Consider the following 72,089-nt stretch of genomic DNA (forward strand, 5'->3'; position numbering starts at 1 on the left):
CATAGATGCCTGAGATGAATGTCTATCCAGTGCTCGGCTGGGACCCTTCCTCAGAGATGTAGAACTTAGAATCTCTGTTGAATAAATCAATCCCCTGATTCCCTAAGCTTACTCTTCAATAAATCACTGCCATTTTCATCATCTCCAAGCTCAGGATCAGCTCAATAATGTTTTTATGCTCTTCCAATTGGGATTTTAGCTTGGAGTGCTACTGTGATTTTTTTTTTAAATGGCACCGCCTCTGGGTTGAGGATTACTAGAATCCTCTCCAGTTCTCTTCTGAGGACTGTCACTTCCCAGGCAGGATGAGGGAGAAATATATCCTCCCATGTTCATCAAGAGTTCATGGTTCAATAATTCACTTACTGAAGGACTTCATATTAATTTATGATGACTACCCTATAACATTCTCCAGATTTCTCTTAGATTTTATGCAAATAAATAAATGACTGAGAAAAAAGGAATTGTCTGCTTAGGTTTTTTTCCCATTAAAAAACAGAGACTGAGAGGATTTGGGAAGATGGAGTAGGTTGGTCAATTTCAAACTCTTCCAATTTCCCCACAAATAGCACCTATTTGCTCCTCAGGGTGAACTTAGACATGAAAAATCAAGAAAACTTGGGGCAGAACAGGGGTCCTCCTAATATAATCCTAGAAGATCTGAATACACTCTGGGAATTAACCTCTCTAAAGTGCAAACACTTCCAGGCTAGCTCCTACACATCAAGTGGAGAGCCCTCAGGCTAGTTAGGTGTGTAGCTTCAGCAAGAGCCACAGGGACTTTCACCTTCCAGACTATTTGATGAGTAGGGTCTGAGTGTGGGAGGACTGAATGAACCTAGGCTAATTGGGAAGGCAGGCCCAGCTGTGCTGCAGAGCCTAACCCTGGGTGAGAAGGAACTAGCATTGTATGAATGCAGAAGCAGTGGAGAAGGCAGGCTGCTGGCTGTGGGCATTTACAGGAGAGTGGAGCTCTTAGGTAGGGGTTCCTTGTCAGAGGGGAGAGATAAAAGAAACTGGAGGCACCCCCCCATCCCATACATTAATACTAAGAAAGACAAACCGGCAAAGAAGAAAGACCCCCACTTTTGAAAAATATAATAGGAACAGGGAAAACCAGGATTCATCTTCAGAGGATGGCAATTTAATTAAAAAATAAAATAAAATAAAGCTTCTACCCCAAAGAGTAATGTGAAATGGCTCCCTCAGCATCAGCTCATGTAAATCTTTCTGGGCCTTTCTATAATCAGCTTGTTCATCATTTTTATAGAACAATAATATTCCATTACCTTCATATATGAACAGCTTGTTCAGCCATTCCCCAATAGATGGGCATCTACTCCTTTTCCATTTTTTTTTTTTGCTACCACAAAAAAGAGCTGCTACAAACATTTGTGCACATGTGGGTCCTTTTCCTTTTTTTTCATGATTTCCTTGAGATACAGACCCAGTAATAGCACTATGCCCTTTGGGTATAGTTCCAGATTGCTCTCCAGAATGGTTGGATCATTTACAACTCCACTCACAATGCATCAGCATACCAATTTTCCCACATTTATCATTATTTTGTCCTGTCATTTTAGCCAATCTGAAAGGTGTGAGATGGTACTTCAGAGCTGTATCAATTTGCATTTCTCTAATCAATAGTGATTTAGAGCATTTTTTCATATAACTATAAATGACTTTAATTTCATCATCCGAAAAGTGTCTATTCATATCTTTTGACTATCAATTGGGGAATAACTTGTATTCTTCTAAATTTGACACAGTTGTTTATATATTTTAGAAATGAGACCTTTATCAGAAATATTGGCTGTAAAGTTTTTCCCCATCTTTGTTCTTCCCTTTTAATCTTGTTTCTATTGATTTTGTTCATGCACAATCTTTTTAAATTAATGTAAAGTTGTCCATTTTGCCTTTCATAATATGCTCCAGTTCTTCTTTAGTCATAAATTCTTCTCTTCTCCAAAGATCTGATAGGTAAATTATTCATTGTTCTCCTAATTTGTTTATGGTTTCATCCTTTATGCCCAAATTATGTATCCATTTTGACCTTATTTTGGCATGGAGTGTGAGATGTGGATCTATGTTGAATTTCTGATATATTATTTTCCAGTTTTCCCAGAATTTTTGTCAAATAGTAATTTCTTACTCCAGAAGCTGGAGTTTGGGAATTTATCAAATACTAAATTACTATGAGCCTTGATTACTATGTCATGTGTATCTAATCTATTCCACTGATCCACCATTTTATTTCTTAGCCAATACCATATGGTTTTGATGACTGCTGTTTTATAATATAGTTTTAGATTTGTTATTGCTAAGCTACTATCATTTGTATTTTTTCATTAATTTTCTTGACCTTTTATTCTTTCAAATTGATTTTGTTATTATTTTTTTCTAGTTCTATAAAAGAATGTTTTGGCAGGTTGATTGGTATGACATTGAACAAGTAGACTAATTTAGGCAGAATTGTCATTTTTATTATATTAGTTTGGCCTAGTCATGAACAATTGATATTTTTCTAATTGTTTATATCTGATTTTATTTATGTGAGAAGTGTTTTAAAATTGTGTTCAAATAGTTCTTGGATTTGTATTGGCAGTTAGATCCCCTAACTATTTTATTTTGCTACAGTAATTTTAAATGGAATTTCTCTTTTCTATCTCTTGCTGATGGGCTTTGTCAGTAATATATAGAACTGCTTGAATATTTGTGTGGGTTTATTTTATATCTTGAAACTTTGCTAAAGCTGGGAATTGTTTCAAGTAACTTTTTGGATGATTTTCTAGGATTCTTTAAGTGTATTATCATATCATCCTCTGAAAAAAGTGATAGTTTTGTCATAGCCTATTTTAATTTATTTTTCTTTTCTTACTGCTAAAGCCAACATTTCAAGTACAATGTTAAATAATAGTGGTAATAAGAGGCCAGAGAGAATTTATAGAAGAACTCAAAAAAGAATTTAAAAATTAAATGGGCAATATTGAGGAAAAACTAAAAAATAAATAAAAAATAAAAACCATGCAAGGAAAGCAAGATTATGGTTGGGGAGGGGAAGCTAACCAACTAGAAATGGAGATACAGAGTGAAATGAAAATAACTCTTTGAAAATTAGATTTGGACAAGGGGAAACCAGTGAAGCTATGAGAGACCAAAAAAGAGCAAATTATAAAGAATGAGAAAATAGGATAGAATATGAAACATCATATAAGAAAAACAACAGATTTGAAGAACAGATCAAGAGGAGAAAACATAAGAATAGTTGAATTGGCAGAAAGTTGTGACCAAAAATAGAATCTTGACACAATAATACAGGAAATAATGCAAGAAAATTGAACAGGAGGGAGAAGTAGAAATAGAAAAATCAACCAATCACCACTTCAAAGAGAGCCATTGTGGAAAACACACAGGAATATTATTACCAAATTTTGAAAACCCCAGATCAAAGAAAAAGTTTTGTAAGAAAGAAGAAAAATAATTAAAATACACTGGAGTTATAATTAGAATTGTACAAGACTTAGCCACAGCTATAATAAAAGACCCTAGGTCTTGGAATCATATATACTGATAATCAAAAGAACTAGGCTTGAGGCCAAAAATCTCATATCCAGAAAATGGAATGGGATCAATAGGGAACACTATATGATGAAGGGTATAGTACCCTCCAAAATCTATAAAGAAAGAAGGGAGGAGGGATGAGTAGATGGGGAAGCAAAGGATGAGAGATTCTTGAGTCGGGAGAGGTTAAGTAATTGCAAAGCAAATTATGAAGCAAAATTTAATTAAAGAGTCAGCAGGGAGAGGAAAGTATGTATGGGATATGTATGTGTGTATGTATGTATGTATATATCAACATATGTATAATTAAATGATATCTTTTCTTAACTGTAGCTTGCTTGGAGATGGGGAGAATCAAAAGAAGGGAGGAAGAAAAAGTAAATAAGATGTGCAGTGGAGAACCAAAGAACAATTTACAAGGAAGTAAAGAAAAAAGGGACATTATTGAATATAATTTCTTCCATATATATATATATATATATATATATATATATATATATATATATATATATATACTACCTTGATCTGGTAATTTGTTGTTATACATTTTGAATCCTCCATAATGTTCATCTAGGCACATGAAAATATTCTCTTTTGTTTTGCTTTATTTTGTTTCAAATTCTTTTTCTGTTTTTTTTTCCTTACTCTGTTTTTTTTTTTTTTTCTAATAAAATAAATTTTAAGAAAACTAAAAAAAAAAAAAAAAAATAGGGACTAACCTAAACAAGGCACACTATTATAACAGGGACTAATGTCAGGTCATCCCACTAATGAGAATCACCTCCAATATATCTTCCATTGCCTCCTAGCAAGCACAAGTCCATTATTCTCACTTGACTGCCAACTGTTTCAAATAACTTAAGTCAGGTACATGACACACCCAAAATAATTTCCAGATTTTGAGAGACTGAATCAATTAAGATAATAATAACAATAACAATAATAATTTTACTAAATACAAAGAACAAATAAAGATACGTAAACAAATATTCAGCAAGGATTTACGGCTATAACTCTTCAGGTCTCAGCCCAGAGGGGATAAATAGTTGATCAAATCCAAAAACTTTTCCTTCTTGATACTCATTCATATAAAATTGTCAAAGTGGTCTTAATTCTGTTCTACATCTCCATAACTAAGGTTTATGTATTTTCCTGGAATCACTAATGCCATGAAATCTAACCAGCCACTGAGGTCCAAAATCTATAGAAAATAAACAAATCATAAAAAGTAGCAATCAGATATATTTGTGAACCCTTCCCTTTGGCAACTTAAGAGCAAAAAACAGGAAACAAAAAGTGTATTGTTGTCTATGAAAGAGAAAATGGGGTACTTAATTAACAGTCTTTTCTTATCCCATTACTAAAAAAATTGATTACTCCCTGGATTTTTATTTTATTGAATTGCACTTCCTACATATTTTAATAGAGAAAGCTTTAAGAAGGAAGACAGGTACTTTCTGGTTAAAAACATTTTTAAAGTCAATGGAATACACATCACATTGTTTGCCTTCTCAATGGATGGGAGGATAATAGAAGGGAAAGATTTGGAATAAAAAATTTTAAAAAGAAAAATGTTTTAAAATGTTACATTAAATTAGAAAATATTTAGTGAAATAAAATATATTTAAAATAAAATTATAAATTATAAACAAACAGAATAAATGAGAAAATTAAGAATTGGCATAAGTAAGCATATTTTCTTTATTTTTCTTTATTTTTTCATTTTTCCAAATTATCCCCTCCCTCCCTCTACTCCCTCCCCCCGATGACAGGTAATCCCATACATTTTACATGCGTTACAGTATAACCTAGATACAATATATGTGTGTAAATACCATTTTCTTGTTGCACATTAATTATTAGCTTCGAAAGGTATAAGTAACCTGGGTAGATAGACAGTAGTGCTAACAATTTACATTCACTTCCCAGTGTTCCTTCTCTGGGTGTAGTTATTTCTGTCCATCATTTTCCTTATGTTGAAGATTTCCACTTCCATCAGAATACATCCTCATACAGTATTGTTGTTGAAGTGTATAGTGATCTTCTGGTTCTGCTCATTTCACTCAGCAACAGTTGATGTAAGTCTCTCCAAGCCTCTCTGTATTCCTCCTGCTGGTCATTTCTTACAGAGCAATAATATTCCATAACCTTCATATACCATAATTTACCCAACCATTCTCCAATTGATGGACATCCATTCAACGTCCAGTTTCTAGCTACAACAAAAAGAGCTGCCACAAACATTTTGGCACATACAGGTGCCTTTCCCTTCTTTAGTATTTCTTTGGGATATAATCCTAATAACAGCAATGCTGGGTCAAAGGGTATGCAGAGTTTGATAACTTTTTGGGCATAGTTCCAAACTGCTCTCCAGAATGGAAGGATTCTTTCACAACTCCACCAACAATGTATCAGTGTCCCAGTTTTCCCACATCCCCTCCAACATTCATCATTATTTGTTCCTGTCATCTTAGCCAATCTGACAGGTGTATAGTGGTATCTCAGAGTTGTCTTAATTTGCATTTCTTTGATCAGTAGTGATTTGGAACACTCTTTCATATGAGTGGAAATAGTTTCAATTTCATCATCTGAGAATTGTCTGTTCATATCCTTTGACCATTTATCAATTGGAGAATGGTTTGGTTTCCTATAAATTAGGGTCAGTTCTCTATATATTTTGGAAATGAGACCTTTATCAGAACCTTTAACTTTAAAAATATTTTCCCAATTTGTTACTTCCCTTCTAATCTTGTTTGCATTAGTATTGTTTGTACAGAAACTTTTTAGTTTGATGTAATCAAAATATTCTATTTTGTGATCAATAATGATCTCTAGTTCTCCTCTGGTCATAAATTCCTTCCTCCTCCACAGGTCTGAGAGGTAGACTATTCTCTGTTCCTCTAATCTATTTATTATCTCATTCTTTATGCCTAAATCATGGACTCATTTTGATCTTATCTTGGTATATGGTGTTAAGTGTAGATCCATATCTAATTTCTGCCATACTAATTTCCAGTTTTCCCAACAGTTTTTTCCGAATAATGAATTTTTGTCCCTAATGTTGGTATCTTTGGGTTTGTCAAAGACTAGATTGCTATAGATGTACGCTTTTTTGTCCTTTGTATCTAATCTGTTCCACTAATCTACCGGTCTATTTCTTAGCCAGTAACAAATGGTTTTGGTGACTGCTGCTATATAATATAGCTTTAGGTCAGGTACACTTAGACCACCTTCCTCTGACTTTTTTTTTCATTAGTTCTCTTGCAATTCTCGACCTTTTATTCTTCCATATGAATTTTGTTATTTTTTCTAGGTCATTAAAATAGTTTCTTGGGAGTCTGATTGGTATAGCACTAAATAAATAGATTAGTTTAGGGAGTATTGTCATCTTTGTTATATTCGCTCGGCCTATCCAAGAGCACTGAATGTCTTTCCAATTATTTAAATCTGACTTTATTTTTGTGGCAAGTGTTTCATAATTTTTCTCATATAATTCCTGACTATTCTTTGGTAGATGGATTCCCAAATACTTTATACTCTCAACGTTTGTTTGGAATGGAATTTCTCTTTGTATCTCTTGCTGTTGCGTTTTGTTGGTGATATATAAGAATGCTGAGGATTTATGTGGATTTATTTTGTATCCTGCCACTTTGCTAAAATTCTGAATTATTTCTAATAGCTTTTTAGCAGAGTCTTTGGGGTTCTCTAAGTATACCATCATGTCATCTGCAAAGAGTGATAGTTTGATTTCTTCATTTCCTACTCTAATTCCTTGAATCTCTTTCTCGGCTCTTATTGCCGAGGCTAGCGTTTCTAGTACTATATTGAATAGTAATGGTGATAGTGGGCAACCTTGTTTCACTCCTGATCTTACTGGGAAAGGTTGCAGTTTATTTCTATTGCATATTATGCTTACTGATGGTCTTAAATATATGCTCCTGATTATTCTAAGGAATAATCCATTTATTCCTATACTCTCAAGAGTTTTTAGTAGGAATGGATGTTGGATTTTGTCAAATGCTTTTTCTGCATCTATTGAGATGATCATATGGTTTTTATTAATTTGATTATTAATATGGTCAATTATACTAATAGTTCTCCTAATATTAAACCAGCCCTGCATTCCTGGTACGAATACTACTTGATCATAGTGTATTATCCTGGGGATGATTTTCTGAAGTCTTTTTGCTAATATCTTATTTAAGATTTTAGCATCAATATTCATTAAGGAAATTGGTCTATAATTTTCTTTCTCAGTTTTCGATCGACCTGGTTTAGGTATCAGTACCATGTCTGTGTCATAAAAGGAGTTTGGTAGGACTCCTTCATCCCCTATTTTTTCAAATAGTTTATATAGCATTGGGGCTAATTGTTCTTTAAATGTTTGGTAGAATTCACATGTAAATCCATCTGGTCCTGGGGATTTTTTCCTGGGGAGTTGATTAATAGCTTGTTCTATTTCTTTTTCTGAAATGGGACTATTTAAGCAATTTATTTCCTCCTCTGTTAATCTAGGAAGCCTATATTTTTGGAGGAAGTCATCCATTTCACTTAAGTTATCAAATTTATTGGCATAAAGTTGGGCAAAGTAACTCCTTATTATTTCTCTAATTTCCTCTTCATTGGTGGAAAGATCCCCCTTTTCATTTGTAAGACTAACAATTTGATTTTCCTCTTTCTTTTTTCTAATCAGATTTACCAAAGGTTTATCTATTTTATTGGCTTTTTCATAAAACCTACTCTTGGTTTTATTTATTAATTCAATAGTTTTTTTTTTAATTTCAATATTATTGATTTCTCCTTTTAATTTTTGTATTTCAAGTTTAATTTTTGGTTGGGGGTTTTTAATTTGGTCTTTTTCTAGCCTTTTAAGTTGCAAGCCCAATTCATTAATCTTCTCTTTCTCTATTTTCTTCAAATAAGCCTCTAAAGATATAAAATTTCCCCTTATTACTGCTTTAGCTGCATCCCACAGATTTTGGTATGATTTCTCATCATTGTCATTATCTTGGGTGAAATTATTAATTGTTTCTATAATTTGCTGTTTCACCCAGTCATTCTTTAAGATGAGATTATTCAGTTTCCAATTACTTTTTGGTCTATTTATCCCTAACTTTTTACTGAATGTAGCTTTTATTGCATTGTGGTCTGAGAAGAAGGCATTTATTATTTCTGCCTTCCTACATTTAATTTTGAGATCATTATGTCCTAATATATGGTCAATTTTTGTATAGGATCCATGAACTGCTGAGAAGAAAGTATATTCCTTTCTATTGCCATTCAGTTTTCTCCAAAGGTCTATCATACCTAGTTTTTCTAATGTTCTATTTACTTTTTAAAATGTCTTTCTTATTTGTTTTGTGGTTTGATTTGTCTAAATCTGAAAGTGCAAGGTTGAGATCTCCCACCATTATAGTTTTACTGTCTATTTCTTCTTGCAATTCTCTTAACTTTTCCTTTAGAAAGTTAGATGCTATACCACTTGGTGCATATATGTTTAGTATCGATATGGCTTCATTATTTATGCTACCTTTCAGCAGGATATAGTTTCCTTCCTTATCTCTTTTAACTAGATCAACTTCTGCTTTTGCTTGATCTGAGATAAGGATAGCTACCCCTGCTTTTTTGGCTTTACCTGAAGCATAATAGATTCTGCTCCAACCTTTTACCTTTACTCTGTATGTATCTCCCTGCTTTAAGTGTGTTTCCTGTAAACAACATATTGTAGGGTTCTGATTTTTGATCCAGTCTTCTATCCGTCTCCATTTGATGGGAGCGTTCATCCCATTCACATTTACAGTTAAAATTACTAATTCTGTATTTCCTGCCATCATATTATCCCCAGATTATGCTTTTTCCCTTGACCTCCCTGAACCCCTTCCCCGATATTTAATTTATAGACCCCACTTGTGACGTGCAGCCCTCCCTTTTTTTTAGTATCCCTCCCCCCTCCCTCCAAGTCCCTTCCCTTATTCTCCTTTTCCTTTTCCCTTTTCCTCTCCCCCCTTTTAATGATGTGAGAGAGAATTCTCTGAAAAACAAATATGACAACTATTTACTCTTTGAGCCTCTTCTGATGAGAGTAAGATTTACACAATGATTCTCCCCCTCTCTAAATTCCCTCAGATATGGTGTATTTTCTATGCCTCTTCCTGGGATGTAGTTTCCCTCTTTTTATCACTCCCTCCCCTTTTTCTGATACTACCCCCTTCCCTTTACTACACCCCCTCCTTTTTTTTCTTTTATATCAGTAAAATCAAATTATCCATGCATACTTTCTATATACCCACAACAGAGATATAGTTCTCAAGGGTTCTGTGTACCTTTTTCTGTTTCTCTTCAGTCTTGTGGATGTAGATCAAATTTTTTGTTTAAGTCTGGTTTTTTTCTTAGAAACATATGGAATTCCTCTATTTCATTGAATGACCATCTTCTTCCATGGAAAAAGATGCTAAACTTAGCTGGGTAGTTTATTCTTGGTTGCAATCCTTGATCTTTTGCCTTACGGAATATCAGGTTCCAGTCCCTTCTATCTTTTAATGTGGAGGCAGCCAGATCTTGTGTGACCCTTATTGTGGCACCTTGGTATTTAATTTTTTTTTTCTAGCTGCTTGCAGGATTTTCTCCTTTGTGTGTTAATTCTGCAGCTTAGCCACAATATTCCGTGGTGTTCTTTTTTTAGGGTCTATTTCAGAAAGAGTTTGATGAATTCTTTCAACATCTCCTTTCCCCTCTGTTTCTATTATCTCTGGACAGTTCTCTTTGATAATTTCCTGTAAAATAGAATCTAGGCTCTTTTTTTGGTCATAGTTTTTGGGAAGTCCAATGATCCGCAGATTATCTCTCCTAGATCTATTTTCCAGGTCTATAGATTTTCCCAGTAAGTATTTGACGTTATTCTCCAGCTTTTCATTTTTTTTTTTTGTTTGACTGATTCTTGGGTTCTCAATGAATCATTCATTTCTATTTGTTCCATCCTGAATTTTAAGGAGTTATTTTCTTCATTCACAGTTTTTAGTTCTTTTTGTAAATGCCCAATTTCATTTTTAAATGAGTTATTTTGCTCTATTGAATTTTTTTCCATTTCCCTAATTTTTTTTTGAGAATTATTTTCTTTTTCCAATTCAGAAATCCTATTTTCTTGAGACTTTTTTATCTTCTCCAATTCAGAAATCCTACTTTCCTGTGATTTTTTACCTTTTCTAATTCACCAATTTTGTTTCCCTGCATCTCCTGTGAATTCTTTATTTTTTCCAACTCCAGTTTCAGAACGTTGTTATTCTCTATCATAGCTTCTCTTTCCTTTCCCCATTTTTCTTCAAACTCTCTTAACTTTTTAATAGTCTCTTCAAGGAGAGAGTTATGTGATGGGGGGCAGGAATCGTTCCCCTTTAGGTTGTTATCTGCTGACTCTCTGCTGTTAACTTCCTTGGGGTTGGATACCCGCTCTTTCTCTGTGTAGAAGGAATCTATAGTTTTTCTTGGCTTTTTACTCATACTTAAAAAATCTTTTGGGGTCTGTCCCTGGGGTAGGAAATTATTTATTTATTTCTTTACCAGCTTCCTCCCAGACCGGATGGATGCAGCGGCCCCTGTGCCTGAGCTAAGAGAGAGCTCTGGGAGAGAGTTCCCCACCCCCTCCCTGGAAGTGCCTCACAGGTGATCAGCACTGCTGTGCTTTGAGGGTGCTGTGTTCTAGTGGCTTCCCTGAGGTTTGAGACTGAACAGTAAAGGTGACTCAAAGCCTAGCCTATGCATCTCGGTGGGGCATGGATGTCAGCAGCAGGTGATGTGAAAAACCCCTTCGCTCAAACTGGAAGTGTCTGCCAGAAACCATAGTCCCTAGTTCAAAGGTTCCGCTTCTCTGGGACTTCCCGGGGCTGAGTTCCACAGCCTCCACCCGAGCCAGGCACTATGAGTTACCGCCCTGCCCACTTTTCAATCTCTTAACTACCCACAGGTGAAAGCCTGGATTGTCTATGTCGGCCACACCCACAGTGCCGAGATCTGCTGAGTCACCCTCCGGGATCCGGGAAGATCCAATCTGGTTTTAAATTTTAAAGTGGCTTAGATTTCTCTTCTGAACTGCTGTATTATAAGCAGAGAAGAGCTAACAGGCTGTGCCAGATTCCTCTATCTCAGTGGCTTCTCTGATCGCAGAGCCCTCCCCAGTGCAATCGGCACAGTGTGCCACTACCCCACTGTCTGTGCTGGCCTTTCTTTTTCCTCCCCTGGAAGCTGACCTTTCCTGTTGAAACTCCAGATTCTCTTCAGCTGGTAAGTCGTGCTTCCAGTCCTTGTGGATTCTATCAGTCCAGAGCTATTTCTGAGGCTGATTTTATCTAGTTGGTTGTGAGGGAAGAAAGGAGCTTACACAGTCGCGTGTATCTTCTCCACCATCTTCAAGTAAGCATATTTTCCTAAGATCATAAATTCTGATCTGAAAAAGGATCTTGAAGACCATCTAGTTCAATCTCTCAGACAGATGATAAAACTATCATACAGTTAGTAAGCATCAGAGGCAAGTTTCTACAAGGTTCCTCCTTCTCTCTAACTTTCTTTGAGCACACTCCCAGCTAGACATCATCATAGTGACCAGAATACTGAGCCTGAAGTCAAGAAGACTTAGTTCAGATTTACTAGCAAGTTATCTAACCTCTTGTGGGCATAATAACCATACCTACCTCATATGATTTCAAGAATCAAATACAATGAAAAATCAGTGCTTTACAACCCTAAAGTGCTAAGGAAATATTCATTTTCATAATCATCATCATCATTATCATTATATTGTTTTTTATTAATACCTTCCCTCATTTCTTTTCCATAGGAGGGCAGTGAGTTCTACAAAATTGATATAGCATTATTTAGGAAGTAACTCACCAAATAATTTATGTAAAGAACTAAAAATCAATTTTCAAAATCTTCCCTAAAACAAGCAAATTCTAAGTACTTGTTGAGTCCTAGAAGCAGTGCTTTGGAATAAACTGCCCCTCCACACCCTGCCCCAGAAAAGATGACTTTTATTGTTGCTTCTTAAAAAATAGACAAGAAAACACTAGGAAAGTTTTCATTTTTTCTTTTAATGAAGCAAGAAACTACCTCCTGTACAATCTCTAGAACTTCCTTTTGCATTGTGCTAAACCTAGAGTAAAAAAAATGGTCCCCTAGTACTTTAAGCCAAATAGAGAAGTAAATGATTTTGAAACATTGAAACAAGGACCAAAACAAATACATTGCAGCAATAGTTTGTATGAATCTGTTTCTAAAATGGATAAAGTTTAATGAAGTATTGTAGAGTAGGGCAGTAATGTCAAACTCAAATAGAAATTAATCCCGGAAGCTTGCATTGATTTAGGAAGCCACAAATTAACATCTATGTTGAATTATATTTTTATTTATTTTGTTAAACATTTCTTAGCGACATTCTTATTTGGTTGAGACTCAGGACTTCTGGTTGAAGCTAGGTTAGTTTTTAAAGACCTTACCAAAGGGTAAGACTGACTGTAAAATTTTCCCCCAATTTATTACTTCCCTTCTAATCTTGTCTGCATTGGTTTTGTTTGTACAAAAAGTTTTAACTTAATATAATCAAAATTATCCATTTTGCATTCCATAATGTACTCTAGTTTTTTCTTTGGCCACAAATTCCTTCCTTCTCCACACATCTGAGAAGTAGACTATTTTTTGTTCTTCCAAGTTGCTTATAGTATCACTCTTTATGTCTAAATCATGAACCCATTTCCATCCTAATTTGGTATAGGGTGTTAGGTATAGGTCAATGCCTAGTTTCTAGGCATACTAATTTCCAATTATCCCAGAAATTTTGTTGAATAGTAAGTTCTTATCCCAGAAGCTGGGGGTCTTTGGGTTTATTAAATACTAGATTACTATAGTCATTGATTATTGTGTCTTGTGAACCTAACCTATTCCACTGATCTACTATGCTTTTTCGTAGGTAGTACCAAAAGATTTTGACCACTTGCTTTATAATATAGTTTTAGGTCTGATACAGCTAGGTCACCTTTATTTGCATTTTTTCATTAATTTCCTTAAAGTTCTTGACTTTTTTGGTTTTCCGGGTAAACTTTGTTATTATTTTTCCTAGCTCTGTAAAATAATATCTTTTCCAATTGATTACATCTGACTTTATTTGTTTGGAAAGAGTTTTATAATTGTGTTCATGACTTCAGGCAATTATTTCTTAAAGAATGATATGCTCACATAATTTTGGTATTGAAAAAGAGTTCAGAGGTGACCGAGTTCTTGCTATAACTTTCACTTCCCCTAAGTGATTAAATATCATTTGTAGTTTGGCAAAGAGAAAGAGAACAAGAATCTAGGCTTCCATCAAAATCTATTAATGAAAGCATAGAGAAGGAAATGATAGTATTGTGCAAGGGCATTAAGAACACTAGCCAAATGAAGATGGACATTTGGGTTGGGTAGCAAAGGTAGGGAAAGTAAGAGAAAGAAGGATGGGACCTCTGAATGATAAAATAAGCAGTTTGTATTGGATAAGGCAATAATGACTGTAGATGTTAAAATGAAAGAATGACAAAATCATTGAATTTTAGAGGTAGGCATGAGCTTGAACTTTTCAGTTAGACTTAATTATCATTAGAGAAAGCTATTTCATGTAGTAGTATAGTTAGTACAATATAACACATTATTCTGAAATATCTAAGACACACTCTCCTACTAGTACAAAGGAAAATGGACAAATAACAACTCTGAAGTCCTTGTACTGGAGTGGCTTTCCTGAGAGGCTCAGGAATATAGTGTAAAACACTATCATTCAGCTTCTGATGGAGTCACTATCATTAGTTATTATCTTAGTGATATAGCTGGGTAATGATGAAAAAAATCTAAATCCTCCCAAATTCATGAGGTCCTCCTCTAGTTTCAATGATCTCCTGGTAAAAGTTTCCATGAAAAAGAATATCTGAATGAAACAGAATATTACTGCATTGAAAGAAATTTTGAATCAGCCAACTGACAAGTATTTGTCATCTTGGTAATGTGCCAAACATTGTGATAAAGATACAAAAATAACAAATAAAAAAGCCACATTCTCTCAAAGTTCATATACTATTTTAGGTACATATATACACAATTTAAATATGTATTTTAAAAGCATAGAAGACATGGGAATGAAAAGGTATTTAGGCATTTATTATATTGTAAGCACTATACTATGTGCTAGGTATACAAATACAAAAGTAAGAGTCTCTACCTTCAAAGAGTTTACTGAGGAGAAAATACATTGGGGATTGGGGGGAGAGGAGAATGTAGCAGAAAAAAAAGTATTTTATTCAAGAAAGTCATAGAGATGGTAAGTTGAGTAACTTAAATGGCAATTGAGTAACATGCCTTTTACAGAGGCAAGGTAGCGTTGATTTGATTATAGTTGTAAAATTAAGAAGTGGATTGCTGTAGAGTAAAAATTAAAGTGGTTGGGGCGGGGTACATACATATGGTCATAGAGCAAAAAAATGCCTGAGATCAATCAGCTTGGTCCTTCAAAATTTGAAGCTTAGAAGATAAGTTCATCTCAGATATAGCCCCTAAAAAAACAGCTTGAAGGATGGCACAATAATAGTTCCTTCTGCTAGAACATCTCATAGATCTTAATTTTATTTCTATATCTCATGTATGGAGAGGGTTCTTTTGTTTATGAATAGATTTGAATACAAGTCATTTCTATTTCCTGCGATTTATAAATAAAACTATTATGTGAATACCAAATACTGGTGTTCCCAGGTGACAGCTGGATGAAGGCAATAAACTAGAGCCATAGGAAATTAATGAAATCTACATAGGTCCTAACACAAAGTTATACTCCTCTTTCCTTCAACCTCTTCCATTATATAATGCCAATGTAACTTAGTTCTACTCCTCCTCAGTCAGTCCCTTCCCCTTTCACTGTGCTCTCAGGACCTTCTCTTCTATAAAATCTCCTTTGTTCTAATTTTTTTTTCATCTCACACTCATTTTCTCGTGTTCATAGAAACACTTTTTTTCCCTAAATAATACTTCATTACTGGTTACTATATTTATTGTGTTTTGTTCTCATGTTTCCCATCTAACCAGCCAGCTGAAACAGAAATCAACACATTCCTTTCTTTCTCCTTATTGCCCTTTCCAAATCCCCCTTTCCAACTCCTGCTCTGTAGTCCCACCTCTTTCGAGGGTTTTTTCTTCTCCTCTGTCCAGATCCTAATCTATTTATGTTAACTACTGATGCTAAAATAAGAAATAGATAAAGGAAAAGATATAAATATAGACTACTGCTATTTTTTTTTTTTACAAATGTTTAGCTAATTTAAAGAGGAATTCCTTATACTTAATGAGGTCTTCACATGCTCAATTTGCAGATGATATTGTGTTGATTAGCACAAACAAATGGAGGACCTACTCAGGGAAACCCAAGATTACTCAAAAGAGATAGACCTAACAATCAACAGAGGGGAAAAATGGATAAAGAATATCCATTGCAGTACATGGAGTTAACCAATCTGTGCATATATCTTGGATGAGCATAGCAAATATACAAAGAACTGGGCCTAGAATTGAAAGAAAGGAAGGGAATAAAATTAAATGCATTTGAAAAATTACACAGCACTTGTAACAAATCTTTAGCTATTCCAAAATCAAATATATATAATGTGTATATACATACATATGTATATTCTAAAACACCAGTATTCTCCCTTTAATATTTTGTGGTTATGAATCACAGAATACTATAATACCTGAAGCACCAAAACTGATGATGTCCCAAAAGATAATAAAGAGATGTATGGTAGCCCAAATTATTATTTCCATTATAATAATGGAATAATATAATATAATAATTATAATTCCATTCCATATTATTATTTCTATTAATGACTGAAGAACAAGAAATGGCATAAAAGCAATATCCAGAAAATGCATTATTAGAAGATATATCCAAATAATGGGATAACAAAAAAGCAGTATGGCATAATAATAATAATAATAATAATAATAATAATAAAAGATGGGATTTGAAACTCCTTTGAGCTAATATATAGTTTTAAATATTATAAATGCCCATTAACTACAAAGGTTATATGAAGGAAGACACTGTATAAAGTTAAAGTATATATAGCACATATGCATACATAGACATAAATATATATACATATATATATTTATTTATGCATATACACATATATGTACATAAATAGACATACATAGAGATAAGGATAGAGATGGAGAGAGAGAGAGAGAGAGAGAGAGAGAGAGAGTAGCCATCTCTAGGGCAGGGGTGGGGAAAAGGAAGAAAAAAATTCACATGATAATTCTCTTATACAATTAGAAAGAATAGGAAATTGTATATAGTTTGCAATTTCACGTGCAATAATATTTTTATTATACTATATTATGGAAATATTTGTTTTATTTCATAAATTTAAAAATCTAATAATGGAAATTTTTAAAAAGAAAAAAGAAATTGGGGGAATGGGTTCAAATTCTAGCTGTCACTCTTACTGAGATCCGGGAAAATCATTTAATTTTCCTTATCCTAGTTTCCTTATGGGACAAAATAGGGATAGTCTTTATATTATCTGTCTCACTGAGGTGCTATGATAAAAACTCCTTAAGAAACCTGAAAGTATGGTACACATATGAGATAAAATTCCAATTCCTTCAGATGCTTATTCTTTCTCTTTTCTAACATTTCTTTGTATTTACTTATTTATGCATATGTTGCATATTCCCATTAGAATACAAGTTCTTTGGAGCATGGATTTGTATTTGAATATGCACCCATAATATATTGCCTTGAACATATTTCTTACTTAATAATATGTTGGCTAAATTGAATTGAAACAAATAGCCTGAGTATTACAATAGTTTTCTTGACATGTTAATAAACCTAGAAAATGGCCTCCCTTTATGAGGATTTATCAAAAGACAAATGTGTGTGTGGGTCTTCTATTTTGTTACTGTTCAGTCATCCAGGTATGTCTGATTTTTATGTGACACAATATACAAGAGCATACCAAGCCTTTCTTCCTTCACTATCTCTCAAAGTCCATCCAAGTCCATTCATTGTTTCCATGACACTAACTACCCATTTCATTCTCTGATGTTTCTTTTCCTTTTGCCTTCAATCTTTCCCAACATCAGAATCTTTTTTCAAGAAGTCTCATCTTCTCACAATGTGACCAAAGTATTTAAGATTTAATTTAAGTATTTGACCTTCCAGTGAATAATCTGAATTAATTTGAATTAATTTCTTTTAAGTTTTGCCTGATTTGATATCTTTCTGTCCAAGGAACTCTGAAAAAGTCTTTTTCAGCATCACAATTTGAAAGTAGATTCTATAGCACTTGGTTTTCCTTGTAGTCCAATTCTTACAGCCATACAATGTTACTAGAAAATCTTTGTCAGCAGTCAGTCTCTGGTTTTTAATATGATGTCCAGATTTGCTATAGCTTTCCTTCCAAGGAGCAAGAATCTTTTGATTTCATGGCTACAGTAGCTATCTGCAGTGATCTTTAAGTCTAAGAATATAAAAGCTAATACTGCTTTCATTTCTTCCTTCCTATATTTGCCAGGAATATAGTGTACAGACTAATACATAGTATGTCAATATGTACATACATATATATATTTATATGTACATATTGACATACTATGCAAATATCTATGCATATATATGTGTGTATATGGTGTATGTCTACATGTATATGTGTATGGATATATAATATATACATGTATACATATATATGGTATGTGTATATATGTATATACTTACATCATTATGTCAAGGTCAAGATATATTGGGTTCAATTATGGCTGATCAAATCAATATGAATATTTGGATGTCTCTAAATTTGTGCATCTCATATTTTTTGAGATATACATGTGTATGCATATATACACATATATTCATAAATATACTTATACAAAGTGAGAAGGTATAGAAAGATTGTTATTTGTAATTCTAGAGAGAATAACCACATTGATGACAGTACATTGATGATTAGGTGCAAAGTTCTATACTTGGATTTTTAAAAATCAGTTTTATAAGTAAGAGATAGGAAAATATGAAGATAAATTTTTTTCTGAAAAAACATCTGTGTGTTCTCTTGGATTTATGTAAATTCAATTCAAGTAACTGGTGCAACAAAACAACGGTTTAAAAAAGGCTAGTGCAATCTTAAATTTCATTGAATACTATTGTGGTTAATGGGGAGGTTCTATTTTGACCTAATCAGATCACACCTAAAATGCTATGTTCAATTATGGATGACACATTTTTAGGAAGGATGCTACCAACATGAGGAATGTCCAGAGGAAGAAGATCAGAATGCTGAGGTCTTTGAACAATGATATACAATAACAGCTAATATGACGCATTTATCTTTACATTTATCTCATTCAGTCCTCAATAAATATCAATGAGTGATAAGTAGCTTATGATTTTTTTCTCTCAATTTTAGAAAAATTATAAATAAGGATAAGAGAAATATAAGTAACTTTTCCAGGGTCACACAATTAGTAAGATTCAAATTACACATCTCTCCTGATTCTAAATCTAGCACTCTTCCTACTATATTGTGTCATCGATGAAAAAAATTGATTAAAAGAACTGAGGACATTTAGCATGGGAGGGAAAGATTTAATGGGATAAAACAGCTTATAGTTAGTTAGTCAGCCACTTTTTAAGATTAAGGTATAGAGAATGTGTTTACCTGCTTTGAGGGAGTTTCCTTATAAGGGAGCCCCTAAAACAATGAGTCACATGTATAATTGTGTGGAAATTATAGGAAAACCAAATGTAAGATGTTTCCTAACAACCATAGTTTTCCCAGAGTGGAATGAGTTACTTTAAGAGGTAGCAGATCCCAATACCTACAATTCTTCAAGCTAAAACTGAATAAATATTTGCAATAGATGTGATAATGAAGATTACTGAACCACTACAAGTTTGACTAGAGGATCCTCATGGTCTCTTCCAATTATAAGATATTTCAATTTGTGATGGGAATTTCTTTGGTTACAGTTTGGATATAATATGTGAAAAGGATTGGGGTTTAGGGTGAAAAAAGAAACATATTAAGGGAAAATAGCTATTAGATTCTTTTAAATAGAAAATCAAGTGATATGTTTCAGTAATAAGCTGGTGGTCATGAAAATTGAAGGGAAGGAGCCCAAAAATATTTTGAGGGAACATTTGGACAGAGATTATATATAGAGAATACAAAAGGAAACATCATCTTTGACCTTGAAATTTCTAGCTTAATAGACTAGAAAATTTCTGAAAAGAAATGAGAAAATTGGTTAAGAAAGCCAGTATATTGCATCTTTTGGATGCCAACTACAATTTTCTTAAAATAGTCAAGAATTCGTATTCATAATATTCATATTTTCATTACATATTATTTTATGTTCATTAATATATTTAATTTACATTAATTAATATTTTATTATTTCATATTATTTATTCAGGGATTTGTATTACCATACCATAATTTATGGTATTACCCTTCTGTTGTTGCTATTGTTTAATCATTCAGTTGTGTATGACTTTTTCATGATCCCATGTATAATATGGCAGTATTGTCCATGGAATTTTCTTGACAAAGATAACTGGAGTGGTTTGCTATTTCCTTCTCCTATGGATTAAGGCAAACAGAGATCATGTGACTTTCCCAGAGTCAGACAGCTAGTGAGTATCTGAGGCTAGATTTGAACTTTAGGACGAGCTCTTTTTATCCATTGAGTACTCACCTGCCACCTAACTAAGAATTACCAGTCTTACCTATCTTTATTTACCTTTCCCCAAGTCTACAAATAAGAAGTAGACTATTGATGATTAACTCTGAAGTACACTCTTTTATAAAAGTTGTTTGGTTACTATTTCCTTGTTGAAACATTCTCATGCTTTAAAACATATTTAGTTACATTGATAATTTTGCAGCTAAACCACTATCCCCATAAATTCAGAACTCACCACACACTCTTCTTCCTCTCCACTGCTGATACAGTCACACTTATAAGTCTCAAACCACATAAGTGGAAAACAAGCTTCAGAAGTGATAATTAAGCACTGAAGTGAACTTAACACTTTCTAAAAAGGAAATTCATCACTACCGGGTTTTGGTTTTTTGTTTTGTTTTGTTTTGTTTTCAGACTCTAGATTCTGACCTAATTTACCGTTTCTAATTCCACTGTGTTAAAATGGCAATTCTTTCTAGTCTTTATCATTCCTAAAATCTCTTTTCCTTTTCTTAGAAAGAATAAGAATATAAGCCAATTCATGAAATTAAACATTATGAAACCATTAAGTAGCTGACATTATAATATGTTAAGAGATAAGGGAGTAGCTTACTTTCAAATGGAGGTTCAATTTTCAGCAAAATGGGTGCAAGTTTGTGATGAACATGGAAAAGAATACTTTATTAGCTATATGAGGTCACTTTTTTTTCTCATTTCTAAAATGGAAATTACATTTTTCTGCTTATCACCACAGGGTTGATATGAAGATATTTTGCAAATCTTAAGGCATTGATTGATAAGTGAATTATTATACTTCATATCAGCTGGAGTATATCATCAGTATAGATGACTATAGATAAAATAAACATATTAACTGCACATAATTGAAATGGGGTATTCAAATATGTGGCTAGCTAAAAGCAGGGAGATTGTGATCTTTTACCTTCCTAAAGATTTCAGTTATAAAAGGTGAAGGAAATTGTAAAAGAAAATGTCTTATTTCTGATTAAAAAAAATAAGGAACTCAAAGTGAAAAAGAAATTACCTAAGTAAACAGTAGTTTTATCATCTTATATTATGATATAGAAGAGAAGTGATATATAAAATAGACTTTAAAATTTCAGTAAAAGGTAGGACCTCTTAGTCTAAGATCCTAAAAACAAAAGTTGACTGGGGCAGGGAGAAGGCAGGAGAAAAAGAGTTTAAAAGCTTGTAAGAATTAAATTCATTTGATAAAGTCAAAATTTATTCCAGTGAGGAAAAAAAAGAACCATCCAAAATAACAACAAAATTAGATGTTTAAAGGACATATACATCAGTTGGAATAAAGGATAGATAATTGAAGATTACTTACGTTTTTTAATTTTTTTAAGTTTAAAAAGTGTTTTTCTCACAACTGTGAGATAGAACATATATTATTTTATTTTCCCATTTTACAAATGAGGAAATTCTCCAGATTCAAATAAAAAATCCTTAAAGTACAGTGATCTTTTGATGACATCATGCTTCTACTACTTCATTTTAAAAGAATAAGGTCAAGAAGTTTAACATCTCTTAAGAGCTGGAAATTTTAATAATGAAAAACATAAAGCTAACAAGATGAAATTTAGTAGAGATAAATGCTCATAATTTAAAAAGAAAATATGTATTTCTGCTCATCTGGGGCGGAGAGGAAGAGGACAGCTTTATTTAGAACTGTAGATACAAAAATATGAGGATTACATTCTGTGATTGTCACAAGAAATTCCTTGTAGAAATAAAATAAGCAAAAAGTTGTGCTGAGAGGCAGTTGCCTAAGTCTTGAACTCTTTCATGTAAACCCAGAGTGTAAGAATCTGGAACATAGGTTGTTTTTGAAAGCTTGTCATGAAAAATCAGATTAGATTTGTTTTGATTAATTCTATGGAGTAGAATCAGGAGCAAACAGCAGATGTGACAAGATAGTCAGTAAATTTCAGCTCAATATAAGAACATATTTCTTAACAAATACATTTTTACCAAAAATGGAATGAATTGTCTCATAAAGCATGCATTCCTGAATCATTGGAGGCATTTTAAGCAAGGAAGAGATGAGTACTTCTCAGGATAGTAATGACAAGAACCATAATTTAAAACTTATAACCTGGATCTCCTTACAGTATTAAGATTTTGATCCTATTCAAAAGGAACAAGATACAGCAATACAATGATACAAGACAATTTTGAGGAACTTACTACAAAAAATGCTACCTTCATAGAAAGAATTAATGGAGTCTGAATGCAAATCAAAATATCCTTTAAAAAAAACTTTACTTTTTTTGCTATTTTGTTTTGTATTTTTAAATTGTTTTATTTTCTGACATGTCTAATATCTAAATATGTCTTGTATGACTGTACATCTATAACATATCAAAGTGCTTGCCTTCTCAATGAGGAGGTATAAAAATGAGGAGGAAAATAATTTGAAATTCAAAATTTTTTAAAAATGAATATTAAAAATTGTTTTTACATGTAATTGAAAAAATATATCAAAAGGGAGCTCATTATTTCTTATAGAACAATATTGTATCATAGAAATCATACACCATGAATTTATAATCATTTCCCATAATCAATGTTGGACTTAGAAGTCAGAAAAGGCTTGGGTCAAAGTTCACCGCTAACACTGTGGGGAAATTCATTCCACCTCAGTTTCCTGATCCTTAAAAAAAGAGCACTGAATTAAATTGCCTCTATACCTGCTGAAAGAGGCAGCTAAGTAATTCAATGCATAGAGCACTGGCCATGTAATCAAGAAGACAAGTTCAAAACTGATCTCAGATATTTACTAGCTGTATGACCTAACCAAGTCACTTAATGTCTGTTTATCTTAATCTACTAGGAAATGGAAAGGACAAACCACTAAAGTATCTTTAATAATAAAACCCTACGCACAGTATTGGAATGCTATGGTCCATGGAGTCTCAAAGAGTCTGACACTACAGAATGATTGAATAACAACAAGGTACTTTCATGCTCCAAATACAGGGTTTTAAAAATTATTTTTATTTATTTTGTTAAATATTTCCCAATTACATGTAACAATATTTTAACAGTCATTTTTCAAAATTCTGAGTTCCAATTTCTTTACCTCCCTCCTGATTTTTTCTTCTCCTTGGAAAAGCAAGCAATTTGATTTTGATTATATATGTTAACAGATCAGGTGAAACGTATTTCTATGTTAACCAAGCTTCTAAAGAAAATACAAAGTAAAATAAAAATAAAGTAACAAGAAGTATACTTTAATATGCATACAAAGTTTATCAATTCTCTCAGAAGGTGGAGAACATTTTTTCATCATGGATCCTTTGGAAATGTCTTAGATCATTGTCCTGATCAGAGTGGCTAAGTCTTTCACAGTTGATCATTCTTACAATATTGCTATTACTGTATACAATGTTCTCCTGATTCCACTTAATTTACTTTGTATAAATTCATATAAACCTTCCCATACTTTTGTGAAACCATCCTGCTCATTATTTCTTACAGCACAATTGTGTTTCATAGAAATCATATACTACAAATTTATAGTCATACCCATTGATGATACCCACTTAGATTTGTAATTCTTTGCCATTACAAAGAGAGCTGCTAAAATAATTTTTGTACATTCTTTCCCCTTTCTTTGACCTCTTTTGAGATATATAGTAGTGCATTGCTGAATCAAAGGGTATTCACAGTTTTGCAGCCTTCTAGATGTAATTACAGATTGTTTTCCAGAATGATTGGACTATGTTGCGTGCTCTCCTGGCAGTTACAATTACTAGTCTGTCCTAGACCCACCAGAGTACCTTTGACCACTGTCCTTTGCAGTGTGAGCTCTACCCGGCTTCTAAGGTCTCTGGCCACAATCTCTTGAATCTATAGCTTAGTAACCGGTAGCGCACTCAAGAACAACCACATGTAATCTTAAAAGCCTTTATTATACCTACTCACATAATGCCCTAACTGATGCCCTGACTTGTTGGTTCCCTGGTGAACACCTGGTCAGAAGACCCATGTGTTCACTACCAAAACCCTTACCTCTTTTGGCTACCCATCTCGGCTTGGCCACCCAGGCTAGGGAGCCAGGGTGAAGAACGCCAGGTTAAAGAGGGCGGTTGCTGCCTGCAGTGGGCTTACATAGGGCCTGTGAGGTCACACACACAGCCAATCAGCGAGAGAGTCACCCATTACGAAGCTATCTCAATATGGCCAGGATCCCGCCCAAGGGCAGTCCTAATATCCACAGAAATTACTTCTGGGCCTCAATCTCCCGATGCACTGTGTCCGCCCATTTAAAGGGCCCTTACAGGACTAGTTCATATCTCCACCAACAGTGTATTAATGTGCAAATTTTTTCACATTAACTCCAGTATTTGCCATTTCTTGTAATATTTACTGTATAATGGACTGAGAAAAGTGCATTTCATGTTTCTTTTTTCTTTTTTTATATTTGGTTATGAGATTTTTTTTGCCCTAATACATGGTATCATTTTATGAAGGTATCATGTATAGCTGAGAAAAAAAAGTTATCTTCCTTTCTATTCCCATCCAGTTTTCTCCAGAAGTATATCATATCTAATTGTTCTAAGAATCTATTCATCTCCTTGACTTCTTTCTTATTTGTTCTATCATTAGATTTATCTAGTATGGATAGGGGAAAGTTGAGGTCTACCACTAATAGTTTTTCTAATTACTTCATTTAACTACTTGATGTATATTATGTTTAGCTTTGAAATTAGTTGTCTGACTCTGAGATACAACTACACACCTATCAGATTGGCCACTGTCTTTAGATAATCGCCAAGTGATGTGGAGAGACCCAGAAAGTGGTGAATGGAAGGGACCAGATAGGTTAACTGCTTGGGGGAGAGGGTTTGCTTGTATCTCTACAGATGGAGAAGGAATCAGATGGGTGCCAACGAGCCGTATTCGCCTTGTCCATCAGAGAGAGACAGAGCAGACCCTTGAAACGAAGGAGAAGGCCCAAGAAACATCGGGTGGTTCCGTTGCTGACTGTGCCCACCACTGAAAGAACCTGGCAGTTATGGCGTTTGACCCATGGACATCAAAAACTGTTGGACTTGAAAATCCTCAGAAATCATTGGATTCTCTGAGACATCATAAGACTATTGTAGGACTTGAAAGTCTCAGGAATCATTGGATTCTCTGAGACATCATAAGACTATTGTAGGACTGAAATCCTCAGGAATCATTGGATTCTCTGAGACATCATAAGACTATTGTAGGACTGAAAGTCCTCAGGAATCATTGGATTCTCTGAGGCATCATAAGACTATTGTAGGACTGAAAGTCCTCAGGAATCATTGGATTCTCTGAGGCATCATAAGACTATTGTAGGACTTGAAAGTCTCAGGAATCATTGGATTCTCTGAGACATCATAAGACTATTGTAGGACTGAAAGTCCTCGGGAATCATTGGATTCTCTGAGGCATCATAAGACTATTGTAGGACTTGAAAGTCTCAGGAATCATTGGATTCTCTGAGACATCATAAGACTATTGTAGGACTGAAAGTCCTCAGGAATCATTGGATTCTCTGAGACATCATAAGACTATTGTAGGACTGAAAGTCCTCAGGAATCATTGGATTCTCTGAGGCATCATAAGACTGTTGTAGGACTGAAAGTCCTCGGGAATCATTGGATTCTCTGAGGCATCATAAGACTGTTGTAGGACTGAAAGTCCTCAGGAATCATTGGATTCTCTGAGGCATCATAAGACTGTTGCTGGACTTCAAAATCTTGTGGGGATCATTGGATTCCCTAACATATAAAAAGACTGATGTGGGATTTCAAAAACTTGTGGGGATCATTGGATTCCCTAACAATGAAGCAATGGACAATAGATTGGTTTTGGACTATTTCTTGGTTGCTGAAGAAGGGGTATGTGTGTCTGGTGTCTACATACCCTCCTTCTAGGACTTCTGGAAATCTCTTACAATACCATGTTGATTTATATTGTTTGTTATATCACTATTTGCATGTACAATTCCTGTTTGTTACACCACATCGAGTCTGCACTGATTGTGGGGAGAGTCACCACTAATAGCCTCTGCGTTATTGCTATGTGCTTGTGTAATAACTCCCATGCTGATGGGTTTGTGCATACTTGTCTCTAATAAGGCCCTTCAATCCAGAAACCCGCTAGCAAATCCCCACTTCTCTTTGGTGCTTCTCATCTCCCTTCCTGAGATGTCAGGGAGGGCGTGATTATCTCCTTTTTAGTGCTTTCATCTCCCCTCCTGAGAAGTCAGGGGGGGCGTGATCACCTCCTTTTTGGGGTTCTCATCTCCCTGAAAGGTCAGGGATGGCGTGACCTCCTGTGGTCTAAAACAAAAGAAAGCGGGAGATGTAAAGGGCTAGAACTGAGCAATGCACTTGGATGATGAAGCACGTGAGACTAATTGCCAATTGGACGGTTCCCTATTAACTTGTTTAAGGTTGACCCTCCCCAGCTGTTCTGTGCTGACTTGATTGGTGAGACAAAGAGAGGGAAGTGACTTGTGTGGGAGGAGCAAGAGAAACTTGGGTGGTGGAACTCACGCTCACTTGCAATCGTGACCTGGCGTTGGAGGCGACGGTAAAGATCTAGAATAAAGACGTTTAGTGATCCTGACTCTTGCTGATTTCTGGAAAGATAGAGTTCCAGCACTTCTCTATGTCATAGATTTCTCCTTCTGACCTCTTATGTTGTCTTGGGCTAGAAGAATGCCTCACTTTTAACAGTTTGCTGACTGTCGTTTCAGAATTCTATTTGAGACATAATTTTAAAATTGTTTGAAGGCAAATGTTGGCAGAAGTTAGCTGAATATTTTTCTACTCAGTCATCTTGATACTACCTCTTTCTATGCTTTAGTTTCCTCATCTGTAAAATGGAAACAATATCTATAATTATCTCAAAAGGCTATTGTAAGGCTCAAGTGTATGTAAAAACCATTGAAAACCTTAAAGTGCTATATAATTGTCAATTATCAAATATTTTATAGCTCTGTGATTATAAGAAAACATATAGGTTGCAGATTCCAAGTAAAAGAAGGGAATACCCCTTCACCATGTGTCACAGGCTTCTATCTAAGCATCAATCCCCATTGGCTTTGCCACTCTCCCACCAGATTTTGGAGTTCTTCAGAGAAGCATCATAGAATCTAAATAAGTATCCAGCTCCAGCATTTCTTTAACTCTCACAAGACTCTGTGAAAGAAACTGAAGTGAACAGTAGTCAGGAGCAAAAAAAAAAATAGGCCAGAGAGGCTAGAAAAACAAGACATTGCTAGAGCAGTCATACAAACAACACATTTTTCCATGGTTCACAGAGTATTCCTCAGGTCTATGTATGGAAGGGATCTATTTCATGACATGAGAAAATATGCAAAACTTCAAAAGAGAGATCTAAACAGATCCACTGAAGGGAATCCCATGATCTTGATATCTGGTAAAAAAAGCTAAAATGCCAATAGAGATACACAGGGAAAGTAAGGATATCAGAAAGGGTGCAAGACAATGTCAGGAAAAACTGTGGGAAATGTAGACTTTGGGCTTTTTTGCATCTTGTAATCTCAGGAAAGATAAGCAAAAACCAGGGGTGCCTTGACCAGGAGCTTTCAAGATAGGAAGGAATTGTCTTTTGCCTCTTTTTGTATCTCCAGAGCTTAGCACCATGCCTGATACATAGGAGGCATATAATTTGTGATGACTATTAACCTATTATAAATGCTTCTCAGCCTTTAATATGCTATATAAAAATGCTAGGTATTATTATTAACCTGTGTAGATTGCTTTGTAAGTCTTAAATTCTATAGAAGTGCTATTAATTTTATCATATGTAAATTACTTTTCAAACTTTATAAGACTATATAAATACCAGCTAATACTGTTTATAACAGCATTTGCCATAGGGCAGGCCTTTAATAGAGGTTTACGATTCTCATATGTATCAATCACTTTGCAAACTTTAACACATATGAATGCTATTATGTAAACCTCTTTGCAAACCTCATAGAACCAGCTAGATATTATTATCCTACCTAGATCACTTGGCAAACCTTAAAGCTTAAATGCTAGCTTTATTATTCCATGTAGATAGTTTTATAAAGTTTAAAACCTACTTAAATACTATTATCATATGTTATTTCTTTTTAAAGAGGATCAACTACTTCTGGAGGGTAAGGTTTTGACTTGTTACCTAGGTTTTGAGGCCTGTGGGTTAGTTTCAACCTGGTTTAGCATATCTGCAGAGATGGTTTTACCTTGATATGGCCAGGGTGCTATTCCTAAAAGAATACCCCATACAAGCCCATACAATAAGAATAGCTAGGATTTATGTAATACTTGAAACTAATGAACGTGGTTTTCAGGACAAGCCACAAATCACACAATGAGTTAGGTAATTAACTACCCCAAACCTATGAAGACTTTTCTTGCTGGAATGGACAGATAAGAATAATTTGTTCCAAAGCCCTTACAGCTGAGGCAGGTGCTGCAGAGCACTTAAAGGTTGGTCAGATATTGAAGATATCAAGGTCATCCACTTCAACCACAGCCATGAACAGTCCTCCATCAGGGGTTCTCAAACTGCGGCCCGCTGGCCAGATGCTGCCCGCTGAGGACATTTATGCAGCTGCCGGGTTATGGCAAATGGGCTAGGGGCGGAGACAAAGTGCGAGTTTTTGTTTTTACTATAGTCTGCCCTCCAACAGTCTGAGGGACAGTGAACTGGCCCCCTATTTTAAAACTTTGAAGACCACTGATCCTAGACTGAGCCACTGAATTTTAGTGACCAAGAAGAGAGAGTTAGTTGGATTGATAACTCTGTGCAACTCTGCCTCCCTTAAATCCTCTTCATGGGCAAGTCAGCCCTCATCATACCACTGGTCCTCTTGAAAAAACAAAGGAGTAAAAATTGTTCTTATCCTTTGTAGATAACTTTACAAATCTTCATGGAGTACATGTATGTATATACACATGCATATCTGTGTATATATTATGTAAATCATTTGCAAATCTTAGAGGGATAAATGTATGTGTTCATGTTTATACATATATATGTATATATACCTAGATATATATGCATACAAACATATGTATATATGTATTATGTCAATCACTTTGCAAACCTTAAAGGGACAAATGTAGGTGTGCATGTGTATATAAGTATAGTATTTATGTGTATATATTCACATTGTGTATATTGCATTATTTTTATGTTTATCATTTTGCAAATCTTAAAGAGATAAACCTAGGCATTGTGTACACATATATGTGTGTATTATTCTTATGTCAATCATTGCAAACCTTAAAGGAGTTTGTATGTGTATATATGCATATAATTATAAATAAGTATGTATAATGTATATATACATATACATATATATATATAAATATATAAATAAGTATGTATATATACCTAGATATATATGCATACAAACATATGTATACATGTATTATGTCAATCACTTTGCAAACCTTAAAGGGACAAATGTAGGTGTGCATGTGTATATAAGTATAGTATTTATGTGTATATATTCACATTGTGTATATTGCATTATTTTTATGTTTATCATTTTGCAAATCTTAAAGAGATAAACCTAGGCATTGTGTACACATATATGTGTGTATTATTCTTATGTCAATCATTGCAAACCTTAAAGAAGTTTGTATGTGTATATATGCATATAATTATAAATAAGTATATATCTGTGTGTGTGTCTACAATATGGCAATGATTGTGTCAATCACTGCAAACCTTAAAGGGATAAATGGATGCATTTTTGTATGTAGGCACACGTGTATGTGTATATATGTATATGTCTATTATGTAGATCACCCCAAACCTTAAAGGGATGTATGTAGGTATGCTTGTTTACATGTACAGATAGCTAAACATGTATGTGTGAGCATTATACATGTATACATATATGTGTGCATTATTCTTTTATTGATTATTTTGCAAACCTGATAAAGCCTATAGATGCAAACCTACAAAGAATACGTGCATGTAGCTCGGACGAGTCGGCATTTTCCGCCTCCCGGATCAGACGAGCGCCTCTCGGCTCGCGGTTAATCAGCATTGTAGGAGACGAGGGTGAGGGAGGATGCTTGTCCTCGAGAGCACGGGAGTTCTGGGACAAGCGTCGTGCCTGGGGCGTCTGTCCAGGAATCTGCTTATTCCGGACGGCAGAAAATCCAGAAACGCGCCTCATTTCCAGAGGTTTCCGTGGGATCCGACTTCTCACCAGAAAGCGGGCTAAGGCGAGAAGGGAGGAAGGAGCGGAAGGGGGTGGGGCCACGCGAAGACCAAGGTCTTTCTCACGTGGTTAACCGCTGAGGGCGGAGGACCCAGTTCGGAGGCAGACTGGCGCAGTCAGAATCAGAGCCGCGCCTGCGGCTGCCACGCCCTCCGGAGAAACAGACCTTTCACCCGTCTCCCGGAGCGAGGCTAGAGAAGTCTGAGTGGATCGCTCGCTGTGTACTTCGCCCACCCCACCCCCCGCCTACTCGGGAACGCCAATCCGCAAGCGGCCGGAAGTGACGCGTGCGAAGCTTCGCGGGCTGGGGTTGGTGGTTTGGGCCGTGTGCTTCTGTCGGGGAAACCCATTCTTGCAGCTGCCGTGGTTAGCGCCCTGGTCTGATGTCCTGTGAGACTGGAGCACTCACCATCTGAGATTACGGCGGGGCTCCGCAGGAAGGCAGAAAGGGAATGAGGCCCGGGCTCTCCCGGGCCTCTGGGGTGGTCCCCAGCCTCCTCCTCTTTGTCTTTCTGTGCGGGAGCTGCGCGGAGACCCCCACCCGGGATTCCGCAGCGTCTTTAGGTAGGGGTCCCCAGCGTGTCCGTTGGGTGTGGTCCAGAGGGGCGGGGTGATGTAGGGAAAGCGGGGGACCGGGAAACCTCCTCTTGTCCAGTCCCCACTCTACCTTTGGCTTTTAGATACCTTTTTCGGAGGCTGGAATTTTCTAGCCCTTTGGCCTCGAGCCATTTCCTCTATCTTTGTATATTGCGTTTCCATCTAGGAAAAAAATTAGAGGCGGAACGGGAGGGGGGAAGGGCAGAAAAGGAGGTGGGCCCCGAGTGCCCCCTTCCTGATGGAGCGAGCTAAAATGGAGCTCCCCACTCCTTTGAGGAAGTCATTTTCTCCCAGAATTAGGGAATCCCCCCTTTTTTGTTTATCGTGCCACCCTATGCCCTGCCCCCAACGAAAATTTAAAAAAAAAAAAAAAAAAAAAAGATTTGTCCTTTATCCGTGGGGGGCGAGATGAAAGTTGTCCTCCGTTATTAACTTGGGAACGAAGGTTCTCTGTACAAGCTGCACTGTTACTTTTAAAGTGGAAGAAGTTTCTTCGGTCTGCCCAGAAATGGACTAGAGGAAGCTACGACTGGTTTTGCTTGTCAGCAAGTTATTGCACTTAGTTGTGATGGACTGAAGGTGTGGAGGGATGTTGTCGGTGCACTTGACCTTTCTTAGAAACATGTGTTTGTATGTGTGTGTAGGTGTGCATTAGAATCTTTGGGAACTTTTTTTTTTTCTTTTTAACTTTTTGGATGGTTTACAGTAAACTGGAAGATTTGAGGAGTGGCAAAAAGTTTTCCGAAGTATAAGTTTACAGTTTTCCAAAGCCATGGATCCTGACTTGTTTTTTAATTGCAGCGTTTTTAAAGCTTACTGGTATTTTCTGGGAGAGTAGATGACTTTTTTAGATAGACTTTTTTTAGATAGACTTTTTACCCTCAGCAAATTGAGGTTAAATGACCTGCTGACAGTCACACAACTAGTGAATGTTAAATGTCTGAGGCTGGATTTGAACTCAGGTCCTCACTAACTTCAAGGCCGGTCTCTAGCCACTCTTACGTATAAAATCCACCTCAGATAGACTTCTTACCTTTTTTTTTTTTTTTTTTTTTTTTTTTTTTTTTTTTTTTGCTGAGGCAGTTGGTGTTAAGTGACTTGCCCAGTGTTAAGTGTCTGAGGCTGGATTTGAACTCTGGTCCTCCTGACCTCAGGTCTGGTGCTCTCTCCACTGCGCCACCTAGCTGCCCCACAGATAGACTTCTTAATAAATTCTCTACAGTCTTGATTACAAGGAGTTAGGAAGGGAACTGACTCCTTAAAACATCATCCTCCTCTGACAGGTTAGAAGTTTTTCTCTTGTCTTAACCTTTTTCTGTGCTGTGATTTCCATCATCAGAATTGGGTTTCCCAAACCTGAGATATAGATATTACAACTTAAGTTGGTATAATAATTTTTTTTAATGATTCGCTTACCATTAAAGTTAAAAGTCTTCAAATGGGGAAAAAGCTAGTAGGAAATGCTGGAGTTTTAAGTAAAAAGTGCTGAGCCAAGAATTTTTGTGATTCTTCTTGATGTGTTTGGATGCTTATAGATGGACTTTGGTTGAATTGTTCTCTCATTCAAACAAGGCGTAGGAAAATGGAAAAAAGCGTTGAGGAATATCTAGCTGGTAGGGAACTTTATAATCCTATGTGTGAAGAGGGGGGAATGTGTGGCAAGTACAAAGAATATTGAACTTGAACTCAGAGCACTCAAGTACAAATTCTGCCCCTGTCAATTACTACATGTGAGACTTTATTCAAGCCATTTATTTACTTTGTCTGAACTCCTGTTTCATCAGTAAAATAAGGGGACTGGATTAGATCATGGAAATGATCATTTCCATCTGGAAATCTGTGACCTGGACAGTCTGGAGAGGAAGGAAACTTCCTGTTTGAAAACTTGTTGAACTGTAGGTAGAGATGGACTATTGGATTAGCTTAGTGGAAAGAAGTGACTTTATATTTGGTTAAGGGGACAGCACATTCCTGTATAAGTAGTTATTTAATAAATGTTTATTGGATAACCAAATAAGAAAAACTTCTTACATGCTATTTGATGTGCAAAACTGAGACACCGATTTAGTAATTAAGGGGCTACTTAGTATGCACTTATCAGAGTTCTAGGGATGCAAAAAAAAAAAAAAGTAAAAAATAAAAAATAAAAATCCAACAGTATCTGGACTCAAGGAGTTTGCAATCTAATAGGGAAGACTGAGATAGCCCAGGCAAAAAAACTCAAAACAGCCAAGGTGTTTGAAATTTGGAGAACATTTTATTACTGGTCAGACCAGGACAGATTCAGTAGAACTGAACTGTCCAGAACTGAAGTAGGCACAGATTTTTATAAGCACTCTGTGACACTGTTTAAACAGTGACTCGACTTTCCCTTCACTGGGGAAAAATAGGGGCTTACTGGATGTATGGAGAATATACAATGGCAGATGTTTAACATAGATTATTTGGAATAGATAAGGGTTATGGATAGTGTTCCCATGGAATAAACATTCCTCCGACCATTAGTAAATAAACATTTCCCTGGGAACTGGGCCCTAGGACTCTGGAGGAGGGAAGGGGAGGCCAATCCTCTGTCCATTTCAGACAAGCAATGCATATAGTTTATGTATTTATATAAAACATATCTTTTGGTGATGATAAAAACAATAAATAACTGTATATACACATACATATATACATACATACATACATACACATATCTTTGCCAGGGGGGTTACAAAATGTTGAATAGGACTTTAGCAACTAGACTACTAGCTAGAAGAGATAAGACTCAAATTAGGGCAGAGGATGTGAGTGGATTAGAGGAGGACTTGCAAAATACTGTAGAATTGGAAAATGTAATCCACTAAGTATTTATTAAGCTCCTTCTAGGTATGTTACTGAAATAAGCACTTTTTTCATTTTAAAATAGAATAGTCTGCTCTAAAGAAATTTGCAATCTAATAGGAAGAGATAACAAGACTTAGAGTAAAAAAGGTGGACCTAGGAATGGTGTGGATGAAAAAGGGAGCTTGTACAGCAGATAGCCTATCTTTAGTGCATTACACTCAAAAGTACTCAGAAGGTAGTGGAAGGGAAAACTTGAAAAGTGATTTGGAAGAGCAGGTGGGGTGAGAGGTAAATAGCAAATCAAAGAGGAATAGGATTGCTTTAATATATTGAGAGCCCCTTTCTAATTAAAAAAACATTTATAGTGGACCAATCAACACAGTTTCTTTGCAAAAGTTAGCACAACCACTTTTGTGGAACATTTCACATAATGTCAGACCTTTTAGACATATTGACATGTTGTTGTTTTTTTTTTAAGATTTCTTTTTAATTTTTTTTTCAGTGCTTTCTCTTAGGGAAGAGTACAGATATAAGAGGAAAATCTAGATAACATAAAAACTAAAAATCAGTAAAAATCTATTTTTTATAAAAAGAATTTGAGTTTTTAAATAAGGAAGTGGCATTTTTATGAAACATGACTAGATCAAGATTATGAACATTCCTATCTGTAGCTGAGATGAAGTAGAGGTGGAGTTGTGTCTTGTGTACTAGTGGCACCTAGTGGTTATATTCCAAGTTTATTACTTTATTGTAAGTTTCCAAAGAATCAAGTATTTTCTCTATTCTATAACTCATTTATTAGAGCCATATTTATTATATTAATCTTATCCTCTCTTCCCCCTTTCTTCCCCAACTCTGCCATCTTATCCCCTTTTGTCTACAGCACATTGTTATGCCCTGAAAGATATCTTAAATTTACTTTCAAAATTTTTTTGTTAATTTTTGTTTTTGTTCATATTACCACTCAGTTTTAACCCAGTTATTTGACAGTGTATTTTGCTGGATTTTGTTTTTATTTCACTTTTTTCAATGCAAAGATCTTTTGTATTAACTTGAGATGTCATATATCCCCTCCCCTCTTGTTTTTTGGAAGTAAAACAGTTATAGAAGATTAGCCATGAAACCAATGACATTTTAGAATAATGCAGTTGTTAAATAATAAGAGACATTGCTTAGTATATACTCTTTCTACCTTAGAGACAAAGATTTCTGTTAGCGTTTTTAATAATATTTTTCATATAATTTCAGGTTAATTTTGTAACAATATCAGAAAACTGAATGAATTTATTAATTTAAAAGCTCTTTGAACCCCATCATGAAGTAACTGGAGAATGAACCAGCTCAAATGCAAGAAGTAACTATTGGAATGACTTTTGCTACATTATATTAAAATAATAACCATCCCCCCAAAAAAACCCAAACAAATTAGCCAACTTATATATTTAGTTATTTTTCAACTACTAGGTATCATTCTTTAAACAAAGTAAGCATATGTACAATTTTTTTTGTACTCCAAGTACAAATTTTATTTCTGTTGTTTAGCATATGTACATTTACTAACCATAGCTAACATTTATGTGGTTCTTTAAAGTTTCAAAGATAACTAGGATATATAAGTATAAATAGTAAATATGAAGGGCAGCTTCATGTCATGTAGTGGATAGAATTCTGGGCTTGAAATCTAGAAGACTTACTTCCTGAGTTGAAATCCAGCCTCAGATACTTACTTACTAACTTGTTTCTTAACCCTACTTGCCTCAGTTCCTGTTCTATAAAATGAGTTGGAGAAGGAAATGGCAAACCATGCCAGTATCTTTGCCCAAACAAAAACTCAAAATTAAAAAAAAAAAAACAACAGACCACCCAAATGAGTTCATGAAGAATTGACAACTGAAATGATTCAAAAACAAAATATATACAAAATAGTTATATACAGGGGAGTTATTATTATATACATTCTGTATTATAGACCTGGGAAGAATCTGCATAGAAAGATAATTAAACCTAGGAAAAACATGTGAATTTAGAGAGAGTAGATAAAAGAGCTTAGGACACATTCTTGGGGATCACCTCTCAAGGGTATAATATGGCTGCCAAACCAGCCAAGAATTTTGAGAGGGAGAGATTATTAGCAGGTAGGGAAAGAATCAGGAAAAAGCAGTGTCACAAAAACAGAGAAGAGATAGTATCTAAAACCAGGCTTCTTTGATAAATGATCAAAAATTATACTGGTATTTAAACATTTTCCTGTTCTGTATATCCTTTAGGTCATAAGATTACACATTTCGAATGAGAAGGATCTTGAAAACTATCCAATCCACTTCCCCACCCAATGTTATAAATGAGTAAACCAAATCAGAGATCAAATGATTTTCTCAGATACACAAGTAGTAAGTGTCTGAGATTGGATTAAAACTTGATCTTCCTGACTGTTGCCCTACTCATTGGCTCTGCTGCCTCTCTGATTTGGCATTTCAGAATGCCTTTTTTGCTTCTGGGTAATCAAGATCTTATTTGCAACTATAGAAAGTTTTTTAAATGTATTCCCCACCCCATGTTTCCTTGTTTCCTCTGGGTCTAGAATATTCATCTTCAGATATCTTGAAGATTTTACTCTGTCTGGATATAGAGGCAGTTTTCATTTTACAGGAATTCACATTTCACAGATTCAACTTTATGTAAAGAATTCTGAAAGAAATCTGCATTCTCCCACAAAACCCCTATGTTAACTTTATATGCAGTGCTCACTCTCTCACTCTCTCATTCTGTCTCACTCTCTCTCTCTCTCACTCTCACTCTCTCACTCTCACCTATGTCCAGCACTGGTCTACCACATATCTATCTCTGGACCCCACCCTCTTTTAAGTCTGTCCATTTCTTACCCTATGGGTTCTTGTTCCCTTTCTTCCTTTGTCTCTCTTTCCCTCCCTTCCCCTTATCAGTGAGCAGGTTGGTATTAGGTAAAAATCACTTTATGTAGAGATCTTCTGAAGGGTTCTAATACCCTCATTGTTTTTCCCCATTAAAAACTTAACTCCATTGATTTTGCTTATTCAGAAACATTAGGTTTTGTGTAATCAGGATTGTTGATTTTTATTTCCTGTGTTCCTTTCTAAACTTTGTTTAGTCAATAACTCTTCAACCATATTTGCAAAAAGTATCATCTTAACTGTTTCTCTACATTTCTGTGGTGTAATTTTATTCCTAGGACCTGGATCTTTTTGGAGCTTATTGTGGCATCAGTTTGAAGTGTTGGTCTAAACCTAATTTTTACAAATTTACCTTACAACATTTCATTACATTTTCCTTAATCATTTCTCCAGTTGTTTCAGTGCCTGGATTTATCAAGTATGCTACTGTTTTATTACTTTTCCATCTTTATTTATCTCGTATGTTCCACTGATTAACATCTCTGCTTTTAAGCAGTACCAAATAGTTCTATTACTGGTTTCTGTTATATAGTTTGAGATGAGATATGGTTAGACCTCCTTCCTTTTTTTTTTTTAGTTTGTTTGATCAATGGTTAAGGCACTGGGTCTATAATCAGAAAGACTGAAATTCAAACGTGAGCTTACTATCTTACAGCTGGATGACTCTGGGAAATTTACTAAAATCTTGTTTGCCTCAGTTTCCTCATCTGTGAATGGAAATAAAAATAACACCTTCCCAAGGTTTTGATAAAGACTAAACGATATTTGTAAATCACTCAACACTGTGCCTGGTACATAGCAGACAATATATAAATGTTAATTATTATTGTTTTTCATTAATTCCCTTGATAATATTTTTGATAACAAAATTCTAATTCTGTAGAGTAACATTTTAGACCTTTGACATGACACTAAATCTGCAAACTAACTATAGGTTGATTATAATTTTATCTTATTGTTGTACCTGGACTAACTTTTCCTTTAAGTATTTAAATTAAATGGCAAGTGTGCATATAAAGAATTGATATTTCATTATGTCCTTATGCGTAATGTAGTTTTCATGTGTATCACTGTTTAACTAGTTGGTCTGACAATGATTACTACTCATCTAGTTTTTTGTATTTATTTGAAGTATATTTAATCCTACTATAGCCACTTATTTTAACTCTCTGTGATTGAAGTATATTTCTTATTAACAATATGTTATTGGAATTCTGCTTTCTAATACATTCTGCTAACTCCTCCATTTTATGGTTGTTAGTTGATTTATTCATGTTCATTGTTATGATTGTTAATTATTTTTTCTTTCATCATAAATTTATATCTTTTCCATTCTGCTCTCTTCTTTACAAAGAAAGGGGTAGGAAAAGAAGGTATGGGCAGAAGTGGTTTGCCCCTAGTCTTCTCCTATACCTTTTTGCATCAAGCTCAGACCACAATCTCTGTTTTTTACTTTTAATCACATCTTTTGAAAAAACCTTTCAAAATTGAAGTTTGTTTTGCTTGTTTCTTCCCTGCTTTTCTCTTTCCTTAGAAATAGCCTTGTTCAGTTTGATATATTTCTGCATCAAATTGTATTTTTGTTCACATTACTTTTTTAAACTTTTAGTTTTATTGATAGTTTTTGTTACATACATTTTACAAATTACCCCCATTTCACAAGATATATCCTTTGTAACAAAGTTAAATATTTGAGTAAAGCTAAATAATACAATGACCTCAACTGAAAATTCATGCAACATTACACATGTAGGACTCTTATTTTTAAAAAATGAACAGAAATCTATTTTTTATATATCCCAAACCCTATTCATTAAAAAAAAAATAGAAGAACATTTGTTACAAACATGCATATTCGAGCAAAACAGATTCCTCTAATGGCTATACCCCAAAACAGATTTTTTCATCTCACTCTAAAATCTTATCTTTCTGTAATGAAAGAATATTTATTTCATCATCAGTTTCTAGAATCATGAATGGACACTGTATTAGTCATAATTCTGAAAGGTTTCAAAATTGTTTTTTTTTTTTAATTTTGTTATTATATAAATTATTCTCCTGGCTTTGTTTATTTTTTCTTCATTAATTTGTAAAATCATATAGTTCCTAATTTCTTACAGTAAAGTACTACTACACATTCATGTCCCACAATATTTTTAACCATTCTTCAATTGTTGAACACCCCTCTTTTTTTGCCACCACAAAAACTAATTAAAAATATTTTTGTACAAAAGTTCTTGTCTTCTCTTTAATATTTTTAGATATAGGCTCAGCATTGATATATCTGGCTCAAACATTATTGTTTTGTAATTTTTGTGTATAATTCCAAAATGCTTTTCAGAATGGTTGTATCCATTCATAAATCCACCAACAATCCACCAGTGTACCTTTTTTCCCCTAGTCCTTCCAGCAGTTACTCCATCCAGTCTGAGGAGAGTGAGAAAAATCAGAATTGCTTTAATTTAGATTTTTCTAATTAGTAGTCCTTTAGAGCATTTTATTCATATAATCTCTAGATAGCCCAGAGTATATTCTCTCAGGAAATACCTGCTCATATTCTTGGTTGTGATTCAACTTTTCATGACTCTGTAAACCACAGCAGGTCAGTGTTGCCCACCAGGTTTTCTTGGCAAAAATATTGGTGTAGTTTGTTACTTCCTTCTCTTGTGGATTAAGGCAAATTAGTTAAGGGTCACATTGTTAGTAAGTGTCCATTTACCTACCCTGATCTTAGACCATATATCAATTTGAGAATGACTTTTTATTATGTAAATTTGATTCCATTCCTTTTCTTTGAATTTATATCATCATCAGAGAAAATTAAACCTCAAAGATTTTTTTCCTTTAGTTAATATTAATCATCCTTAGTTCAAGATTGAGGTCTGAGAGATACCTGCTTGCTCTCATTATTACATCCATGTTTAGATAGTTTTCTTCCATATCTCATTAAAGTATCGGCACGTAATTAATATTTAGCCCTTTCTATTTGTTCACATGCATTTATGCACTTTTCTGAGTTTTTCTTCCCTCTTTGCATTTCAGAATTTTTCTTACCTTTGGTCTTTTGACCGTTTATTTTTTTCTTCTTAATAGTTTTGCAGAGCAAGTTATTTGAAGTTATAAGCTTTACATTTTACCTTTTAGAAGATTATACCCAAATCTCTCTTTTGAAAAGTTTTATATGAACTTGAGTGTGGTTCTTTGGTATTTATTTATTATATATATTTTACTTATTATTTATTGCAGTATTATTTACTTACTCTGGATTTGGGTTGTGACATTCCTGGTCATTAACTGAATGAAAACCAAAAGCTTTTGTTATAGTCAACAAGCTAGTATAGTGAAATATCATTTCTTTACAGTTTTAAATACAAATTATAAATATGTCATCTATGGAAAGCAATTTTAAAATCTTGCCTATTTGCATACCTTTATTGAAAGATGCCTTCAACATGATTTGATTATTCTCAGATTCTTTTAGAAATGGAACAGTAGGATTTCGGTTTGGTAGCTGGTCTTTTCTCAGCTGCTTTGTTTGGTAATATAGAGATTCTTTTATCTTTTTAAATATCTTTAGAATTGATCCCTTAAAGTCCTTACAGTTGCCTTGGCCACTAAAGATAGCTAGATATTTATGATTACTTCAGCTACTTTTCCAACTTTTTTGTGAGGGTAGGAGGAACATCCTCAATAGAATCTAGGAGTTGGTGACTAAGCGAGAGTAGAGATGAACAGTGTTAATGGTATATACGATAGAATGTTACAAGGGCTGGGAATCCCAGTGGCCAAGTGCTTCTTCCTTTCTGGAAGAAATGCAAAGTACAGCATTTAAATACAGAAGCAATATAATTCAGGGATGGAAAAAACACTATGTATTTTCACCTTCTTCATTATTGTTTACTTGTTTTTTTATGTAATTTTTTTTTCCCTTTTCATCTGATTTTTCTTGTGCATCATGACAAATGTGGAGGTATATTTAGAAGAATTGCACATATTTAACCTAGGTTGAATTACTTATTCTCTAGGAGAGGAGGGGAAGGAGGAAGAAAAGTTTTGAACACAACTTCTATTAAGAGTAAATGTTGAAAACTATCTTTGCATATATTTTGAAAAATTAAAAGCTTTTTATTAAAAAAAAAAAAAGAAAACATTATTAATTTGTGGAGTCAGGAAAGCTCACCTGTAATTATAGTCAAGATAATTGCCCACCTTTATATGCACTTTACATAGAAATCTGTAATTGATATTCTCATATCTTCTAGAGAAGTTCTATTAGTCTTACTTCATAGACAAAGGAACTATCAGAGAGATTAAGTGACTTGCCTATAGTTGCACAGCTAGTGAGTGTCAGAGGTTGGATTTGAGTCCCTCCTGAGTCCAATGTTTTATTTATTCTGTCAACAAGAGAGAGAGAACCTTATTTGAGAGGTGAAGGAAGCTAAGGTTTCTAAGAAGCTGCTGTGCTTAAACAGCAAAAAAAAAAAAAAAAAAAAAAAAATTAAAGGAGGATATACATTTCAATGTTCAAAAAAGTAAATTACAGGTAGTAACAATTCTGATTCAAGTCAGTCATAACCTAGTATACATTTTCTGACATATTTTACAGTTTTCTCTTCATATTTTATGATCTGGTTAAAATGATATCCCTGTTTCCTAAAATCAGCATTGCCTTTCCATTTTCATAATTTTATACAATCTTGTCTCATTTACTTACAGTACCCTCCCTCGTTAATATTTTTTTAAAATCTCATTTAATTTCTGTCTTGTATTTAGCATTTATGTGCTTATGTTCAATGACTCAAAATGCACTTTTGAATGAGGTTTACATCAGGCCAGCCCTAGTGCTTTCCTCCTTATTCAGTTTCCCAGGCTTCACTGCCATTTTCATGCCATGCTGAGCTAAGTGATTACAGCTGCAGCCTCCCATATCCTGCCATAGAGTAATGCACATTGGTCAGAGTTCACACAGCTAATTAACTTCAACTTCTCCTTCCTGACCTACTTCCTCCTTTTTAAAACCTTTTGCTCTAGAAATGGTGGACCAGTGTTTACTGTTGCTTTTGGGAAAAACATGTCAATTTACCATCCTACCTGGACATAATTCCCACATATATATTGGACATAATTCCCACATATATATTGTTTTCCTCTTATTTGAATTAGGCTTGTGGAGATTTTAGCACTGTGCCTGCCACATAATAAACATTTCATAATGTTTTAATTCATTAAGCTTCTTTCACTAAAACTAAAACTTGCATAAACATAAATTAATCTCAGAAAAAGAAATGATTCATATCTCTGCCGCAGACAGTAAAAACACAGATCACGAACAAAATTACAAAAATCTGAGTAACAGAGGTCATATTAGAAAGCATAACAGGGTCAAAAGACTTGGATGGGCCAGAACTAAAAATAGTGAGATTATTTACTTTCTAATTTATTACCGGTAAGGAGTCTTCTTTAAGAACCAAACATCATAATATCATAGTAAGTGACTTATGTAAGGTCACAATAACTAGGGAACATTGTAGTGTGATTAGAGCTAGAAGCCAAGACTCAGAATTCTCAGTTTATTTTTTCCTCATCCCAAGATGGAGGGCACCAATAATTAATAAAGAGTGTAATAAAGTTGAAGTGATGGAAAGACTTAAACATGAATTGATGCTGTACAGAGTGAGAAGAACCAAGAAAACATGGTTTGTACATAGCAACAATAACACTATGATGATCAACTATTACTTAGGTCTTCTCAGCAAATAAAACGAACCAAGACAGTCCCAAAAGATTCATAATGGAAAATATGTATCCAGTGAGAAAACTATGGCTTCTGGATGCATATCGAAGCAATTTTTTTCTATTTTTTTTTTCAAAACATAATTGTGGAAATAGGTTTCCATGTTGCAGGTGTATAATCTATATCAGATTACTTGCCATCTTGGAGAAGAGGGAGGAAATAAGGGAGGGAGAAAAAGTTGGAACTCGAAATCTTATAAAATTGAATGTTGAAAACTACTTTTATATGTAGTTGGAAAAAATAAGCTGTTATTTACACATGCAAAAAAAAAAGTTTAGGTAGAAAATGTGGACTTACAGATAGAGATATACAGAAAATATTTAGACCTTATCCATCTTCAGATCATGCAGATTTTATTGGTTAACTAAGTAGAGAAGTCAGGGGACTTAAGAAAATTTATTTGTAGTAATGAGATTTCATTCTCCCATACAAACTAATATGTATAACAAAATTAAAACACAAAATAGAATCTTAAAGTGTAAAAAGTAGAAAGAACCTTAGGAACCATTTAGAACCCCATAATTTTACAGATGAAAAATAAAAATGCCAATCCTCCTGAATAATAATCCTTCAAATATTTGAAGCTAAAAACTATATTTTGCTTAAATCTTCTAGAGATGTTTACCTGGGAATTTCTGGAATCAGTTTTCCTATGAAGCATTCTTGAGTTCTCTCATCATCCTGATTAATCTTAATAGATTATCCTGGTCTTTTTTATACAGATGGACAAATTACATTTTATCACTGTCCCTTATAAAATGGAGAGCCCTAGAACAAATTATATCAATATAGATGTGATCTATCTAGCCAGAATGGGTAAAGTGGTACCATCAGCCTTCTCATTCTTAGTCTCTTTACTTCTATTAATTATTTTGGCTTATGGCTACTATGAAATAATGTTGACCCCTTTTGGAGCTTTAGTCCTAGTCATTTTCATATGAACTACTCTCTAGTCATAAACTAAAGATTGTAAATATTCAGGAACATAATGATTTAGAAATAGAATTTGGTGAATTCTTAATATCTTTGTTTCCTCTTCTGTAGAAGGAGTGTTACATGATCTCTAAAATTCCTTCTAGGTCTAAATATATGATCTCATGAGTCTTTTGGGACTTCATATGCTAAAATTATCTTATTGATGTATGATTGCTAAATTTTATTAGTTCAAATTGACACCAGGCTCATAATTATAAATCATCATATGGAATTGAGTTATAATTCCATGATGATGTGAGGTTTAAGATAAATGAGAATTGTTTTATACAAATTATTTAAGCACAAAATATAAGTTTTTTTTTTTAATTTATTACACTCATGTTTATTTTGCTAAATTGTTAACATTACTTTCTTAATTTTTCAGTTAAAATATCTGAATCTCTTACAGTGTCTACACCAACTAATGTTGAAATAAAATCTTACAATCTGAATCCTGAAGTGTTTTGGGATTACCAGATAACATCTCCAACTCCTACTTTCACAGTGCAGTTGAAGAAGTATCCGTAAGTATTATTGTTTTAACCAATTTTTTGTTTTTTGTTTTTTGCTTTTTTTTAATTCTTTGGTCTCAAAAGAATCTCTGATTGGCCTGATAGTGACATAGAAAAAATTACAAATTAACATTATCTCTGTTGTGTTTTTTATTTATTTTGTTTAAAAATTTCCCAATTATATTTGAATCTGGCTCTAAAGTTTTGCCTGGACCAAGAATTTGATACTTTTGTTCTAGGCACTCTCAACTCTTAAATTGTAAAACAGATGCCAGTGTGTATTAGTAATGGTAGTTCCTTAGCAGAAGTGTCTCTACCATTCCATTTCCTCTGTTCCTCTCAGTTTTATGTAGAAGATCTCCAGATTCTCCTTAATATAGCCCTCCTAAAATTTGCAGCCCAATCAATCATTATATAGCCCCATGCTTTCTTCTGACCCTTTGTTTTCTTCACTCCTCAGAAGCTCTCCTCAGGAACACATTCACTATAACATTGTTCCTATGGTCCCCATTGTCTTCCACCAGTTTTGTTTCATCTAAAGGTTTTTTCATGGAATCAATTAATGATGTTGGAGAACATATTCCTGTATTCTATATGGATATTAGAAACACTTATAATTATGTCTTTGGTTAGATTCTATCTTAAAACTTTCATTAGTTTAATGAAATTAAATTTTTGAAGCTTTTTTTCTTTTTGAAGAACTCCTTTCTTATTGAGGTTGAATCTTTTAATGCTTTTGATTGATGTTTTTTTCTTTTTCTTTCCAGAACTGACGATTGGAATGAAGTCTGCACCAATATTTCTCATCACATTTGTAACATATTTGACCATATCGAAAACCCACACATTGCTTACTGGGCCAGAGTTAAAGCTACTGTTGGACAAAATGAATCTTCCTTTGTAGAATCTAAAGCATTTTATATGTATGAACATGGTGAGTAATATGTGTAAACAGAAGTTCTTGACATTCAAGATTATGTAAGATTAATCTAGGTTCAAAATTCGCATTTCAGCAGGCATAGTCTTAAAGAGGATTGGTACAAATCTATTACTGCTGAGAACCTTGATTTAATAAGATTCCTTACTCATGGACTTCAAGGGGCGGAGCCAAGATGGCACAGATGAAACACATTTCTCTCTGACCTTCTTTACAATCCTCCCATTAATTACAAATCCAGCCTCTGAATTAGCTCTAGACAGCAGAACCCACAAATATTGGGAGTGCAACAAATTTTCAGCAGAAGATAATTTCAAAGAATGCCAGAAAAGGTCTGGGTCAATTGGAAATAGGAGAGAGGCAGCCAGGGCAACCAGCTGAGTACAAATGCCAGTGCAGACAGCGCAGAGTAGGATTGTCTGCACGGAGCTGTGCAGTCTCTGTGTAGCAAAAACAGACCAGAAAAGTGCAAGCATAAGTTCAGAGAGTACAGAGCCCCAGAGTATTGCAGACAGACTCCACATGGCAGAGAATTTCCACAAAGAGAATCCATAAGAATCTACAGCAGTGTTGGCTGCTGCAAAATGCCAGAATCTCAGAAGATCTGGCCCCGCCCATCCAACACCTGAGTGAATCAGCACTGAGTCAGATCAGTTGTGGTTGCTTGGAAAACATCCCCTACCCTTTAGGGGACCTTAACTTCAGAAAAAATATTTAAAAAGTAAATTGGACTCTGACGATAGACAACTTTTACTGTGAAAGAGAACAGATTTCAAAGCCTGAGGAGTCTAAAGGCAGATTGTCTCCAGATGAAGCTCCAAAAGGTGATATAACCTGGTGCTCATCACCCAAGGCTCTTCTTTTTTTTTTTATTCATTTTTCCAAATTATCCCCTCCTTCCCTTCACTCCCTCCCCCCCCCCATGGCAGGTAATCCCATACATTTTACATGTGTTACAATATAACCTAGATACAATATATGTGTGTAAATACCCTTTTCTTGTTGCACATTAATTATTAGCTTCCAAAGATATAAGTAACCTGGGCAGATAGATATCATTACACACCTGTCAGATTGGCTAAGATGACAGGAAAAGATAATGACAAATGTTGGAGGGGATGTGGGAAAACTGGGACTCTGATACATTGTTGGTGTAATTGTGAATGGATCCAAACATTCTGGAAAGCAGATTGGAACTATGCTCAAAAAGTTATCAAACTGTGCATACCCTTTGATCCAGCAATGTTTCTATTGGTATTACATCCCAAAGAGGTCTTAAAAGAGGGAAAGGGACCCACATGTGCCCTCTTAGTAGTGGCAAGAAACTGCAAACTGAGTGGATATTCATCAGTTGGAGAATGACTGAATAAATTATGGTATATGAATGCTATGGAAAACTATTGTTCTGTAAGAAACAACCAGCAGGATGATTTCAGAGAGGCTTGAAGAGACCTACCTACATTAACAGATGCAAAGTGAAATGAATGGAAACATGAGATCATTATACACGGTAACAACAAACTATAAGATGATCAATTCTGATGGACATGGTTCTCTTCAACATTGAGATGGTTCAAACCAATTCCACTTGTGCAGTGATGAAGAGAACCATCTACACCCAGAGGGAGAACTGTGGAAACAGAGTGTGAAACACAATATAGCATTCTCACTCTGTTATTTGCTTGCATTTGGGTTTTTTTTTTTCTGTTTTTCTTCTTCGTTCTTAATCTGATTTTTCTTGCACAACTAGATAACTGTATAAATATGAATACACATATTAGATCTAACATGTGTATTTCAACATATTTAACATGTATTGGACTACCTGCCAGACAGGGGTGGGGGTAGGGGGAAGAAGGGGATAATTTGCAACAAAAGGTTATGCAAGAATCAATGTTGGAAAATCATCCATGCATATGCTTTGTAAATAAAAAGCTTTAATTTAAAAAAAAAATTCCTTACTAGGATTTCTCACAGATTTTTAAATCTTTGTGAATGAATGAATGAGCTTTTACCATGTGTCAATAATGAAAAAATAAATACTCTCCACTCTAAAAAAATTTACATCATAGTAAGAGATGTCAACACAATGACAAATAATGGTCAAGGAGGGTATTTTGAATAGGGATAATGAATAGAGCTATAGGATGTTTGATAGACATGTCTTTTCAATAAAACATAAAGTACATTTTTGATTGCTGTTCAGAATGCCATTTGGAAAGCAGTAATGAGAGGGTACATACAAGATGGAAAAGAATATTAGTGATAGGAGAACAGCAGCATTATTGTTCTAAATCACACCTATTAGGAAGAATTCTCACCAGTCAAGACTATAGGTCCCCATGGTGGAGACTAAAGGACTAGATCACAAGTTTGGAAGCATGGCATAAAGATTGCTAGAGAAGTAGTATTTAAATACACAGGCAGTGCTTCTCTTATTACCAACAAGTTTAAAAACATTTCAAAGAATTCTTAAATATTTAAAATAAGCAATTTTAGGCTTCTCCATCTATGGTTTCTAATTTCCTATACTCATTGTAACCATATGTATATGTATGTAATAGAAAGAAACCTTAAGTAAATGAATACATCAGTCAATGCCCCGTTGTTTTACTTCTTGCCCAGGACAACTGTATCAGCAACACAGCTAGGATCTGGCATTCCTTATCAGCAGAGCTTTTTCCTTCAGTCTTCCCCAATTAGATCCCATTCTCCATGCTGCCTGGGAGATGAAAATTTGGTGATTGGGGCTGAAGCTTCCTTCCTCTGACCCTAATTAGTCTTAAGCACTGTTACAGCAGAGCTAGCTTAGTAGTATTTATACTTGACTCAGATTAAACCTCTATCCTAGGGTTGTACCTGGAGGATCCCTTTTCTGCCCCAAGTCTTTATTTATTTTTCACAGATCTCTGTTTGACCTGAAGCACAATTTTGTTTTGTTTGTGGGGAAAATCTGGAACTTGGAAATCTTCTACTACCTTCCCACAATCCTCCCACTCATTCAGTGATTAAATGTAAGTCAGAATTGAGTCAAAGAAAAGCCTTTTACCTACTCAAAAAAAATTTTGCCTAGGAAGGGAAGACCCTCAGGGATTTTGGCCAAAATAGAAAACAGTTGCTATTTACATTCACTCTTGAATCCATCATCCTCTGTGTGATCCCTTGGGGCTTGGCCTGGGATCTGTGAGAGCTGGAATGGTTCAGTTTAAGACATTGTCCTTATGAGAAATATGTAGCATGCAAACCCCAAGACATCTTGGGAGGTTTCAGCCATCACAGAAAATTACATTCCTTTGGGTAGAGCACCTAGGTAAGGATATGATACTCTATGTTGACAGAAGTAAGAGAAAAAAAGGAAGAAAGGAAAAGAAAAGAGCAAGTGTGGTGTTTTGTCAAACTGACCAGTTCCAGTTGGACCCCAAGTGGGGTAGCTCTGTTCACAGTTGGTTGTTTGTACTTTATTCTTGAAGAGGACCGTGGCACCAGGGAGGTGATGCCATGACATGCAAGTGAATTGTTTTTTAACAAGTCTAAGGAAACAAAGTTACTGATAGGTCAAACAACTTCTGCAAAAATAAAAAATGGCATCATGAATCAATCCTGTATTTAATGCTGGTAAATTCTATATTAGAAGGCATCTAGTTGAAATAGTTGAGTTGATTAAGTGCTGGGTCTTGAATCAAGAAAACATGAGTTTAGATACAGCTCCAGACATTTACTAGCTTGATGATCATAGGCAAGATTTTTCTCTTAACCTCTGTTTCCTTACGTTTCTTCAGCTAAAAGGAAGATAATAATAGTATTTATCTCCCACAGTAGTTATGACAATTAAATAGTATACATTTGATAAAGTACATACCTCTGTGCCTGGTACATAGCATTCTGTAAATGCTATTTATTGTTGTTGGTAAAGTGCTTGGCCCAGTGCTTAGTATATCATAGGTTATAGGTAAATGTTTGTTGTGCTATTAAATATGTATTATAATAATAATATTAATTTTTTAAACATGACTATATTAATAGCTGGTATTTACACAACACCTACTATGTGTCAAGCACTGAGCTGTGAGCTTAACAAATATTATCTGGTTATTTTTGTTTTTAAATTAACAAAGCTCTAAAATTAAAATGGTTTGTAATGATTTAGAGTGTTCCAGTGAGAATCAGTAAGCATTTATTATATAGTAGGCACTGGGCTAAGTAATGGCAATGTAAAGAAAGGCAAAACCATTTCCTAACTTCAAGAAGTTCACATTCTAATCTGGAAAAGAAGTTATACTTTCTCTGGTTTCAGAGAATAGACAAAGGAGCAAAAGACACAGCTCACTATGACGAAAAACAATTAGAATTATCCAAAATGGGATGAACTCTTTTGGATAATTCGGGAGGCTTACTTAACTTTCCATGAAGATCCTCAAGCAGAGATTATTTAACTACTAATTTTCAGGGCTGTTTCAGGGGAATTTTTGCACAGCTGTGAGTTATGGATGACTTCTGAGTTTTCTTTTAATGCTAGGATTATGTTTTTGGTTTTTTAATTGATCAAGAAGTCCAAAAATAACTAGTGTGATAACCTCAAGAGACTAGATTTGTATGAATTTACATGCAAACTGAAGATCAACTTACTAATAATTTTAGTGATCTAAAGGGTCATGATCAACTTTCCTACACTGATGATAAAAGGGAATTAAAGTGGAATTTTCTAAGTGAATTTTGTTAAATGTTAGATTATTTTTTAAAAAATTATAAAGCCTTTTTTGAATATCTAATAGTATGATTTTTTTTTAAATCTTTCCAGTATTATCTAAGTATTGGCCTACTTAGGCAAGGGATAGATTCTATCCCTTCCAAAACTTTCCTTTATAGTGGATTGAGGATTAGACTTTGTAGCTAACTTTTCTAGATTTGTTTGATCTCAAGTCCAAGAAATGTGATTCTCCTTCCCCGCCCCCATTGAGACCCCTTCCTTCTAGCTTCCTTTAACATATTGTCTTACCCTATTAAATTGTAATGTCAGGAAGTCTTTCTTATTTGTATCCCCAATATTTAGCACAGTGTCTGATATATATTAGCTTAATAAATGTTTATTGTATTAAGTTTATATGCATAAAATAACATTACTGCTTATTTCAGGAAAAATAGGACCACCTACACTGAAGATTCAAGAGATAAATCACAAACTTATCATTGATATTGACCATCCTCTAATAATTGTTGAAGGAGAAAAGAAAGGAACTGTGTGTGATTATTATTATTATGAAGATGATGATGATGATTATTGTAGCACATTAACATACAGGGTTTATTTGAAGATAAATGGAAGGAAGGTATGTTCTGCTTCTTTTTCCATGTTCTAAATATAGTACACAGTAGTTACTGGTAAAATATTTTGAACATCTTCATATAAAGGCAGGGAAAGGTAAAAACAGTATGAATTTTGTGGAGGGGAGATCATATTTGAATTAATCAACATCATCTTAAATTGTGGAAGTTCAGTGAAATATTTACTTTGTCCTATTAGCTACATACTATCCACAAATATTTTGACTTTGATTGTTACCATTTCTTTTTTTCTTTCTTTTTGCTGAGGCAATTGGAGTTAAGCGACTTGCCCAGGTCACACAGCTAGGAAGTGTTAAGTGTCTGAGACCAGATTTGAACTCAGGTCCTCCTGACTTCAAGGCTTGTGCTCTGCCCACTGCACTACCTAGCTGCCCCGATTGTTACTATTGCTTAATAAAAATTTAACACATGGGATAAATTGTCACAAGGAGAAAAATCAAAAAGGCTTGGGAACTGTTTTAGTCAATAAGCATTTGAGCACTTTGCCAAAAAGAAAGAAATGGCAGCCCTAGGTGATACTGCCTTAAAAACATAAAATCATCTTATCTTTCTGAATTTTCTTTTCCTCGTCCTCAAAAATGAAAGAGTTAACCTAGATAACTCTAAAATCCCTTCCAGCTTTTAAATCTGAGATCCTGACATTGTGTAATGATAAAAGATTTAGTACTACTACTTTAGAAAACATTGGAAAACATTAGAGTTCACCTCTAATAAGTCATAAAGTTTAGCATAAGACCTATATCACAGAATTTGAGAACTAGAAGATCTCAGGATAGCTAGTGTTACCCATACCTCAAAAGAATTCCAGCATTCATAGAGGTGGCTGGAAGGAGGATAGCAGGTATATACAAAGAACAAAGTTGTTAAAATAGAACAAAATTCCCAAAATTTCTCATTTATTTTCATCATTACATTTGAGGTACATGAGATGATAACTGAATATAAAGAGAAGGCAGAAATGCTTAATTCTATTTCACTGCCAATTACAATGACCTTTGCATTCAAAATAACTGAAAATAATGGCTATAGAAAGTTGATAACTAATATAATAATAAAGTACATTGTTGCCCTTGATAAATTTAAGAAATTTGGTCCAGATGGATTACATCTTTCAGTACTAAAAGGACTGACAGATGAAATAGTTGGCACTGTTGGTAATAACTAAAATATCATGGAAATAGGGTGGTATTCCAGGACTAAAAAAAAAAAAATCTCCCCTCCCTTTTTTAAAGGAAGCATCTTTAGATTATGTAATCAATTATAAAATTGTTAAATAAATGGTTATCCCAAAAAAGAAGTGGTGAATACAAAGAACCAAGAAGAGATTAAATCTTTTTTTACTATTCTCAACCTTCTCATGCTTCTCCTATGTCCCTTCTCTCAGCTAAGGACTTTTCTCTTCATCAAGCAATTAAAATTATTTGTATTGGCTCCTCCCATTTTCTTCATCTCAAAATCGCATGATTCTCCTCAAAATCTCTGGGAAAGTTAACTGTAGTCTTTTTTTCTTGCTAAGATTCATCACTCTACATATGCACACAATTCCAAAAAGAAAAACCACTTTACTTTAACTTTACTGTTAATTTACTGAACAATACAATACTCTCCTCTCTTTACTTATACCTGTGGGAACTCCATCCCCCCAACCCCCACCTTCCTACCCTCCCCCTGTAAAGGACTGTAACTCTGAATAGGTGCACTGGAATCAGACAACTGAGCACTTAAGGCTAATTACCTATTAGACAATACTCTATTAGCATATACTTGGAAAAATGACCCTTCTCACTATTCTATGCTAGCTCGATCTTTTGGTGTATATAGATAATTATAGGAGGGATTAGGGGGTGGAGTAAGACAAGCCAGAGTCACTTTGGAGGAGAAGGAGGAGAAGGGAGGTTGGTGGTGAGCTTCCCTGGAGTTTTCGTCCATCTCTTTATTTCTTCTAAAGACCAAGGACTTTTCCTGAACCTGACTCTGGCTGATCTTGAGGTCAACAGGGAGCTAACTCGGTCTTCACATTCCCTCCCAAAAAATTAATCTCCAGGTGAAAGCAGAACAGATGTATAGATTACCACTCCTGCTAGATTGGATGCTTGAGTTGAGAACTCTGGCACAAAGAGAGTAGAACTTTGCTCATCTCCATTCAGGCTCCCTTCTGTCTGGCTTCTGCATTTTGGTCTTTGGTTTGTCTGTATTTGGATACTGCCTATCTGTGTCTGACCTCCACTTGTTCTCTCCTGTCCCATATCTGCTATTCTTCCTCTTGGTTCTATCAAACCTCCCATGTAGCTGACCCCAGCCCCTGCATGGTCCTCCTCCCTTTTTCACTTCTCTGTCCCCAGCCCTATGTCCTTGAACCATGTATTGGCCCCCTGCCTCCACAGACATGAGATCTCATCTCTGTTTCTCTCTCCCTTTCCCACATCTGTAAGCAAACTTACACCAAATAGAAATGCTCACTAATTGATAAAACAGTTAGATAGATTTAGGGCTGATTTGAATAACTAGGCTCATGGTAGATGTTAATGGTTCAGTATTATCTTCACTGGATGTTTCCAAAGAGTCTAAAGTTTTATTGTATTGAAAAATACAATATACATTACATTGGAAAATGTAAAAGTTATTCTTAGCCTAAGGGGTTGTACAAAACAAACTTTCTTTTTACTGAACACTCAGTTAATAGCACAACATTCCTATACACTTAGTTGTTACTCCTCTCCTATTTTGTCATCTACAATCTTAATTATTAAATTATTCAGATTTAGTAAATATTATACATATGTTCTTTATGGTGTGTTTCTAGATTGAAATAATGACTGTTTAAAATGTTTGATGTTTTATTTGTTTTAATAACTTTTATGCAGATCACTGAGGAAGAAACCGATGCTCAATCTTGCAATGAAACTCAATGCCAATTAATTAAACAAGTAACTTCATTTAATTCTGAGTACTGTGTTTCTGCCAAAGGATTTTCTCCAAAAACTTCTTGGACAATTAAATCTGAGGAATCAGAAGAACAGTGTATTACAATTTCATCTAATAAGAAAGAAGGTAATATTTTGTTCTTTTAATGTTACTAGTAAAACTAAGTGCTAAAACTAACAAGTTTTACACATATGATATAATTTAGGTAAACTGTATTTTGAGATGTTAACTATTGAATAATTTTATCTTCTGGAAAAATTCAGAATTAAAAAAAAAATGTCCCTCAGACCATAAAAAATAGTAAAATAAAGTTTAACTGAAATACTTAAGAAAAAAGTACTGTTTTAGGGAATTTATTCAGACCATAGGGCCAAAATGGAAGAGTTAAATTTCTCTATTGATAACACCTTTTTCTTCTTCCTGAAAGTTTCATAAGATATCTTTTCAGATTACTTAGACTTTATATATCAGACAAGTATATCAGAAATTTATTATCCCTTTAATTAGTAACAGGATATATCTAAAATCCCTATAAAACATTGAACTTTTGACTTCATTTAAACACAGACACACATATACATACACAGTGATTAAATAAAAATGAAAGAATTTTATGAATAACCTCTAAAGTTTATTCTATTTTTTAAATGGGAAAATATAAATACTGCCCGAATTTTACATACTGTACCTCATAAAAATCCACTGAATGTCTTCATATAAATCTTTAATTTTGTTGGTATGGATACTCTTTCACTAATGAACATTACAACTCTTCTACCTTCTGATATTGTGCAATTCTCTATTTTCTTACTTAAATTCTCCATGTAGAATAAAATTCTGTCTTAGAATTATAACTCAGGCATTTAAAATCCTTTCTTTACAGATGTCAGGAATTAAGTATAGACCAACACCTTATAGCATATTAAAAAAAAAAAAAGTTTAAAATGATCACATGGTTTAAGTATAAAAGGTGATACCATGAGTAGATTTAGAGATCAAGAATTAATATCTGTCACATCTATGGAAAAAGGAAGAATTTATGACCATACAACAGATAGAGAACATTACTGGGTGTAAAATATGTAATTTTTTATTACATTTTATTAAAAAGGGGTTGCAAAACAAAAATCAATACAACCACGATTTGAAGAAGATCAAGAGTAGGGAACTAAGTTGCCCAAGATCACAGGGTTAGTGACAAGAACTAAAACCCAGGACTCTACATTCCCAATTCTGGGGTTTTCTTCACTGTTCCAAAGAATTTTCACTTAACTGCTCCCACCATGTTCTGAATGTTATTGTAGTTACTGAAATTTTACTATATTAATAAATAATCTTAAACAATTCTTATAAATTACTTAAATAAAAGAGGTATAAGTACTTCTGTACTATCTTCATATTAATGATGTTTCTTTTCTTTTTTTTTAGATTCTTCTCTGCCCATCCTAATTACTGTTGTATGTGTTGCCCTTGTTATGTCTGTATTATTCATTGTAACTTCCTGGGTTTGCAAGACAAAGGTGTTGCAGAAAAACACTCTCACTTTGCCTAAGTCATTATGGGTAACTCACTTAGATTTAAATATTTTTCCATTGACTTTAATACATGTTAAGCTTGAAGTTTATAATAATTTTATTCATTACTTTTCCTCATGTGTTTGATTGAAAGAGATGGAGTGATTTTGTTAGACACAGAGTTTATGGTTAGGTATGTAATCATATGGCTGACGAGCCCAGTTAATAGTGAAGTTGAATAGGACCACCTTAAGAATATGTAATTTATAAAGCAAGGACTGAACCAGGCCTGCCATACTAAGGTCTGATGCCAGACCATCTAGATCTCAAGTTTTCCTTCTATGTCTGCTCTATGAACAACATAAGTAAGCATATGGCTAGATTATAGGAACAATATAATTCCTAGGTGGAATTTCTAAGTGGCATGTACAATGGTTTGAGTAGTTAATGGTAGTAAGTATGATTCTGAATAACAAAACTAAACTGTTTATCTTTATTCCATTCATAGTTCATCTTAAAGTAACAAATTGGCTAGGATTTGAGTTGATCTTATTTCATTAGCCTTAAATTTCTCTGTCTATTTTGTGAACAAGAGGCTTGAATTTGTTTTCATCTAACAAACTCATTTTTTCCTCCTTTAGGTCTCTGTAAAAAGAAATTTTCCACATAACACTTTAGAGGTGAATTCTGAATCAAGATATATTTCTGTTCTTGAAACATCACATTTGCCAGTTACAGAAAATGAGGAAAATACTATTAATCATTTGACCCCAATAAGTAGTATTAATTCTGAAGACAATAGAGAAAAATCAGAACACTTCCAAGAAATATCAAGCATTACAGAAGAAATGACTGTTGAAGAAAATATTACTGAAAAGACTTCTGATAGAAATCAGAGCCTTACAATGGAGAAGAATTATTTTCATTCCAACAGTAACCAAGTTGAATCTGGCAGTCTCATTTTGAACTTTTGCCTTCCCACAGATGAGTCTGAGAATAAACATGTGGAATCATGCAACTTCAAATCTGATCCAGAACTTCCACAAAGTGACCCTGAAATAAAAGCTGACATTCAAGACAGCATCACTCTAACAGTTAACACATCTTTTGGCTATGATAAACCTCATGTTTTAGTAGATATGCTTACAGATTCCAGTGATAAAGAATCTTTGATTGGCTATCGACCCTCAGAACCATTCATGGAAATTTCATAACATTCAGCTAAAACAAAACAAACAAGTTGACTTTTCAGATTTTGCTTAGAAGATAGCCTATTCAACATGAGTGATACTGTGTCTGGATTTTGAGTCAAAATTCCTGATTTCAGATCCTTGCTCTGTGTGATACTGAGCAAATTACTTCATGTCTCTGGACTTCTGTTTCCTCCTATATGGAATAGATTCGGGCTTGATTTCTCAGGCTCCTTTGTACAATACTTTAAATCTGTATCATGTTGAAGATACAGAAGTGAGAATTAAAATATCTATAATTCATACAGCTTATGTGAATTTAACTATTTGGCATCTTAAATGTGAACTCAGTTCATGGATGATAAATATGTATCTGCTTGGATATAGTAACTACTGCTGGAACACAAAGATGTGGTTTTGAGTATTGATTGAGTACTCATCATAGGTAATCATTAAAGTTAATAAGACAATTTTTTTAATTGAATAAAATAATTCATTTAACTAACTTGGATCTTTTACCTTTCTCTTTACAATATACCCCTCAAAAAAAGGATGTAGGTCCAATATGAGTGCTATGTAAGACTAAGGCCAATCAAAAGTAACCAAGATGGCAGAAGTCTTAATTCTGGGGATTTTGGATGATGTTTAAAAAAAACAAAGAACAGGTGGTGTGTAAAATCATGTGGGTAATCAATTGTAGCTTATTAACAAGAATGTTGTTTGAAACCAAAATTTTAATTACAGTTTTAGAGATTTGGGAAAGATTTAGTCTTCCATCTCACTTAAGCCTGATCCCATTGCTAATAAGCACAGAAACTTTTTTTTTCCCTCTCTGTCCTGGATCAGTTGGCCTTTCTTTCAACCTGGTGGCCCACAATCTCAGCATTTACTGTATTAGTGTGAACAGTCAACTGGATTCTGCCTCCCTGAAGTTTAGAACTTGTGAACTTAGGTGATCAATCAGCCTCCTTCAGTAGCGAGAATTAGAAGCTATCACAGCTTATAAGACATCACTTTTGGCCTTGAAAACTAGAGAACTTTTGTTCTCTTAAACTACCCTATGGTTCTTTTTTTAAATGATTGCTTTTTCTTAAAAGTAGAATATATATAAGAAGTCTAGTTTAAACTGTATTGATTTATTTTCAGTGTTTACTCAACCAAATTATGCACCTGGGAGGCAATTTAAGAATATGACAAAACTCAGTTATATGAGCTGTTGTAACAGGATTGTCTAGTTTCACACAACCATCATTTTTCTACCCCCACTGTGAGTCAAATGTCAGGCTATCAAGTGACTTTTGACTCCCCTAAGATTGTCTGAAATCAGCTCTTCCAGGACTAACACAGTTCACTGAATCATCCATATCAGTGCACTTGTTTGATTTTTGTCATATAACTATATTTCATTCACCAATTATGTCATTTTGTTTATTCTTCCTCTTATTTCATCTATTGTGTCAGGATTCTGTTATATGAAGTAAATAAAAAGTGAGAAGTTCTTAGGTCTTCTGATGTTTGGTGCTAAGATAGGAGGACTTTTTGGATTTCAGAAGTAAAAAGAAACCAAAGAAGTATTTGATTTTATGGATGAAAAAACTGAGGGTTCAGGTAAATCAATTGACTTGTTTGAACAGTTTGTGATAGAACCAGAACCAGTACCTCGCGCTTCTACTCTTTTTGCTTTGTTTGCTTTAAGTTCCATTGAATTTACTTTTATAAGATTTTGATTTCTATTTTTTCTCCCTCGTTCCCTCCCTCTTTTCCCCTCTTCCCAAAACAGTAAGCAGGATTATCCATGTGCAATCATATTAGACATATTTCCATATTTCTTATGAAATAAGAATGAGAGAAAAGTGAATAGCCTCAAGAAAGCAAAAACAAAAAAAGTGAAAATAGTATGCTTTGATCTACATTCAGACACCATAGTTTTTTCTCTGGATGTGGATAGCATAAAATCCCATCTTTTTCAGAAAACTTTTCCCAGCTATTAATTCTAGAGCTTTTCCTATTATTTACTATTTATCATGTATGTAGCTTGCTGTGTATATATTTGTTGTCTCCCCCTTTTTCATTATGAGCTTCTCTTTGTGTCCTCACACTTAACTACAGTGCCTGGAACACAGTAGGTGCTTATTAAATGTTTATTGATTTATTACTCCCCTCTGAAAGGCAAAGCCATGAATTTTAAAAATCTATTTAACAAGGGAACTAGTTCACACATCTCATTTCTTATCTACATTTCTCTGGGACTTCACTTTCTTTTTCACCATGCTTCTTCCCCTATTAAATTATAAGTTTATTCTACTTTGTTATTTAGGATTTCATTGTTTAATTTTTACTTGGGAGCTGTTATTTGTGGTCCCTGAACCTATTACTATTTTATTGCATTTTAAAACTTTTTTTATTGTCTATAAAGAATGTATTAACTATTTGTGCTTTTTTATTAGTTTGCAATATCTCTGCTATAATGTACAGTTTATGTAAAAATTTCATATTGTGCTGAGAAATATGCATATTCCTTTGCTGTAAGTCTTAACTTTAATTGCTCCACTGATTTGTTCAGTTCCATCTTTTGTTTATCTTTCTGTTAGACTTAAAAACTGAGAGAAAGATATTGAAGTCTTCTATCATTATTGTATTACTGTCTGTGTCTTCTGTAGTTCAGGTAATTTGTTACCGTTATACATTTGGAAACTAAGTTATTTGAAGTATCATAAAGAGTATTGCTATTTGTAATTTTGAAAGAATTGAGGGGATTAGGACAGCAGGTGGGTGGTTAATTATGGAAATTGAGTGAACCAAATTGACTCCATCTTGTGAGCTGGAGCTGGCACATTTCCCTTTCTCTCAAATTTTGGGTGAAATCTTGTGAGAGAATTTCATTTGTTGGACTCGTCATTATATTGTTTTAACCTACTCGGTTCAAACTTGGTTCAAAGCTTGATTGGGAAGTTGTAACTACTGCTAGGAGACATTCAACTAAGGTTATGTGGACCAGAAACCTAGTCAAATCCAAAGATTAATACAGGTTTTCTCACAAATATACATCTCAATTAGCAGAACCAAGAGAACATTGTACAGAGTAAAAAAAAAAAAAAAAATTTATGTGATGACGAACTCTGATGGACTTGGCTCTTCCCAGCAATACAGTGATCTAAGAATTCCAATAGACTTGGGATGGAAAATGCCATCCATATCCAAAGAGAGATCTATGGAGACTGAATGTGGAATGAAGCCTCTTTTTTTGTTTTTCTTTCTCAGGGTTTTTTCTCTTTTGTTCTGATTTTTCTTCCAAAATGTGGAAATATGTTTAAAAGAATTGCACATGTTTAACCTAGATCAGATTACTTGCTGTCTTGGAGATGGAGAAAAATTTGAAACACAAAGTCTTACAAAATTGAATGGTTAAAATTATTTTTCCATGTATTTGGAAAAATAAAATATTATTGAAATTTAAAAAACAAAATAAAACAAATATACCTCTCAAGCAGCCTATATGTCTTATCTGAAAATTGGTCCCATATTGATCAGTATTCTTTTGATTATTCACAGATCCTTGAAGGGGCAGTGAGATACCTCTTTTTTTAGACTTTTTAAGTTATTACACCTGTTCATTCTTCCTCTCAATTTGGAAAATCCCTAGTCTTTCCTTCATTTATAACCAAGATTAATGTCTCCTGGTTCATTATTTCATTTAATTAGTTGATTATATTCAATTTTTTTTTAATATATAAAAATCTATGTCACCCTGTATTATGAATCCAGTGCCAAAGTTGAGGAAAGCAACTGGTCCCAATACTTTGGGCAATTGACATGTTCTGCTTAATAAAGAGATACACTTAGAAACTTGAAATTTTGTTTCTTTGGTTATTTCATCTTTCACCCACCACAATTGTCTAAAATGTAATATCATTTCCTTGTTTATTCTTTTTTTAAAAAAATTAATGTTTGATTTTGTTTTATTAAGTAGTATGATTACACTCTTGCTTTTTTTTTACTTGATGGATAGCAAATTATTTTTTCCATTCCCTCAATTTTATTTTGTGTATATCTTTATTGTATTTTTCCTAGGCATAATAGGTATCTCCTAGATTATAAGGTTTTGTTTTCTTATTCAATCTGACACTTTCATTTAATTGCATTATTTAATACATTCATTCTTTTTAAAACTTAAGAAAGTTAGGTTTATATTCTTTCCCTCTGTTATAAACACAGTATGTTTAATTACTTTAATCTTTTTTAAATGGTCATATACCCATTCTCTTTTTATCTCTGATCTCTATTTATTTCTTTTATCTGGTTATATAATTCATCTTTTTTTTCATCTTAGTCAAGTAGATTCTGCCTTTTCTCTCTCCTCCTGGTCAACCAGTCTTATTCATTGGCTTTTTTTCTTTTTTTTTCTTTTTTTTTTTTTGCATTCATTTCTAAAATGAATTTCTCTCTCCATTATTAAATCTACTTTTCTGTGATAAAATAGATAACATGATGATTCAGATACAAAAAACCTATTATAGTACAGGAGAAGAAGGGAGGAGGATTAGCTATAACTGAAGGTTAATCTCATCAGTTTTAGCTCAAAGATGAATAACATTCATTCAGTTGGGTATAGAAATTTAGCCTATAAGGAAGGAGGAGAAAGGGGAAAGAAAAGAAGCTGGATAGGAGGGAGGGCAGAAATAGGAGAAGAAAGGGATAAGAGAAGATTAATAGAAGGAAGGGCAGAATGAGGGCAGGGTTAGAAGCAATACTAAGAAGGGACTGGGTGGAAAGAGAACAAAAGTATATACAGAAGAGAAAATAAGTTGGAGGAAAATACACAGCTAATAATCATAACTGAGTATAAATGAGATGAACTCTCCCAAAAAACGAAAGTGGGTACAAGAAACACATTTGAAACAGCTACAGAGTAAGGATAAAAGGCTAAAACAGAATTTAGGATGCTTCAGGCCAAGCAAAAAAGGGAGAGGAAGCAATTCTGATCTTAGATAAAACAAAAGCAAAAAAGAGATCTAATTAAAAGAGATAAGGAAGGAAACCACAACTTGTTCAAGGGTACCATAAACAATGAAGTAATATTGATGTTAGTATATGGTACAGTATCCAAATTCTCAGAGTAGAAGTTAAATTCAATTACAGGAAAAAATAGGCAGCAAAATTATATTAGTGGCGACCACAACTTCCCCCTCTCAGAATTAGATAAATCTAATCACAAAATAAGAAAGAAACTAGGGAGGTTAACAAGATCTTAGAAAACTTAGATATGATAAATCTCTGGAGAAAATTGAATAGGAATATTTAGAAATAGATATTTTTCTCAGCTGCACGTGGCACACAAAAATTGACCATATATTATAACATAAAAACCTCACACTCAAATGCAGGGAAGCCGAAATAGTAAATGCTTTTCAGACCATGATGCAATAAAAATTACATTCAATCAAAGGGCCAGGGAAAATTAGACTAAAAATCCAATTGGAAATTAAATAATTTAAATATAAAGAATGGGTGGGTCAAACGAATCATAGAAACAATTTCGCCCAAGAAAATGACAATAATTTGAGACAACACACCAGAACTTATGGGATGCAACCAAAGCAATTCTTAGAAGAAATTTTATATCTCTAAATAGTTTCATGAATAAAATAAAGAGGAGATCAATGAAAATTGGGCATGCAATTAAAAAAGCTAGAAAAAGAAGAAATTAAAACCCCCAATTAAATATCAAATTAGAAATTCTGAAAAATCAAAGGAGAGATTGATCAACTTGAAAGTAAGAAAACTATTGAACAAATTAATAAATCTAGGAGTTGGTTTTATGGGGAAAAAAACCAACAAATAGATAAGTAATTAATTTGATTACAAAAAGGAATGAAGAAAAACCAAATTACCAGCATCAAAAAAACAAAAAAGATTAGTTTACCACCCATAAATCAGAAATTAAAGCAATAATTAGGAGCTATTTTGCCCAATTGCTAACAAACCTGGCAATCTAATTGAAATGGATGAATAATTATGAAAATGAAAATTGCCCAGATTAACAGAAGAGGAAATAAATTACCTAAAGAACCCATTTTAGAAAAAGAAATTGAACAAGCCCTTAATGAACTCCTTAAGAAAAAAATCTCCAGGGTTAGATAGATTTAAAAGTGAATTCTACCAAACATTTGAAGAACAATTCCAGTGTAAATTATTTGGGAAAACAGAGTCTTGCCAAATTCCTTCTATGACACAAAGATGGTGCTGATAACCTAAATCAGGAAGAGCCAAAATAGAAAAAGAAAATTACAGACCAATCTCCCTTATGAACATTGATGCAAAAGTTTTAAATAAATATTAGCAAAGAGATTACAACAACTTATCAACAAGATAATACACTATGACCAAGTGGGATTTATACCAGGAATGCAGGTTCAGTATAAAGAAAACTATTGGCTTAATTGGCCATATCAATAACAAAACTAACTGAAACTACATAATATCAAAAGATGCAGAAAAATCTTTTGACAAAATATAGCATCCATTTCTATTAAAAAACACTAAAGAATATAGAAATAAATGGAGTTTTCCTTAAAGGGCATGTGTACCTTTTGATCAGAAGTGTGTCTACTGAGTCTGTGTCCCAAAGAGGGACAAACAAGGGAAAAGGACCTGCATGTGCAAAAATGTTTGTAGCAGCCCTTTTTGTAATGATAAGGAACTGGAAATTAGGTGGATGCCCATCAGTTGGGGAAACTATATAAGTTATGGTAAATGAACGTGATGGATGTAAAAAATGATCAGTAGGATGATTTCAGAAAGGCCTGGAGAGACTTACATGAACTGATGCTACATGAAGTGAGTAGAACCAAGAGAACATTGTACATAGCAGCAGGAATATTGTGTGATGATCAATTGTGATGGACTTGACTTTTTTATTAATGAGGTGATTCAGATCAATTCCAATAGACTTGTGATGGCGAAAACCATTTGCATGGACACTAGGGACTAAATGTGAATCACAACATATTGTTTTTATCTTTTTTTCTTCTTGTTTGCTTACTATTTTTTCTCTTTTTTGCCCCTTTTTCATCTGATTTTTCTTGATGATAAATGTGGAAATGGAAGAATTGCACAAGTCTAAACTATTGCTTGCTATCTTGAGGAGGGACAAGGGGAGGGAGAGAGAAAAATTTGAAACATAAGACTTTGCAAGGATGAATGCTGAAAACTATCTCTTCATGTAATATGAACATAAAAGGCTATTTTTAAAAAAATGAAAAGCAACATCAATCTAAAACCATCAGAAAACATTATTTGTAAAGGGGAGAAACTAGACACATTCTCAATAAGATCAAGGGTGAAACAAAAATGCCCATTATCACCACTATTATTCAATATTGTACTAGAAATATTGGCTTTAGCAATCAGAAAAGAAAAAGAAATTTAAATGAATTACAATAGGTTATGAGGAAATAAAAGTATAGTTCTTTGTAGATGATATGACAATATACTTAGAGAATCCTAGAAAATTATCCAAAAACCTATTTGAAACAACAGCTTTTGCATAGTTGCAGGATATAGAGCACATCCATACAAATCATTAGCATTTCTATACTGCTAAGCCCAGCAGCAGGAGATAGAAAGAAAAATTCCATTTAAAATAATTGTAGACAAAATAAGATATTTTAGTATCTATTTGCCAAGACAAATCCAGGAATTATATGAACACAAATACAAAACATTTTTTTCCCATAAATAAAGTCAGATCTAAATAAATGTAATTGTTTTTTTTTTCCTCCTCTTTGTCTTTCATTGTCCTTCATGTCTGTACATTTACATTTCCAATTTATTATTCGCACTTTTGTTTCTTTGATGAGACTTGCCAACATCGATTCTAGTTTTTCTATTCTGCCCATTATTTTTGCATTTCAGGCCACAAATTCTGCTTTCATGATTTTCATTTTCTTTTGAACCACTTAAAAACAGTGTGTTATGGTTCCATATTCTCACATTCCACAAGATCTTCTATATTATCAAATGTTAATATTTTTCTTTGTTATGTAGTATTCATTCATAAATGCCTGAACTTATTTGCTTGATTTGGAGACCATATTTTTTTTCTGTTGTTAATATTATCCCTATTGACTTATCCACACACATGGTATTCTGTCCCATTCCTGTATCTTAGTTTCTCTGACCTAACACTGGTAGTTTAAAGATGTGCCATGCTAATGCAGTGCCCTGGCATCTTTGGTGTTGTGCTGGTGTTTCCCTTGCCATGAACACTGGGCATTCAGAGCTTTGCAAAGCTGGTAGATGTAGCCCTCTGGCAGGCTTTTGGTTCTAAAGGAAGGGTTTTGGCAGCTTAGCTATCTGTCTTAGCAGGAAAACGTTCACAGTCTGGAGCTGGTCTCCATGGCACTGGAAAGGAAGAGGTTGTATTAGGGTTTGGCCATGGGTTTTTTATATACCTTTCTTGGGTCCTTGAGTCTACTAATGTGGGCTTGCCTGGGAGGTGGGAAAGAGCTGCTGAGTGGCTTCAGAGTTCATGAGTATCATGCTTAATTCCTTAATATATGCCTGTGCATCTCTATATTTTACATAAAATGTGTCCCTGTGCTATATGAATCTATATTGTACATATCGATATAAGTGTGTGTATATTTTTAAAATCTTGGTTGATTGATGAGTTTCCTGCCTAGCCACAAAGTTCTCTCTAACAATATCCCTTTTTTTTATCAGAATCCTGGAATGCTCTCTCTCCTCACTTACAATTCCAGGTTCCCTTTAAAACTCATCCTCTGGTATGTCCTTCAACAATTCTTTTCCTGATCCCTTCCAGCTGCTAAGTGCTTTATCCTCAAAGGCTGCTTCAATAATCTACTTTATTTTTGTTTGGTACATACCTGTGAATGTAAACATCTTCCCTTACCTGTTAGTCCTTGAGGATAGGAACAGTTTTGCTTTTGTATTTACAAAATATACAAATATCCCTAGTGTCTTGTATAATGTCTAGAAAATGTTAGGTACTTACTAAATAACACGACTGAAATATCCATTCTGTCTGCCTCAGAGATTCTAATATAAGAATTATATATCTTAAATAGATGATTGATTAAAAGCAAGTCCCTATGATACATATCAAAATATTTCTAGCAGCACTTTTTGTGATGGCAAAAATTTGGGAACAAAGTAAATGATCATTGATTGAGGAAAGATTGAATAAATTGTTATAGAAGAATCTGATGGAATATTACTTTGTTGTAAGAAATGACAAATATATAGAATACAGACAAACATGGAAAGACTTAAATGAACAGATAGCATTCTGAAGCAATGACTACAACAATAAAAATGGAAAGAACAACCACAAAAGAATCAAAAGTAGATGTTGCAAAATAACAATGAGTAAGTATGGCCTCAAAGAACACATACGAGAAGACAACTCTTCCCTTCCCCCCATCTTTTGCAATGAGTGAAACATTGCATATATTTTCAGGGTTAGATAGATCCTGCTGATTGTTTTTTCTTCCTCTTTAAAAAATATTCTTTATTATATGAAATAGTTCATTGAGAAGAATTGGGGGAAGAATACAGGGAGAAATTTCAGTGATTTAAAAGATCAGTAACATTAATTTAAATATAAATATTTAATTGATTGAAACATTTTTGTCTTCAGAATTGTATTTTTAATATTACTATCCTTTTGGTATCCTTACTTTAAGCTCTTTGATATCCATTCTTCCCAAATCTAAAGCATATCCATCAGACTCTGTCCAGATTTTCTCTACTTCTCTATTATGAATTCTAAGATGAAATGATTATTTCTTCTTGAGGATTCCATTCCCCTTGTCTTTTTCTCTAGCTTTTTAAGGACAAAATTAGTATTAAGGGACATCAAGGATTTGTCGACTATTCTTTTGACAAAGGGAGAGCTCTAGTAGATGTCTAGAAAACCAGAGTCCCCTTACACTTCTATGGCATGCCAGATTTATGAGCTCATTCTTGCACTCAATTTCCTAATAATGTACATGTGCTTTAAGGTTTGCAAATTACTTTGAATATTAATTCATCTTATCGTCACAACAATTCTGTCAGGTACATGACGTTATCTACATTATACATATGAGACTTCTATCTACCATGTCACTTAGTTGCCTCTGTTCTTTAGCTTTTTTTGAGCCATATCCCAGTCTGAGCCCATTCTCACTGTTTCAATAATACCTCTGATGTGAATTTTACCTCTATTTGGCAGGATTTATCATCTTTTTTGCTTATTGCCTATAATTTTTATATTTAAAAATAGGTATCTGATATCATGGTGATCTCTGGAAAGTTAACAGAAAAATTGACTAGACAGATAGATTGTTTATTATATTACTTTTTCTAAGATCCATCTTGGAAACAAGATAAAAAAAAATTTTATTAAACCTCTATCTCCAGTCTCACTACTTTAATTTTGTTGCTGCTACTGAGTTATTTTAGTTATGTCCAACTCTTTGTAACCCCATTTCTTAACAAAGATACTAAAATGGTTTGTTATTTTTTTTCCAGCTCATTTTACAGATAAAGAAACTGAGGTAAGCAGGCTTAAATAACTTGCCTGGGGTCATACCTAGTAGATATCGGAGACTAAATTTGAATACAGGTCTTCCTGACTCCAAACCCAGAACTTTTTCCATTGTGCCATCTAGCTGTCCTAATATTTTTACTTCCTTCTTATTTTAACTATTTAGATATGAAAAATACTATTTTAGTATTGTGATATTTTGAGGCTCATCACCATTAATTCATCAGATTCAAGACTGGAAAAGACCTAATGTTCATCTGGTTTAATTCCTTAAAGAAGCACAGAGGATTGCCCAAAATAACATGGGGCCTAAATATCAGTTATTATGGATTCAAGTGTTACCTTTTGATGCAATAGTCAGCACTGGTCCCTACCACACAAGAAGATTGGCCATGAGATGATGAGTTTGGGGTCCATAGCAACTTAGGAAAACAATCTGCTAAGATTGCTAGATTGTGATGTGGGTTGTAAGAGGGAATATTCACACTAGAGGAATCCTAGATCATTCTAGCATTGTAATAAACCATTATGAATATCTCATGTCCCTTACTCTTTAATATTTATTGGTAACAAAAAATATGTCAATTTTTCTTGAATGTTGATATATGCATACATTTATATGTGTGCATATGTGTGTATGTATGTATTGATATTGATATTGAGACTTCCCCATATTTATATCTTAGACTGTCCAGCTTTTCTCTCCTCTAACATGAATTCTAAGATGAAGTGGTCCTCTGCCTCTAAATTTCCACTTCTGCAACCAATATCATAATCTTCTTTGCACATAGTAACAAACATTGTGGTAAAGAGAAAGTTTGGAGATTAAAGGTTAAATCCTACTTCCCTGTAATATATAATAACCATATAAATAATTATCTTGGATGCTTGGCAGATCTCTAAGATGGTAAGTAGCAAAACAATTGTGGATCTATATTGGTAGAAAGAGCTTCTTATGAGGAAGGCTCCCAACACAATTGAAATCACAGGTCTGGATCAAATTATACATGTATGAGTAAGAATTTATTCAAGATTTGATTTTTTCTTTCAATGAAGTCTCATCAATGGTTTCAATAAGTTTGAGAACCTTTAGGTTAATTCATTCATTTAGAAAGTTATTAAGAGCTTGCTATTTGTCAGGTAGTTGTAAATGGACAGAGGAAATACAAAAGCAAAGGTCATCAAGCTAGATCCATGAGCTAGTTAATAAGCCTTGATAATTCTTTCTTCAAAGGACTTACCATGTCATACTTTAATGCTTTGCTCCATTAGGCCTTTTTGCATCTAGGAAATTACCTAAATTCCTTAGACTATATCTCTCTCTAGTCATTTTAACAAATATTACGTAGCATAGGGCTAGCGATCTACTCCAGAAAAAATAAAACTCTTATTTCTGCCCTCTGACCTCATTTGTAGTCCTTTTCTCAAATTCTCTCTTAACTACAAAATGTTTTAAACTAATGGTTATCTACTCTCTACCTCATCCCCTTTTGTAAAAGAAAAAAAAATCCTTGTAATAAATATATTTAAGCAAATTTAATTAATTTCCTCAAGCAAAATTAATTCCCTCACTGACCATTTCCAAAAAATATGTAACTCAGTCTGTACTCTGAGTCCATCAGCTCTCTAATGAACAAGTATTAATCGTCCACTATGTCTCAGGCATTGTACTAGATACTGAGGACAGAAAGACTGTTGGGGAGAATCAACACATGACTTTCTAAGGAGAAAAAAAAAGCACCATTATCAAGTGGGAAAACCCATTTAGGGCGTACCATACACATTATAATAAGTTTCCCCCATATGGAGAAATGAGAGATGGACAAACTCCTTCAATGGATTCAAAGGAAGATAGTGAAGTAATAATAAAGATAATATTTGACCTTTGTATTAAAGAACTGAACTAACTCATTGACTTTTCCAGGTTTTATTGTCAATTACCCTTGAATGTATATGATCCTATTAAACACTGAACATTTATAGTGAAACCTACACCACCATAGCCAGTAGTAGCATTGAGTAAAAATGGAAAATACCTTTATATATGTAAAATGAGGAAATTGTGGCAGATTTGTCATAAAGTTATAAAATAGTTCAGGAAAGACTTGAGTGGTCCATAGGAGGCCAAAAAAGGTATTTTCCTTACCTCAAAATTATTTATTTTCCTGAGGATTCCAGTATATTTTTCATAAGTGTTACAATAGACATTTAACAGTATTTTTACATTTAAAAAATAAGTTAAATGTGCCATATGATATTAACAATCCTTGTCAAATGAAATTGTTTAACTGTTCTTTGAAAATTAAAAGAAGCTCATGGACCCACATTTAACACCACATACTAAGATTAGATCAAAATGGGTTCAAGATTTAGGCATAAAGAACGAAATCATAAATAAATTGGAGGAACATGGGATGGTTTACCTCTCGGACTTGTGAAGGAGGAAGGAGTTTGTGTCCAAGGGAGAACTAGAGACCATTGTTGATCACAAAATAGAAAATTTTGATTACACCAAATTAAAAAGTTTCTGCACAAGCAAAACTAATGCAAACAAGATTAGAAGGGAAGTAACAAATTGGGAAAACATTTTTACAGTTAAAGGTTATGATAAAGGCCTCATCTCCAAAATATACAGAGAATTGACTTTAATTTGTAAGAAATCAAGCCATTCTCCAATTGATAAATGGTCAAAGGATATGAACAGACAATTTTCAGATGATGAAATTAAAACTATTTCCACCCATATGAAAGAGTGTTCCAAATCACTATTGATCAGAGAAATGCAAATTAAGACAACTCTGAGAGTATCATTACACACCTGTCAGATTGGCTAAGATGACAGGAACAAATAACGATGAATGTTGGAGGGGCTGTGGGAAAACTGGGACACTGATGCATTGTTGGTGGAGTTGTGAAAGAATCCAACCATTCTGGAGAGCAATCTGGAATTATGCCCAAAAAGTTATCAAAATGTGCATACCCTTTGACCCAGCAGTGCTACTACTGGGCTTATATCCCAAGGAAATACTAAAGAAGGGAAAGGGACCTGTATGTGCCAAAATGTTTGTGGCAGCCCTTTTCAGAGTGGCTAGAAGCTGGAAAATGAATGGATGTCCATCAATTGGAGAATGGTTGGGTAAATTATAGTATATGAATGTTATGGAATATTATTGTTCTGTAAGAAATGACCAACAGGAGGAATACAGAGAGGCTTGGAGAGACTTACATCAACTGATGCTGAGTGAAACGAGCAGAACTAGGGGATCATTATATACTTCAACAATGATACTGTATGAGGATGTATTCTGATGGAAGTGGATATCTTCAACATAGAGAAGAGCTAATCGAATTCCAATTGATCAATGATGGACAGCATCAGCTACATCCAGAAAAGGAACACTGGGAAATGAGTGTAAACTGTGAGCATTGTTTTTTTTTTTTGTTTTGTTTTGTTTTGTTTCTCTTCCCAGATTATTTTTACCTTGTGAATACAATTCTTCCTTTGCAGCAACAACAACAACAAAATTTGGTTCTGCACATATATATTGTACTTAAGATATACTATAAGATATTTAATATGTATGGGAATGCCCGCCATCCAGGGGAGGGGGGGTGGAGGGAAGGAGGGGAAAAATTTGGAATAGAAGGGAGTACAAGGGATAATATTGTAAAAAAAATTACCTATGCATATGTATTGCCAAAGAAAATGTTATAATTATAAAAATTAATAAAAAAAATTAAAAGAAGCTGAATAAGTATGGAAATGAGTCTCAGACCTTCCAATTTAAATAAGTTTTTTTTAAAACTAATTTTATAAACTAAGCTTGAATAAGAATTCTTAAGAAAACAAGATTTCCCATCCATTCAATAGAGCTACTGATTAATTGTGAGCTCTGAAAGCAAATTCAATTTCTGAAAGTTTCCAACAATTTATTTTCTCCCATAATTTCTATTTTACATAGGAAATTCCAAAGTGAAAGAGGATTTAAATCTATATAAACAATTATGCCTTCATTGACAGGTTTGATGCCCATTTCTCAATCTTCATCTTTCTTGAAACCCCTGCAATATTTTCTGCTGTTGACTACCGTACCCTCTCTTATTTTTATATTGTTTTTATATTGTTTATAACAATATTGTTATATTGTTCTCTTGGTTCTCTTACCTTATCTGACTGTTTTCTTCAGTCTTCTTTGCTATTTCCTCATCCATGTTGCATTAACTGACTGTTCTGGGTCTTCCTCTTTTCTCCTTCTATATTCTCATTTGATAATTTGATTAGATCCTCTCTGCCAATGCCTCTGAGATCTATGTATCCAGCATAATTTTTATGAAGCTCCAGACCCACATCACAAACTGAAAATAAGGTATTTAAAACTGGATGTCTCCCATAGGCATTACATACCCCAACATACCCCAAACAGAACTACTCTCCCTCTTTCCCCAATCCTCTTCCAAATATCTCAACTACTATGAAGAGTCCCTCCATCTTTCTAGACACTCAGATTTGCAACCTCACGCTCATTCAGTCCAAATATTGAATCAGTTACTAAATCTTTTCATTTCTATCTCCAAAGCATCTCAATATTTTCTCTCTTCACCACTCAAATATTCATGATTTTTTTCAGAAACTCTTGCCTAGACTATTATAATAGTTTATTTTGTCTCCCTACACTGTTTTTCCCCATTTTAATCTTCCATGTAGCCACCAAAATGATTTTTCTAAAGCATAAACTATCATCAGCACCCTCTTCCCTCCCCAGCCCCCAGTAAGATCCAGTAGCTCTTTAATAACTCCAGTATCAAAGCATTTATATCTTTTCACAGGCTGGAAACTGCCTGACTTTTTTTTTTGACTGTCTTCCATACATGGAATGTATGTATTATTCACCTCCAATTTTTAGAATCTCTAATTTCCTTCAAAAATTCAACTCAATATCACTATTTCTCTATGTGCAGGTTCTGATTCCCTCAGCACCTAATGCCTTCCCTTCCAAAATAGTTAGCATTTAGCTCTTATCTATTCAACTTACAAAATAAATTCATTTTCATTTGTACATATTATGTATATAATTAGTATGTAAACTTCTAGAGACATCAACTGGTTTTACTTCTCTTTTCTGTCCCCAGTGCCTAGTCAAGGTCTGATAATATAAGCAGACTTTTTAATAAATACTTATTGCTCAGTTGGGTGACTGATTCCTCATACACACATCTAATTTTGTCTTTCCTTTCCTCAGAATACTTCCATGGTTCTCTGTCGCCTACAGACTAAAGTTCACGTTCCCTAATTTTTCAATCAAGGGCTTCCACAATCTGGGCACTTCAAACCTTTTCCACACTATCTCATATCATTCCCTTCTCACATTTTCTACAAAAGACAAATGGGACTACTCTCTGTACCC

The 72,089-nt window shown here is 34.1% G+C and overlaps 1 protein-coding gene across 2 annotated transcripts; it reads left to right on the plus strand.

The window, feature by feature from the left end:
* The first annotated feature begins 30,666 nt into the window (after positions 1-30,666).
* Positions 30,667-56,637, plus strand: IFNGR1 (interferon gamma receptor 1). Of its 2 annotated transcripts, none has more exons than XM_074309733.1 (7): positions 30,667-31,150; positions 44,121-44,235; positions 44,991-45,157; positions 50,294-50,487; positions 53,368-53,554; positions 54,857-54,990; positions 55,584-56,637. In XM_074309733.1, the coding sequence occupies exons 1-7, from the start codon at positions 31,039-31,041 to the stop codon at positions 56,154-56,156; spliced, it is 1,482 nt and encodes a 493-aa protein (XP_074165834.1). In that variant the 5' UTR covers positions 30,667-31,038; the 3' UTR covers positions 56,157-56,637. The 2 variants fall into 2 exon arrangements, with proteins under 2 accessions (XP_074165834.1, XP_074165833.1); XM_074309732.1 differs by having other exon boundaries at positions 30,916-31,150; positions 44,097-44,235.
* Positions 56,638-72,089: the final 15,452 nt, after the last annotated feature.

Source organism: Sminthopsis crassicaudata, chromosome 4, assembly GCF_048593235.1.
Source record: "Sminthopsis crassicaudata isolate SCR6 chromosome 4, ASM4859323v1, whole genome shotgun sequence".
Lineage (NCBI taxonomy): Eukaryota > Metazoa > Chordata > Mammalia > Dasyuromorphia > Dasyuridae > Sminthopsis > Sminthopsis crassicaudata.

Bases quoted from the DNA above. Each gene is read 5' to 3' on its own strand.
- IFNGR1 (XM_074309732.1), top strand. From the start codon at position 31,039: ATGAGGCCCGGGCTCTCCCGGGCCTCTGGGGTGGTCCCCAGCCTCCTC. The intron at 31,151-44,096 runs GTAGGGGTCCCC...TTAATTTTTCAG, and splicing joins GGATTCCGCAGCGTCTTTAG to TTAAAATATCTGAATCTCTT. The intron at 44,236-44,990 runs GTAAGTATTATT...TTTTCTTTCCAG, and splicing joins GTGCAGTTGAAGAAGTATCC to AACTGACGATTGGAATGAAG.